At 43.1% G+C, this 72,089-nt stretch overlaps 3 protein-coding genes across 5 annotated transcripts; all 3 read right to left on the bottom strand.

Moving 5' to 3' along the window:
- Positions 1-16,047: 16,047 nt before the first annotated feature.
- On the bottom strand, positions 16,048-25,883 carry LOC310789298 (uncharacterized protein). Of its 3 annotated transcripts, none has more exons than XM_083650908.1 (8): positions 25,536-25,883; positions 23,299-23,438; positions 22,350-23,007; positions 20,175-20,799; positions 19,091-19,155; positions 18,896-18,995; positions 18,537-18,655; positions 16,048-17,067 (listed from the first exon to the last, which is right to left on the bottom strand). In XM_083650908.1, exons 1-8 carry the CDS (start codon positions 25,755-25,757, stop codon positions 16,456-16,458), a joined length of 2,541 nt encoding a protein of 846 aa, XP_083507034.1. In that variant the 5' UTR covers positions 25,758-25,883; the 3' UTR covers positions 16,048-16,455. The 3 variants fall into 3 exon arrangements, with proteins under 3 accessions (XP_083507034.1, XP_083507035.1, XP_083507036.1); XM_083650909.1 differs by having other exon boundaries at positions 16,048-17,064; XM_083650910.1 differs by having other exon boundaries at positions 20,298-20,799.
- A 616-nt stretch (positions 25,884-26,499) lies between these two features.
- fam98a (family with sequence similarity 98 member A) lies at positions 26,500-35,791 on the bottom strand. The gene is made up of 8 exons (XM_083650838.1): positions 35,659-35,791; positions 34,649-34,797; positions 34,176-34,310; positions 32,638-32,822; positions 32,278-32,358; positions 31,086-31,202; positions 30,750-30,917; positions 26,500-27,905 (listed from the first exon to the last, which is right to left on the bottom strand). Exons 1-8 carry the CDS (start codon positions 35,694-35,696, stop codon positions 27,123-27,125), a joined length of 1,656 nt encoding a protein of 551 aa, XP_083506964.1. The 5' UTR covers positions 35,697-35,791; the 3' UTR covers positions 26,500-27,122.
- Positions 35,792-42,413: 6,622 nt separating this feature from the next.
- On the bottom strand, positions 42,414-66,668 carry rasgrp3 (RAS guanyl releasing protein 3 (calcium and DAG-regulated); the record flags this gene model as incomplete). The annotated part of the gene is made up of 16 exons (XM_083650711.1): positions 42,414-42,522; positions 43,563-43,881; positions 46,886-47,035; positions 48,186-48,222; positions 49,443-49,590; positions 51,250-51,365; positions 51,581-51,694; positions 52,410-52,490; positions 53,053-53,331; positions 54,413-54,529; positions 58,260-58,433; positions 62,616-62,763; positions 63,275-63,406; positions 64,301-64,363; positions 64,625-64,727; positions 66,599-66,668. The coding sequence occupies 16 exons, from the start codon at positions 66,666-66,668 to the stop codon at positions 42,414-42,416; spliced, it is 2,160 nt and encodes a 719-aa protein (XP_083506837.1).
- Positions 66,669-72,089: the final 5,421 nt, after the last annotated feature.

Below are 72,089 nucleotides of genomic sequence, written 5' to 3'. Positions count from 1 at the left end.
TACATACATAAGTGCCTGGGTAGCGAGCAGACGGCAGTATTTGACAATTTAGCAGCTAAATCATAGATTATTGAAAGATATTCCATATTCCAGACTGAAATGCTATAACAGAAGTGGAGTATTGGCCAGAATGACATGAACATTTGGACACTTATTCAGTGGGTATCTTGCATGTTGCACTGTAAAAAAATAAAAAATAAAATTGCAATTCCATCGCGGGCCACACAGGGGGCGCCCGCCGGCCGCATGTAGCCTGCGGGCCGCAAGTTGAGTATCACTGCTCTATATCGTATATATCACTGACGTCCTCCTCAGGGCTCAGGAGGAGCGTCATCATATCATGGAGTCATACGCCAAATCTAATTTGTTTATTGTATCATTAAAGTTTATTTGTACCTTCTTACGAGTCTCTCATTGAACTCTTTTCTTTATGGGCTTTCAGCTCATCTGTTCAGCTAGCGTGTTATAGAGAGAAGAGACACGTTTATGCTGTCATCAACACTGTTGGCTCCAATGATGTAAAAAGTGGATGAAAACTTGAACATGTAATGAAAGTCTTTGTTGGAAAATACAAATAATAGGCCTTGATTGTTCATTCATTTCTCAGGCGCTGACTAAATCTGGCCTTCAAGTCTTTTAAAAGGCATATGTAAGAATCATTGTGTCCAATACTGTAGCATAGCTTTACCATGAGGCCCATCATCCTGTACTCTCTTTTGTCAGCTCGTTGCAGGGAGAAAAGGAGCGAGCTAGAGATGAAGAGAAGAGCGAGTGGACCATTTCCAATAGGTAAGCCTCGTTCAAACGGTGTGCCGGTCTCTCAACGGTTACTATTCCACAACTCTACGCTACATAATCGGTAGATAATCCGCTGTAATTCTGTACTACGCAACACAGTTAAGACGAGGTTAAACAGAGAGCAGCGCTGCCTCACAGAGTTTAGGCTTCCCATGTTTCCAAACACTCCCAAAAGATTTGCCCTGCTAGAAAAAAAAATCCAGCTGTGGTCTGACAAAATGGTATGTTGAGTGGTGAGAGAGGGGGCAAGGAAAATGGTGATTTATTTCCAAAGCTTTTATGGTGCTTTCCATTGTTCCCCTCACGCTTTAGTCTGCATGCACACACTATGACTGACAATGGAGACATAACTGTTTCAGAGATACAAAGGAACTGCTCAAATTACACCTGTGGCAATTACTACAGCAAGGCGCATGGGACAAAAAGAGTGTTATCTAAAACTACTCGTGGAGAATGCACAGAAAAAAATCAATTACTGGAAAGGCTTTGTCGCAGCTTTTGGGCTGTCTGGTATGTCACACGTAAAATATTGTATTGCCAACAGCAGATCACTACAAAATAGCATTGAGATGTTTTCTGTATGTTTAACATGGCAGTACTGTATATCTAATAAGCAGAAATCACCAGCAAGCTATTAGTCTGATTTTGGGGGAAGCAGTCCATTAAGAACAGGACTTTCTTCATCTAAATTCCTTTAATTTAATTTAATTTCATTCCATTGTGTAATAAGCACAGTTACACAGACGCAGCTACTCACAGCCTGGCTAAATTCCAGTGTTGTGAAGTGATGTACACTGTCACACTTTGAATGGAAACGGCACAATAGTTTCCTTCAAGAGATATCATTGGCAGCCAGAGCACACAATAAGCCATCATGTCGATCCATTGATTGGAGAATTGACTGTGCGCAAACAATGAAATATATGACAACGCTGCTAGAAAAAGAGAAACATCTGAAAAAGATTGATCAAAGTAGGTCAATTGAGTAATGCTAAGTTGCAGTCAAAGTAGGCCTACTCTACCTGTATATAATACAGTATGTGATCATTTGCTTCATCTCTCATTCATTTCCACTAAAAACATAATTTCCAGTTGTGCCTTGCGTGCGAGCAGAGTTAATTGATTTCCTGAGAAATTGCACTGCCGGTGTTGTGCCAAAAAGTGATTCACCGCTGCTTGAACGGGTAGAAATAGGTGGAAAAGTAGACTGAGGTCCCGGCTGTCCTCCGCCTGCTACCCTGCACAGTTGGCCAGGTTAAAGACCACCTTCGTCCGCCCGGGACAGGGCGCCACCCGTCAGGCTCACAGAGTACCTGACCTGGTGACTCACCGAGTGAAGACTCACCTCTCCCGGGCAGACCAAGGTGGCCTTTAACCTGGCTGAGTGTGTAGGCTGCCGTGGGTAGTATTTGGGCGGAGGACAGTGAGGGACCTCGGTGCTTACTTTTCAGCCTATTTCTACCCGTTCAAGTGGCAGTGAATCACTCTTTGGCAGGCACAGGTGCACGCCCGGAAATTGCCAGTTGCACAGACACTACCGCAAATGCCTTCTGTCTGTGCCGGTGTAAACTAGGGCCCTTTGTTTGCTACTGCAGGTAGTTCAGGTGTAAGCTAGAGCCCTTTGTTTGCTAGGTAGTTCAGGTGTAAGCTAGGGCCCTTTGTTTGCTAGGTAGTTCAGGTGTAAGCTAGGGCCCTTTGTTTGCTAGGTAGTTCAGGTGTAAACTATAGGGCCCTTTGTTTGCTAGGTAGTTCAGGTGTAAACTATAGGGCCCTTTGTTTGCTAGGTAGTTCAGGTGTAAACTATAGGGCCCTTTGTTTGCTAGGTAGTTCAGGTGTAAGCTAGGGCCCTTTGTTTGCTAGGTAGATCAGGTGTTATCTATAGGGCCCTTTGTTTGCTAGGTAGATCAGGTGTAAGATAGGGCCCTTTGTTTGCTAGATAGTTCAGGTGTAAACTATAGGGCCCTTTGTTTGCTAGGTAGTTCAGGTGTAAACTATAGGGCCCTTTGTTTGCTAGGTAGATCAGGTGTAAGATAGGGCCCTTTGTTTGCTAGGTAGTTCAGGTGTAAACTATAGGGCCCTTTGTTTGCTAGGTAGTTCAGGTGTAAACTATAGGGCCCTTTGTTTGCTAGGTAGATCAGGTGTAAGATAGGGCCCTTTGTTTGCTAGGTAGTTCAGGTGTAAGATAGGGCCCTTTGTTTGCTAGGTAGTTCAGGTGTAAGCTAGGGCCCTTTGTTTGCTAGGTAGTTCAGGTGTAAGATAGGGCCCTTTGTTTGCTAGGTAGATCAGGTGTAAGCTATAGGGCCTTTTGTTTGCTAGGTAGTTCAGGTGTAAGCTAGGGCCCTTTGTTTGCTAGTTCAGGTTAAGGTTAGAGTAGTTACAATGTCTGCAGTTGTTGCTTGTTTTGTTTGGCCACTTTGGTGTCTACAAATGAACTGCCAAACGGACACCGAGGCAGTGGTGATCGCACCCAAGAGGAATGTGCTGGCTGGAGATAAGCGGTTGGACTGATGCCAGGGAAGCAGCGGAAGCTATCCTGATGTCAGGACGGTGGCTCAGTGGTTCGCACTGCTGCCTCACAGCAAGAAGGTATTTTCGAACCCCGGGCCGTCCCAGCTCATTTCAGTTTGCATGTTCTCCCCAAGTTCGTGTGGGTTTCCTCCCACCATCAAAGACATGTACAGTATGTTAGGTTAAATAAAACATCCTAATAACATCTTGAGCTTGTGGACCCCAGGAAGAATAGCTGCTGCAATGCTGTGCTGATCCAACTTAAATTTACTTACTACCAAAGTATGCTCACATACTCACATTTCCTACTTTCCTGAACCATGGTCCACCATGGACCATGGGCATCCCAGTGGCTCACCTGGTAGAGCGCGTACCATAAAAGCTTAGCCTGTCCTTTGCACGGCCGACCCGGGTTCGAATCCGACCCGTGGTCAATTTGCTGCATGTCATGCCCTCCCTCTCCCCACCCTTCCTGTCTGCCCATTAAAGGCAAAAGTAATCCCCCCCCCCAAAAAAAAATATTAATAATAAAAAAAAAAACGTTTCTGTAAAAGTAGTTCTGTATAAAATAAAAACAAATGGCAGCTAGACCCCAGGCGGAGCCCCGCGGACCACAGTTTAAGAATTACTGCCCTAGATGACGAGCAGGGTCTTGAATCTGCTGTGACACATCAAACAAAACAGTGCAGCCACATACAAGTACATGAGGTATGGTAGGCTACAAAGAAATATGGCCCTTTATCTCTTGCTTTTGTGTATTGCTGCAGCATCTTTGACAAGTGTTTTGAATGATAGTTTTCACCAGCCATTGGGATTTATAAGCACCGTCTTTATGGCAGGTTCCTTGGATCAACAGAAAATAAGTCTTATAGTGAGATGGAAGAAAATAATTGATTTTGGAAGAATTGGTGGAAACAGTCACACAATCATTGGTTGTAACTGTTAAGGGAAACAGTTCAGTTCAGTCAGCCATATCTGACCATATACTGTATGTATTACTAAAGTCATTAGTAATACTTTTAATAGTCCTTCTATCAGATTCATTTACCTGAAATTCAAAGATGGCACATCTAATACCCCATAAACAAGGAAAGGATTCAGTATGATATTGTCTCACCCAATCAAAACTTATTTTCTTTCATCTCACCTCTGTAATATAAAATATGTCCTTGGAGCTTTGTCAACTTCAATATTTAAAAAGATCTGGTGCGACAGATGTGATAGACCAAAGTGTGTTAGCTCTAAGTACCTCTTATTGCTGAACTTTTGACCCATGTTTTTAATTTGACTATGCACTTCGGTATGAATGATATGAAGAATTTAGAAGGCAGCTCATGTTCAATCTCTACAACAGGGTGGTAATTCTTATGATCTAAATAACTATTACCCTATCTAACAGCTCCTCTGCCCAATCATTTTTTAATCCCTAATTAACTGTCAAAGGTTGTGAATTCCTAAATGAAGGATGTATTTGGCCTGATAATTACAGTAGAAGCAGCACAACTTCAGCTACCTTGTTTCTAAATTCCATCATAAATGAATGTCCAGGAGACTGCTTACCACAAAATGAATAATATTTATTTGCAGCAAGCAATCATTTGAGCATGGGAGAAAAAACACACACGGGTTGCTTTAAGTCAGTGCTGCTCAGTGCACTGCCACCCCATGCAAAGTGTGTGACCAGATCGTCGAAGCTTCCCATCTTGTGGTGGTAAGGGTGAGGCCATGGCAACAGTCTTGTTATCAGGCTTGAAGGACCTTGTAATGGAGGTACATGTGTTTTTTCTTCCATGCTCAAATGATTGCTTGCTGTGGCAAATAATATTATTCATTCTATGGAAAGCAGTTTCCTGGACATTCATTTAACTTTTCTGCATCCTAAAACAATGCCCATGGTGACAGTCAGATCCAAGCAGTGAACGTTATCCCTCTATTACAACTAGAAAATAACCCATTACGCCACTCAAGTCAGTGAATATAATAAAAACTTGTTTTAACCTTTATTGATACAGGGGGAGTCTCTTAGTTTCAGGAGCGCCCTGTTCACATTCACACACACATTCATACCTGGAAGCTGACCAGTACAACCACAGTCTGATCTGCTGGCCACTGACCAGCTCCACTGGAGCGGTTGCAGTTATAAGCGCCTTGCTCAAGAGCACCTCAGTGGTGGTAATGAGGGAGGGGCAAGCGCTGCACTTTCACTTTCCCTACCCAGATTTATCCTGCCGGTCCCGGGGATTGAACCAACGACCTTCCAGTCACAAGATCGCTTCTCTAACCGTTGGGCCACCACTGCCCATTTGTAAGTAGTTCTATTTTGAAGTCCAAAGTAGTGCACAGTTAATTATAAGGTTCAGAGAATTTTTAATACTGGGCTATTGCACACAATTTTGACCGACTGTATTACTGATGCTAATGACATGAGCATGATGCTAGATTTTTGTGCTAGCAGTCAGTGGCATTTGATGATGTTTGAATTTCTGTGAAGAAACGCAAAGTTGGTATGGCATCAATAAGTAGCCTATCTATCGATAGAGTTGGCCATAGGCAGCATTGCTTAAAACAATGACATTTCATTCATTTTTCAACCATGGACAAACCAATCATCTTATGGCAATGTCCTTTGTATTGATCTAGACTGTGGTACGATGGCAAATAGACAGGTACAAGAAAATTATATTAATTATTAAATTTGTGGTGACTTGAATATAAGGCCTACCTAACAGCATCTTATTTAGCTCTGTAATCATATAGCACTCACTGGGTCTGAGTGTCTATATAGGGATATACATGCATATCCTACGTTTACAAGGTTCACATCAATAAGCTTTCCACTGAAGAACACAAAATATATTTTCAATAGATATATGAATATAGTTTACTACCAGTATGTCAATATGATGCCAGTGAAACTCTAGATTGCAGATGAACTAATGTCCCCCTCCCCCAGCCCTCCTCTGACCCTGCCCCTCCTAATGGTGTCTCAATTCAGCTTGCTATCAGCGTTTCATCCTCAAAGCCAAAGCTCTTCTTATAAGAATATCCTAAAGACTCCAATCTGTCAGCAAGGTATTTAAATTGGTTTAGCAGACTATGTACTTGGGTGCCATTGACTCCTTGAACATGTGTTGAGGAGAGTGTGTTTCCACTGACTAACCATCTAACTGCATTTTAGAAAATTCCCACACCTAAAACACAAACTTCTACTTGTAATTTGGGTACAGGACAAATGTTTTACCCCTCAGACCATCTAAATGGCAATATCTATAAGGGATGAACAAACATCGTGTGTGAATTTCATGTAATCATATCTTGATTTGCCTATCAACCTACAACAATCAAAGGACCATCGGTCTACTATGATTGCCAATGCTGCAATACATATCAAATACAGATTTTCATATGAAAGCTACAGTAAGTTCCCATGGCAAGGACCATCAGAAAGAAGGTTCAGGGACAGAGAAGCAGGTGCCGTGGGGGTCTCTTAATGCTCTCCACCCTTTCCAGCGTTATCACTTGAGCTTCTAGCACCCTCATGTGGTCTCTGAAGGTAACTCCCCAGGTTATAGGCTCATATGAAACAGCACTGATCTAAGAGCACTATAGCCAGCTAGTATTTAAATGGATAATAAACTGGGGCTCTCTCTAACACACATACAACTATAGGGGAGGAACTACTCCTATTAAAAAAAAAAAATCTAAATAGTCCCCATACAGTACATGATATCAACACACTCCAGGTATGGACTTTTGTCTATAAATGTATATACTCACCTGCCTCTCTCCCTGCACAGTCTAGTAGGTTATACTTCCAACTAAATTGTAACATACATACATACACATAATACAAGACAGATTACCTTGACCCCCCTATTGTCACAGTCTAATAACCAATTTCAATATGCTACAGGTGCCACTATGGAACACCTATATCAATACTGCCAAAAATAGCAACATCATCTCTTAACTTCTTCAAATCCAAATTTAGAATCTCCCTGAGTCACACTGCTATTCAAACTGTCTACTTGTCTATCTACTCTCATTTTGATTGCGTTTTTCATTTTTTCTGTTGCTTTTTTCCCCTTATTTGTTTGCATGTTTCTTTTCTCTTGTTTTTGTTGATATTGTGTATGGATTATTAATATTAATATAAATAAATATTAATATTTTATTTCTGAGGTGAGACCCATAAGCCAAGGGTTTCCAGTCTCTACCCGCACATTGTTTTCATTTTGTCTGTTTGTTTTTAAATATGTGCAAATAAACAATAATACTAATAATAATCAGTGAAGTGTTGCTGCATTAATCCCCCTGGGGGTTAATAAAAGTACCTACCTAGTGCATGCATACGGATGGCTCTCCATCCACGGCACATTGAACTGCATTCTTTAAGTCGGAGAGCTACAGATACGCATGTTCTGTGATGGGTATATTCGCACAAAGCCATTGTGGCTTTGTGTTGTTTTGTTTTTATCAACTGCTCAAGTCCTATTTAACGTCAAGCTTATTGAGCTGAATCACTGGATTTGAGGTTGCCGGATCACATCCAAGTCTGTATTCTGAAAGTCTAGAAACAAAGTAAAGACTGAGAAGCTCTGAGGAACACCATGTGCAGCACTTCGACCTACTGGCCCAGCGCTCTGGACAGCAACTCCAGTCTGGAGGTTGTGGGTTCGAGCCTTAGTGAGAACTTGGATTTTGAAGAACTTCCCAAGTGAAGACTGAAAAGCTCTGACAGAAATGACTTGACCTTGTGAGGCTCAGTGGCTCAAGCCTCAGTCAGTTTTGAACGGCGACAGCCAGGGGAAGGAATCCTGCTGAGCTGTGAGGATCTCTGATTTCTAGGGTTTACTCTGACAAGGGAAGTGTAAGTACAGTAGGCTACTTCAGTACCAATAATTTGTTACTTCCCATCTCTGCTTATGATTGGAAAAAAAACGTTCAATAGACTAGGTGATTATAATGTGCATCTATGGTGCAAGGCCGGGCGCTAGAGAAAACAAAAATGGAGGAGAGGTTGGAGGAGGAAATGAGGGTTAAGGTCACCTTGGAAAGGGAGAGCGCAAAAGCAGATATTGAAATTGGATCTGATAAGAGCTGATGACAGTCATTAATGTTCACAGGTAGAAGTAGATGTGACTGGGGACAACTGTCGCCAAACGGAATGGAAGGCCTCTTCACCTTCTTTTCAGGTGTGGCTGATGGACATGATCTCTATTATACAGATGGAGAGACTTAGGTCATTGAGAACCAACTTGCTTGGAAGGTTCTTAACTATCTGGGACCCGTTTTTGGCCTACTTTGACGAGGTTAAGAATGATAAGTGACTTGGTTGGGAGTGATGGAAGGCTCACCCGGCTGGGGGTTCCTCTGCCTTTCCGACATGCTGCCACTCCGAACGTTAACTTCCATTATTCGGACTGGCGGTCGTTCACCTTAGAAGCCGCAATGCCGACCTTAGGTTTAGGCGTGGGGGTGGGAGAGGTTAGGTTTTGGGTTAGGGTCTGGGGGAGGTTAGGTTTAGGCATGGGGGGAGGTTAGGTTTGGCGTGGGGGCTGGGAGAGGTTAGTGAAAAACGGGGAATATAGACCCCCTTTCTGAGTGCCGATATTTCGGAGTGGCAGAACGTCGGAGTGGCAGCATGTAACCACCCGGCTGGTGTCTCATGGACTCCTTGCACGGGATCCCATGCACATGACCTCTTACAAACACATAAGCACCTTGTACGGCTGGTAGCGCCATGTTGTAATGTTGAATGTTCATGATGTATGTTTCCCCCCCCTTTCTTTTCCTGTGTCTGAGCCTGTTTGTCTTGTTCGTATATTGTTCGATAAAAATTTTAAATAAAATAGTTAAAAAAGAAGTAGATCTAACGGTGTGCATACTGACTTCAATGTTGCTGAAAGTTTGCGTCTTGTGCACCGCACTAAGCAGGGTTATGTCTGAGTCTGATGTTCTTCCTTTGAAGACAACTCCATCTGAAGGTATTGATGAGATGCATGCACCTTTTGTCTCTGATGGTTGTGTCTTTGGATGGATAGGACAAGATACCGGTTAAGATTTTGCGAGACACCAGCTGCAAAAAATGGCTGTATGAAAAACACATAAAAAAAACTTTATTGATATAAGAATCTGTCCAAATACCCCATCCCTAGGGAAGAAAAAAAGCCTTTGACAGGTTAGTCAATATAGATTACCATACCATCAATCAAACATCAAAAAGTGTCTGTTTTTTTTTATCTATATCATTTATTTCTGTGATGATATTCAATGAAGTCTTTTGGATAAATATTGTCATTTCATACCTATAAATGAAGGGAAAAGGGTTCAATAATAAATTAAGCGCACTTCTAGAAACCTTCCGTGGATTCTGCTTTCGCGCTGCCGTCCTACTGTCAGCCCTGTCAGTTGTCTTAACTGGGTAGTTGCAGGGCTGCCTGACATGTAGTAGGTCTACACATGCTTCCTCGCCCATGCACTCTCAGCAGCATCTAGAAAGAAAAATCCAAAGAAAGGATCAGCAATAAGTCAACAAGTTCTCACCTGTGGTGGCATGGTGTTCTCAATTCAGCTGAGCTTTTCGAAGACCATGTTAGTTGAGTTTTCAACCAAGCTGTGCTGATAATTAAATTACATCACTCAGCAACCCCCCCCCCCAAAAAACAACAACAACAACAAGTCACATACTATATCACATATATTTGAAATAGATATGCAGTTGTGTGAATATTTGTTAAAGTCTACAGTTTTAGATGTTACCATTTGTTTAACTTACTGTCTGTTGCTATGTATGTACAGCAATTCATCTCGTGTTATCTGCATGGCTGCCTGGTGGTGAGACACGAAAGCAGCAAGTTTTAGTAGTGCTGTGAAAGCCACGGGACAGCTGCACACATCAAGGGCCATGCATGGAGGAGCGCTTGACTTTGAAGTGCATGTTGTTGGTCTGTAACAAGATTACCCAGAAGATATGAGAAAAAATATATGTAGGCCAGAAATAATAGAAGACATGTCTCACCATCTATTGCACTAGTGGTTGCATCGGTCACAAAATTAAAACATTTGAGTGCTATTTAATGTCTGACCTTGTGGATGGCTTCAGATGATTATGTTGCCCTTCAACGGGAACCTGGACTTCTTAAAGCCATCCAACTATCCAACAGCAGCATCGTCCATTGTGGCTTCATAGTTTAGCTATGTGGTGAGCAAGCCAGACTATTGTGGAACATTGTCGGGCCTTGGTTCTCTGATTCTCATATGCCTTTGCAGTTTCTAGTGTTGTGGTTCTTCATGGCATTTCTATAACAGGACCCAACATTCCTGGCAGCTGTGGAGTTGTCCATATAGGCCAGGAAGGTGTGGTATCTGAAAAGATGGAATAGAATATGAAGTGAGATTAATAGGATGTAAAGTGTTTGCTTCCAAGAATAAATTGTGACAGTGTAATTTAAATTCCCTTCTGAACATTCCAAGGGACAACAGGGTTTTGTGATGTCTGCTGGTAAATTGCCTGTACTGCACCGTCTTCCTGGGTAGCTACTAGCATTGTCATGTTAGCACCTGCAGCTTGTTTTGTTATTTGTTACCTTCAACCCGGAGATCTAAAAAACCTCTCGTAACGGACAAGCCCGTCTTTTATTGTCACACGAACACCACAATACATGCATGCGGCCACAACACACTCATGCTGACGGTGGCCGGTGAAAAGTGTCCTCTGCATTTAACCCATCCAGGCATGTCCTTTCCTCCGGGGGGCAGGCCAGGAGCAGTGGTCGCTTTCTCGTACAGCGCCCGGGGACCAACTTCGGATGTTGTCGTCACTGGTCGGATGACGATGACGATCTGATCTTCTGCATGTTTTTAGTGGGGGGGTTATACACGGAGGAACCCCCTGGGGGAGCACGGGGAGAACATGCGAACTCCACACAGAGAGAAAGGCCCTTATGCCCACCTGGGCAGTAGGCACTGAAGATATGGGGGGGAACACAACCACAGCACCCACAGTGTCCCAGGCGAGAATCGAACTCAGGACCTTCTGACTGTGAGGCGACAGCTCTACCACTGAGCCACCGTGCCCCCTATCTAGGGTTCCAACATTTAATGGGGTTAGATTCAAGCACTCTTCTGCACAATCCCAGATCAAATGTACATTGAAGGGCCTTGAATGTTGTCTTGTGTAATTGATTGTAATGTCATATTGAATGTATCTTTCTGCCCTGGCTGTCTTGATGTCTGTCTTTTTTGTGATGTTGTAAATGGAGCTGCTGTGAAGCAAGAAAAATGCCATACAAGTATTATGGTTTATGGGGAGAATACACATGATCTTCCCACACACGCTATGTCCTGCCGGTGAAAGCAATTTAGAGAGAGTGGCGTCAGCGGAGGACCAAAATGCATGACTCATTAGCCAATGAACAGCCAGGAAGGGGTCTCGCGCTACTTTTGAATGCTAAAATAAAGCTGATCATGTACAATTTGATGTAAAAAAAAAAAAAAAAAACGTTGAAAGTACAACACAAACTGTCAATTTTGCTGCAACTCGACAGTGCTGCTTAATCCAGGACCTTACTTCCTGGAACTCTTGAGAGTAAAAAAACTGGTCCATTGGAGTGAATGGAGATGTCTCGACTCTTCTATATACTGTAAATTCCGCACTATAAGCCGCACCGGAGTATAAGCCGCAGCAGCAAAATTGCCTGTTTGTTACATATATAAGCCGCACCGGACTATAAGCCGCAGGTGTTTTAATATATATATATATTATTATTATTTTTTTTTATTGTGTTTTAATGTTTAATTACCATATGTAAGGGTTCATGCACAGAGGGGATTGTCGGGAAAGAGATGGCTGTTTGAGGAAGCTCCCATTTATTAACATTTCAACAAAACAACATAACACAACACCACCTGTGTTTTTTTTTACAGTGCACACAGTGTCCGCGGTGTGGTGAAAAGAGGGCAAGAGAGGAAATTAAAACAGAAGTGGATTTATAGGTAGTTAGAAAGAGTGCTAAAAAAGAGATTTTATTTTATTTTTTATTTATTTTTTGAAAAAATCCATAGATAAGCCGCACCGTTATATAAGCCGCAGGGCCAAAAAACGGGGAAAAAGGCTTATAGTCCGAAATTTACGGTACATGGCTCTGGGCCAGGGGTGTCAAACATACGGCTCACAGGATGACTTTGCAAAGTGTAAAAACTGCACTGAAGTCCTTCAACCCAATGTGATGCACTTGTGAAGGCTAAGAGCTAGGCTACCAGGTTTCAGGAGCAAGTTCAATATTAAGTGTCCTATTGCTGTTTTCTGTATTCATCACTAAATGGTCAACTATTTTCAGTACCCTTGAATATAGAGAATGGCACAGTTGCCATCAACTGCAATACAGTTACAGACAGCAGATTTTGATAATTTATTTGATGGTAGCTGAGATACCCCTACGTGAAAACATGTTCTTATGTACCTGTAATTCTTTACACTAAAATAAAGTGGAACATTTTGTGGTTTTGTCATTTATATGTTGTTGATTTTGTTTGTATGCCCCACTTGAGACAAAATTGGGGCGCATGTGGCCCGTGAACAAAAATGAGTTTGACACCCGGGGAATATAGGACCCGGGGAATATAGGACCCGGGGAACATAGGTACGCTCCCGACGGGTCTACTTACCGCCTGTCTCTGGGTGCAGTAGTCACACTAATGTTGATTGATGCTGGCCACTAGGACGAGTGTAACCTTTGATCTACCTAAAAGTGCAGAAAATGTAATTCAATTTAAGTGGAAAGGTCTTTTTTTTTTTTTTACATTGCACTAGTGTGAACAAATTGCTTGTCAACCATGTCAACTACAACGTATTTACCTTAATCACTTTCTTTCCATTTTATTTCTCTCCAGGTGGCTGGTCACACCTGCTGGATATCCTCCTCAGCTGCCTGATCTGCTTAAATGGAACATATTGTACACAGCCATCCTGTCAGGAAAAATAGGTTAGGTTCAATTACCAGTCACCATAATCTGTATGATTTTCTCTTTATAGACCGACCTTCATCGCAGAGCAATCGTAAACATTTATCCGGGCTGTGGCACAGATGTAACTCTGCTTCAGCTCCTCTCCAGCAATCACCTTTGTGGGGAAATTGATGATGAACGTCAGCATTTTACAGCCTGTTTCACATACCATGTGGTGAAGATAAATTGAGCAGTCACTTAAGGGCTACAGTACAGTACCTTATTTATGTTGCATTCAGTAGTTGAAACCTTTCCTGGCTCCCAAGTGGCTAAAACCACAGGTACATGGAAGTGGCGGCAGGCGGCGATTCTTCTTATGCTAGAGGCCGGCTTAAAAAATACTCTGAACAGTCCCAAATCAATGGGACCACAACACCTTGATTTTTGTCAGGGCAGTTATTGATTGCCAGTTGACATTATATTTTGTACACACCGTGACCGTCCGTCTGATTACCAAAACTACTCACAAAACATAAGGCCATCGATAAAGTAATTTTGTTGCTCATTTACAACACTGCCATTTGTTGTTGAATATTAGGATTAACAATTCGCTAACTCATCATAACTTTAGTGAACACAGTAAGAGGGGACGTAACCTAATAACAATCTTAACATCTATGTAATGCGAAAATAAATGTTTTGAGTTTGTCACACCCCAGAAACGTATTAACCACCCAGCCAAATTTGAAGGATTTTTTTTTTATAGCTGCCTTCACATGGCGGTAAGAGTGGTTCTCTCCACTCACCATGAGGTAGAGCAATGAGCAGCAGCAGCTTTTGCTAGAAGCCATTGCTTGCGCTCATGAAACAGCAGTGGTGACTAGGTCAAAGTTGAAATAATTTTAACTTTGAGTGCAGTGCACGGTGGCAAATTCAAGCGTTGTGTGACGTCAAGGCTTTCCCCATAGGAAAACAATGGCACAGCGGGTGCAAAGCCTTTTTTTTTTTTTTTTACTGTGGATCATGTGTGGGGGGCTTTTAGGGGGGTGATGCATGCCAGTGATGTCATTCCACAACTTAACTCAATAACTCTCAAACTAAATTAACGCCTGCAAAATTGTTTAGTTTTCCGATAGACTACTGATTTAGTAATGATACAAAGCTGGTTGAAAATAGGCAGTGTTCCTTGAATGTTTATCTTTGGAACTTTTAGATTTTGGCTCAGTTTTTTGAAGAGCATGACAATCAATGAACTATTAATATTATAAAAGAATCCTATTTGTTAATCAAATGCTGCCATCATGTATAATTGAGTATCTTCAGAACAATCTTCAACTAATACATAAAAGTCTTTGGTCCTGAGTCGAGTTGCCCCTCTGACTGTCAGTATGGATTGCCGAGTGGAGTGAGCAACTAACACTTGACAGACTCAAACATTTCATGCTCAAAAAGGTTTGCTAGGTTTAAGGTTTGCTAGATTTGGCCTAGATTAGCTGGAGAGTATATTCAGTTATTAATTCGCAAGGTATTGCATTTGATTCAAAAATTTGTCACTAGTCAATTATCATTGTCATGCTCATGAATTGAAATTCACAGTGTAAATAATCAGATTAAGAACAGTGGTGGCAGGTTTTGCCACCTGTTTGCCACAAACATGTGACAGGTCTTTAGGTTTTTATGGAAAACTGGTGTTCCATTTACTTTGGCCAATGAGTGTACAATGTATCATAGACGTTTTGTGCATCTTTTGCTATTTATCAACCTACATGGTGAATCTACTGCATCGATTAGTTTGCTTGCAAACGCTTACAAAAGTAATTCTGCTAGACAAAATATTTTTCTACTTTTCTCACCCCTAACGAGTCACCACAGAAGACAATCTTGTGTCTCGTCATCTTGTATTTGAGAGGAAAATGCAGACAGGTAAGAAGGACATTAGAATTCAACTGCAACTAGAACAACCGCACCGTGGATATATGCCTCCACCAACAAGTGAGCAGTCGACATCCATGTCTGTCCAGACTTTGACATTTGAGGCAAATGTGAAGAAATTCCGTCGAGGCGTTACTGAGATATGGCGTTACCGAGCTTGAAAATGGTGTTTGTGAGGTCAGCGACCTTGACCTTTGACCACCAAAATGTAATCTGTTCATCCTTGATTCCAAGTGGACATTTGAGCCAAATGTGCCTAAATTCCATCAAGGTGTTCCTGAGATATTGCGTTAATGAGAAAGAAAACGGCGTTCCGTGAGGTCAGCGACCTTGGAACTTTGACCACTAAAATGTAATCAGTTCATCCTTGAGTCCAAGCGGATGCTTGAGGGAAATTTGATGAAATTCCGTCAAGGCATTCCTGAGATATTGTGTTAACGAGCTTGAAAATGACATTCGTGAGGTCACAGTGACCTTGACCTTTTACCACCAAAATTGAATCGGTTCATCCTTGAGTCCAAGTGGATGCTTGAGGGAAATTTGATGAAATTCCGTCAAGGGGTTCCTGAGATATCGCGTTAAAGAGCTTGAAAATGGCATCCGTGAGGTCACAGTGACCTTGACCTTTGACTACCAAAATCTAATTAGTTCATCCTTGAGTCGAAGTCGACGTTCGAGCCAAATTGGAAGAAATTCCGTCAAGGCGCTCCTCAGATATCGCGTTAACCATAACCGAAACCATAATGCCTCCAGCCTGGCTATCGCCGACGGAGGCATAAAAATACATCACATATTTACTTTGTTGTTGGTCCTTGGGAAAAACATACACATGATAATGATATGGCAAAATATGTGTGGGTTCTCAAAAAATAGTTTATTTACATACCAGTATTTTCTCTCTACACTTTCAATTAAGTCACTGTGCGAGAGCATACTTGATAACAGATTTTAAGTTCTGATAGAAAACAAATTGAGAGCATGAGACATAATGTGCATAAGCACACAGGTGTATCACCTTTTTTTTTTTGCGATTTTTGAGGACTGGATTTCACTTCTGAATCGAGCGTCTGTCATTCATATAAAGGCTAACAAAAAGAACTGGGAAAAGACAAGTGACAGAAAGTAAAACGTGGTTCTTCTGTAATGATCCTGGATTCTAATTGTAAAATTTGCAACTTTAAAAATATCAAAAACTTTTGGATTAAGAAGCTGCCATACATTAACATGTGGTTCAGTATAGCAATGAAAACGGACAACGTATATTACAAGTTAGGACTTATCCCCTTTCTCTTTCTTCTTCTTTTTCTCTTTCTTCTTCTTCTTCTCCTTCTTCTTTTTAGGTGACTTTGTTGTGTCCGTTTTTCCTTTATCGTCCTCGCTGCTCTCGCTGCTTTCATCTTTATCTCCGTGACCCTTGGAAGATTTTCCTTTTCGGTTTGTGTCCTCCGGTTTGATTCGACCATGCTTTCCTAAGGCCTGGTCCTTGTCTGCCTCCTCCTTGACCCTGACATTGGGAGGTGTCACTTTACCAGGCACAGTTATCAGAATCCTCTCCTTCATCATCTCCTCCTTCAAGGAGATGTTCTCCCGCTCGCTCCTGTGGCTTCTGGCGTCGTCGTCGTGTTTGTGATCTCTCTCGTCCCTCTGGTGATCTCGCTGGTTTTTGTCTCCTGCATCTCGACGCTGGTCTCTGTGGTTCTTGTCTCCTGTGTCTCTGTGGTGATCTCTGTGGTTCTTGTCTCCTGTGTCTCTGTGGTAACTGGAATCCCTGGAACCCCTCTGGTCTCTCCTGTCTGCAGGCTGAGTGTTTCTGCTGCTGCTGTGATAGCGGGAGTGTCCTTTGCCGTCTTCGGCGCTCTTGTCCACCGGCACGCGTTTCTGCTAAAGACACGTGAAAACCATCATTTTTGCAGCATGAAGACATTAAAGGGATAGTTAGTATTTTTCTATGTGGGGTTGATCTTGCCGACAGCCGGCGATGTCCCAGTTTGGAGAAATGGAGACCGGCTGCATCAGGAAAGCAGAGCAGTCTGCCGAGTGTGAACAGGGTCAGTGAAAAAGAAAAGAGACAAATGCTTCCATACTGCTCACCTGGAGTAATCCAAGTCTCCACAAGCCCCGAGGTGCCAAGTTGACTTGAAAAGACGTCATTTACACCCCGTTTGTAGCTGAAATATTCACCGTAGCCATGTGCTGCCAGAACTGTTGTGGAGCACCACTTCTTGTTGCACCTGGCTACAGTGACGATTTCAGCTAAAAAAAAAACGGGGCATAAATGACATCTTTTCAAATCAGCCTGGCATCTCAGGGCTTGTGGAGACTTGGATTACGCCAGGTGAGCAGTGTGGAAGCATTTTCTGTGTGTGTGTGTGTGTGTGTGTGTTTTTGCTTGTGACTCTGTTCACACTCAGCAGCAGACAACTCTACTTGCCTGACACGGCCGTCTCCATTTCTCCAAACCCCACATCAAAAAATCCAAACTATCCCTTTAACAGAGAAAACACACAAACGAATGAATACCTGCAAAACTGTTTACAGCTTTCGGATATAGGCTACTACTGATTTTGTGATGATACAAAGCTCCTTGAAAATCGGCAGTGTTCCTTTAATTATTCCTTTAAGCTCCTCCCGGCTCATTCATTTTAAAACTAGGTTGGCCCCTTGTTTTGTGGCACACATTACATTCAGCAAGAGAAAGGCCTGGCCAAGCCAGACCGATAACCAGTGACACTTCTCCGTATAGCCCATTGGGCAGGCTCTGCCGTTTTCCTAGGTAGATGCAGAAGTGATCTTGAAAGCTGTAGTTCCTCGAACGGCCACTTGAGGCAGGGCCCGGGAGTGACGTAGTTCCCCCGTTCACCCCATATTAAAATGCCCACTTTGTAAGCAGCTTTACTCGCCCGTTTGGAGTAAAATACATAGACGATAGAAAATGGGGTGATTGACAGGTCGCCTGTCCAGTGATCGCGCAGCTTGCCGATCATGTACCAATAGCAGGCGGAGTTGCGGCTCTGGGAAAGCCCCCCCATCTCACGTGAGCTGCGTGAGGACCCCCAAGATCTCGACAGACAACACTTTGCTTCGAAACGTGAGTCCAAAAAATAGTGGATGGCTTTGTCCATATTATTTAGGTCAGTGGTTTAGCCTAGCTAATAGCCAACGTGTGTCCTGTGTATGCCCCCATAGGGCATTGCAGTTTGCTGTGTGTTATAACTTATTTGCAAATAGTGTTGCTGTTTCACTCACCACCTAGTGATCAGATTTGGTTTGGTGCATCTTTTATGACTGGAGGCTATAATTAAACTGTGAACGCAGTGTTGTGTTCCACAAGGAGGTAAATGGGTACTTACACTGCTAGCGTCATTGCGGCGATGGGTGGCTGCATGGGTTTCAGCAGAAGTCAAATCTCCAATGAATTCCTCACATTTCTGGCAGTAAAACCCAATCACTGGCGTCATGAAATCGGATCCTGCAAATGTACAAGAAATACACTGAATGCCTACAATGTGTCACATTTAACCCATTGATACCTGATGGAGCATTTGCGTGTATATCCCTCATTTGTGTGTGTATCCCTTTAAGACCGCGAACCGCGTCACGCGGTTCTGCATCAGGTATCAATGGGTTAAGCCTCTAGGCAGGGGGTATTTGATGATGAAGAAAATGAGTAAGACAGGAAGCAGCAGTGTTATGGACACAAATATTGTACCTTCGTCTTTCAGCAAATTCTCCAATTCTTTCATCAAGGTCTCCATCTTACTTAATCTGGTTTGTTTATCTCCTTTTCTACTTCGCTCATCATCACCTGCCTGGGGAATACAAGAGTTTTCACCATTTTTAAAATTTAAACGACTTAAGTCAATCAGCTAAGGAGTAATAGATGATGCAGTTTGGAAAATATTACCTTCTGTTTGTCAGAGGAAATCTGAGTGCCATGTGGATCACTTTTCCCCCGCTTCTCCTTTGTTGCTTTAAGGAAGAAAACATAATAGCATAATACAGCATTCTACATTAAAATGATCTAGCAATACAGACAGTGAAAACATCTACATCAAGTCAGGTGGCATCAGTCTTCAAACCGAATGGCAGCACATCTAGGGTCAGCTGTCTTATAATCTTATCCTTGACAATTGGGAGAGAAGTGCAGAACAGATCCAAAAATCAGCTCGCAACAGCAATCCCTTCCAATTCTGAATAAAATTAGACCACTGAATGCATACCAATACAAAACACAACAGTATGCGAAATAAATATAATTTTAAGTTAAAACATTAACCATGTGTGCACACTGCGAGCAACAGTTATAAGTAGTCCATTCATTTCCCATGGAGCTAAGCAACAGCTGATGGCTGGATAGTCACATGCTTGACGGCCGAGAAAAGCTAGCAGGTTTTTTTGTTTTTTATGTGGCAAATAAATTGTCCAGGTTGCCGTTTTATCAGCTAACATTACAAAGCAACCAACACCTCCAAGCAGCTGCTGGGCACGTGGGAGTACAGTGCACGCGCGCCAGCTCGAGAACATGCTGCCTGCAGTGTCAGTAAGAGTTAAAAGTTACGTAATGTGCCTTTAACTTTTCACACTGATTGGCCATGGGGGGGGGGGGGGGGGGCATGGCTTCTCATAAAAAGGCAAACTTTGTGGAAATGTTTGTCGTCAACTGCTGCCTAGGTCCTTATGCATGCACCATTTAAAACTGTTGGGTCTAAAACTACCGCTCATTAGAAAAATGTGGCAGATTTAGAAGTTCAATTTTAATTAATTCATGTTTAATTTGGTCAACTATCCAATTATGGAAAAGGCTTATCTTGACCAATTCTGGCATAGATGGAGCTACGGGGGGTATAAACTGTATTCTCTGGCACCTTCCACAATCAGTCAGGATAGAGAGATCGATCAAACAAGTCGCTTGCAGTGTGAACACGGGGTTAAGAAATATGTTTTTTTTATACGTTCTTTTTTGAGTCAAGGGTAGACAAGACTCTCACCTTTGATCAATGACTGCAGAGACTCCAGTGCCTGCCGTACGTTTTTGTTGCCCAATGCCGGCAATGCCAAGACTGATGCTGCTGTCTCTGAACATGGAAGTTGTGCAGGAGGCATCTGCTTACCCTCCTGCTCCTGCATCTTTGCCATCATCTTGCCGACGTCTGCTGTGCCCAGATTCAAGCCCATGTTTTTCAGCATGTTCTTGATCCTCTCACACTCGTTGAAGTCAGGGGTCGGGACGTTAGTGGTCAAGCTCGGGGAAGTCATTTGAAGGGACTGCTTCAGAGCCAGGAGATCTCCAAGGCTACCAAACATGGGCTTGCTCTGGGATGTGGAGTGCTCTGGAGTCTGGTAGAATGGTGCGAACGGTGCAGCCGGTGTAGATTTATGCCTTCCTCCGATGGATTCGTTGCCGTAGAGGAATGACTCTTCGTCGTCAAGGTCATCGGCCTTCTGGACAACCACAGGTTCTTCTTGTTTACACGCCTGGAGCCAGGAGAAGTCACTGCCCACTCTGTCATGGGGAAGGAGCATGCTGTCGTTTTCCATCGATGTTGCATTTTCCAGCCGGTCGTGCTCCTGCTCTCCGGGGGCACAGTCCACTTTCTCGGCTTGATTTGAGGCCTACACAGCAGAAGAGATCATCAGAATTACTTAAAAGGTGGATGTAACGGCAGCTACTACCTCATGGATTCGCTCATCTTTTGTTGGCTACTTATTTAATGTTTTAGGGCTTAATATGGTAAAGCCAAGTGTCACTGTACAAGTGTAATGAAGGTCTAAATGACTGTCAGCAGTTACTTTGAAAAATTGGTGGGGGAGGTGGGTGGGTTGTGTGGTGATGACATGAACCACCGACATTACACAACCAATCATGTGAGCCAACAGAAAGAAGGGGGAAATTTGAATCTAATACTGGAGCTTTGAACAGTTTAGTTTAGTGACCGATACGTAAAACATGAAGAATTCCTCAGATTTACACTAAATGTCAGGATTTTGACCTGCATTCATCAACAACACGACTAAATTCCCATATACATTGGTTTTCAGCAGGAAAAAAGTGGGAAAAGTGTTTAGTATTACTTTAATAATTTGTTGCGTCTACCACTAGTCATTTAGCAGCAATGGCCCTACTCAGCTGAAATATGATCCCCACTGTGCAAGAAAAAACTAGAAATAACGCATTGCGGTTGTATGCCTCCAGACTCATACAAGCACAAAATCCTTTGAAGCCCACAGAGCAGTGGTGTGGCCATTCAGCCTTATGGCACTTTATGCAATACTTATGAGTACCTCAACGACATGGCTAATCATTTTCAAGATGGAAAATGGTCCTACCCCCACCCCAAAACCACCAACTTGCCCCCAACCACTCCCTAGCCCCATCCCCCTTCCCTCACCACGGTCCTTCCCACCACCTACACTCCCCTTGAACCCCGACTCTCCGACCTTCCTAGTCCTAGCTATGGCCCATTTTCCCTAGCTTGATGGAACAGGCGTCGTGAGGTCACAGTGACCTTGAACTTTGACCACCAAAATCTCATCAGTTCATCCTTGAGTGTTGAGTTTATGTTTGAGCTAAATTTGAAGAAATTCTGTCAAGGCGTTAACAAGCATGAAACGGGCGGACGTGAGGTTACAGTGATCTTGAACTTTGACCCCCAAAATCTAATCAATTCATCCTTTAGTCAAAGTGGACGTTTGAGGCAAATTTGGAGAAATTCCGCCAAGACGTTAATGAACATCGGACGGACCGGATGGACGTACGGACAACCCGAAACCATGTATACAAAATACAGAATAATTACACAGTCAGTCTACTGGTCAACCAGTCTACGAGTATCTAAACAATAACTAGACACTTAAAATCACACTTATTGTAAATAGCAGTTCATTTGTTTAAACGTACCTCTGTCCTTTTTTTTAGCTTGTATGCATACCTTTGTGTTTTAGAATACAATGAGAGCAACGTAAACCTGAGTCAAATTCCTTGTATGTCTACATACTTGGCCTCGTCAATAAAGCTGATTCTGATTCGGAAACATTTTCAAACAAGAACAAGTACTGACACTCGATGCAGGATCAAACCCAGATCTCAGAACTGAAATGACCCCTGCCACCCACCACCACTACTACAAGACATTCTGAAGGGATGAATAATTTGAAGGAATTACCTGAATAGTAAGGATAGCATCTTTGAGAGTGGGCAACCGGTCTTCCAGGTCTTTGCTGTCCATCACCAGCTTCAGTCCCTGTAACAGACCGCTTCCCGTGGATTTGTTAGCGCTGCCAACAATGTTGCCACTGCAGCTCTGGCCCGGGCTCCGGCTCCTCTTTCTCTTCTGGTCCTTGGTCCGACCCTTTTCACTACTGCTACTTCGACTCCGGGCCCGGCTCTTGGCACGCGCCCTCTTCTTGCTCGGGCTCTTACTGCGTGCCCTGCTTCTGCCCCGCTCCCTGCTTTTACTTCTCGCCCTGCTTTTGCTTCTCGCCCTGCTTTTCCCTCGCTCCCTGCTTCTCGCCCGACTCTTCCCACGACTGCGGCTTGAACCGCGGGTTTTGCTCCTCGCTCGGCTGCGTCCTCGGCTCGTGCTCCGCGCGCGGCTCTTGGCTCGACTCTTAGCGCGGCTCCTGGCGCGACTTCGGCTACGGCTACGGCTTTTGCTCCTGGGCACGTGCTTCTGGAACTCGGGGTCCGATTTCACCGCAGCCTTCAGGGCATTTGCCGAGTTAAACGCATCAGCCAGGTTGTAAGCCATGTTCCCTTTGAGGTAATCTGGGAGAGGCTTGTTGGCTGCAAGACATCTCAGGAATTCTTCGCCAGCCCTTTCACTGTTAAATTGACAAAAGGTTTCAAAATATTGAGAACTACCCTCAAAGCAAAAAAAAAAACGAACAAAAACACATTCATTCGTCTGAGTGCACCAGGCTAGTTCATCAATAACACAGAACATTTAATTAGTCTGTGTGAAATATATTTAGCAAGTTAGCTGAATATCAACAGGTTTTTGTTTCAAGAGCACCCATCCATAAATGCTGTGTACCAAGCAATCCATGTTAAAAAAAAATGCCAATGGTTTGCTGCAACAAGATTCAACACTCATTCACACATACACTACACACCTGCAGTCTGCTGGATGATGTTCCACAGGAATGGGACTCCAGTGCGGGATCTGCCTCTGTGTGTCTGCAGGAGGGATGATCTGTTGGCTGCCCACTGAAATCCCTGTACTACGGTCTATGGAGAAGCTGCTACAGTGGGGCTGAGAGTATTAAGAATTCATGTTACAGTGCTGTACACAAAACAGAACTGTAATAGCATATTTCTGGCAAATTCTACTGTCTTTGTGTGGAAAATTAACTGTGCAATATCTGTATATAAGCCTTTGTTTACATTGTTTACTTTTTCACGTTGATCGGCATCTATCCGTGCAATATCTGGAAACATATCTGTATAAGCCTTTGTTTACAATCCTGTGTGGCTTACTTACACATTTACTGTACATGTACATTCTTTCTATAGGTATTTAAAACCGACACTTTATACCACACTTATTGTATATAGTAGTTACTGTAAATGTTGCTAATGTCTAAATGTACCCTTTTGCCCTGCCTGTTTTTAACTTGTGCATACCTTTCTTTCTTTTTTTTGTCTGCGAGTACTATGAGACCAAAGCAAAAAGCAAACCTTGTATGTGTGCACTGCATACTTGGCCGATAAAGCTGATTCTGTTGTACATTAGAGAGGCACTTCTATGGAGCTTACTTATTTCAAATTTGGAAATGAAAGAGACGTACCGGACCGAATGTACAAAGGCGGGTTGTGGTGTTTAAATTAACATTCAAATTACATGTACACAAATTGTGCAGGGCTTGACATTAACTCCCCCTCCCCCACACTTGTCCAAGCAGAAAGGTCACTTCTCCAGGTTAAAATTACTTATTTTACAATGATTTACTTTTTTCATTTTGTTTGTGAAGACGGTTTTTCTGACAGTAGGAAACAGATGAACACTCCGTTCTTCTGATTTGGCGTCATGTTTCACAAAGCAGAATAAAATAAAAATAAACGCTGAAATTGGTCGCCAAATATACATGTGTGTCCGTTAATATACCTGGGCGGTCCACCCAAGTAAAGTCTGCGTGGGAAACACAGGTCTTTTAACTTGTCTGGTGGAGGAGTAGGTAAATTTATCTTCCACTTGTCCTACAAAAAAAAAATCCACTTGTCTCGAACTGGCCTTAATGTCGAGCCCTGTCGTGATTCGCACAATACCTTTTTTCCAAATGGTTAGATAGTAGCTGCAAACACTGAAAGCTTTACGTTTACACCACCACCACATCACACCTGTCCTCCACTCTCTCCACTGGCTCCCCTCCCCCAAACAACACATCACCTTCAAACTACTCCTAGTCACTTTCAAAGCCCTCCACAACCCCCCCTACCTGACTGACCAGAATCTGGCCCATTTATATGATGGACTTAGATGCTCATGTTAATGAATGTGCATTGTCTCTTTTTTTAAATACACATTACTATTATTACCCCAAAACTTTATAAATGCCCCAATTTGCCCCAATCTAGATTTCCTACACTGTCCACACCATACTTATAGTATAGGGTGTGACTGAGGTTTCAGTGCCGAATGATCCTGCACTCAAAGGAGTATCTAAGTAATCAAAGTAAATCTTATCAAAGTCAATCCAAAATGCTGGATAATCCATGTCCATATTTTTATTGTGCACACAATTTCATAAATTATGTTAACAAATTACCTCGCACCCACAAGTTCATAAAATGGGCACACGTATTAAAACAAGAGTTTGTGATGTAAGAGTTTCAATTTCAAGAACATCACAGATCAAGTTGAATTTAATTTCCCATCATGCACCTAACAAATCCATCTCTTCCTCTCCTTGACATCATTGTTCACATAATTGTCGCAATCACATATAAAACACGTTAAGTTATTCTATTCTCGTCATCAATAACATTAGTTATTCCTTGCCTATCTATCCACTCAATGCAACTCGGATGAATGTTTTCATGTCGCAGTGTACCACTCGTTCCCGGGCGGGTTGCACATGGCTAATGCTAGCCGCGAATCGGGAGCTACCTTCAGCTTCGTATATTACTGTGGACAATTTGTTCATGTTTTGTTTTGAATTCAATTGCTAGACTATTTGAAATTGCAGCAACCCGCTTCTTACTAACTGGATGGAGGTCTGATTTTGTCTATTAACTAGCTGTCTGTGGTTCACACACTGGTCTATGGATAGTGTTAGCTCTGTTATGCTAGCATTATGCTAGCTAGCTAACCCTGGTCGAAATATAAGTGTAGCTAGTGTTAGGTACGTACATTGGTGAAATGGCCCCTCGTTGGCGTATTGTGGAGGAAATGGTTGCGCTGCCCTAAAGCAGAATATTGCCCACAAGGTCCAGGAGGCAAATGTGCTGGAGGTGGGACACCGGACTGCGGACCAAAGGGCCCTCTGAGCGGGGGACCAGGTCCGTGGCGTGGAGGGCCGAATGGAGGCCGGCCTGGTTGAAGTTCACCTGGGTTTGGAAAACCGCGATACATTTTCGTGTTCAAGAGAGCATGCTAACTCAAACAACGTGGAGTAAGAGGGGAAATCTCTTCACAAAATAACCGTGTTGATCACGTCTGTGGTGCAAGACCGTTGTAGAGACACCGGAAATAATGTTACGCTTGACTCCGAAAGTCTATGCTACAATGGATCGGCCGAAGGGACAGGAGGAGTGACGATTTCTCGCCGAGAAGAGCCTGGTGACGCGAGGTTAGTGATGATTGGTTGGGTGTAGGCATGGGGAGTGTTGATTGGTTGGGGTTAGGGTCAGAGGCGGGCTTGGGTCTCTCCGGTCCATCCATTCCAGCATCAACCCCATCAGAAAACCTTCTTCTTCTTTGGGCTTAATGGTAGCTTGCATCCGTAGTGTTCCACTACTGCCATCTTGTGTCTACAGTGTCCCCGGCTTTTCAGATTTTTGGCTAGGCAAAGCCAGCGTTCAAGCGGGTATCGAACCGAAGATCTCACGCACACAGGCATCCATCCACCATATCCAGTCGGCGTTACAATTTACACACAAATTAATTAAAATAGTAAATATGAAACCAAGCTTCCTTAAACTGAAAATCCCTGGTCTGGAATTATTTGACTAGATACTCAAATGCTCAATACTCATTTTACTAAACATTAACTTGTATTTTTATTACGTTTTTAGATTACACCAATGAATAAGAAAATGTCAAGTGTTCTCATTTCAAAGTTTATTGCTCATCTCATTCATACATCCAAGCAGTCTTTCCAACATCCATATTTGCATGTAGCCTACACATTTTTCCATGAGCAGTAATAGGTGGCCTCTTTTAAATAAGTAACAAAGGAGATCCCAGTCAAACAAACTCAAACAAAATCCAGACTGGAAACTTGAACCTTTTCAAGTATTCATCAAATTCAATAAAACTATAAGATGGACTTCAAGAATCCCACATGAAATGATGTGTACTTCGAACGTCAGATACAGTAGGTGCATGTGCACTGAAGTCTCTGGACTCTTTCCTCTTTCAAATAATCTCCAAGATAAGGCTAATTTAGTGTCAAAAAATGGGGTCACCACAGCAGAGTCCAACTAATCATCAAACAGTCTGTGGCAGACCACCGTTGGCTTGAATGTTCATATGTTGAGGAAGCGGAGCAAAACATGCATAACAACACTCAAGTATGTAAGAGCAAATACACCACATGATTAGAACCGTCTTCTGCAGTATAGCCATAAAAGGCTATAGTGAGTGTAACAGTTCCACTTTCAAACCTTTGGGGGGATATTAATTATGCTCTATATTCATGTTTATGTAAGGCATTTCCAAATCGTTCACATCTGAAATGTAGTGTGAACTCTGCTGTGATGCCCCACACCTGTGTCTTCAACTAGTGTAATGTCTGCCTTGACTGAAGCCTGCTTGGTTGTAAGGCTGCCCGCCATGTTGGAAGTACTGTTCAAACTGTCCTCCTTGGTTAAAACTCTGGCCCCCTCTCCCTCCCCAGCCTCCCCCTTGTCCTCCTCCTCCTCCCCCTTGTCCTCCTGCTCCTCCTCCTCCTCCTCGACCTCCTCTTCCCCTGCCCCCCCGACCCCCACGCCCACCACCCCTCTCTTGATCCCCACGCCCACCGCCCCTCTCTTGATGCCGACCGCCGTCTTGGTGGTAGTTGTCATGGTAACCACCCCCTCCTCCTCCTCCTGGTTGCCCTTCTCCAGAGTAGCCGGGGTCTGGCTGGAAACCTCCTTGGTAGTTCCCTCCTCCGTAACCTCCTCTCCCTGCTCCTCCATCTTGATAGTGACCCTGGTTGTTGTAGCCACCTCTCCCTCCTCCACCCCCATCTGACCAGCCTCCCTGCACCTTTGCCCCCCTGCCACCTCCTCCTCCTCCTCCTCTACCTCCCCTATCTCCATAACCACTTCCTCCTCCTCCTCCTCCTCCTCCTCCTCCTCCTCCTCCTCCTCCACCTCCTCCTCTCTCGTAGCTTCCTCGGCCACCTTGGGAGTACTGATCGTAGCCCCCTCTGCTGCCGCCCCCGCCACGCCCGCCATAGTTTCCTCCTCCTCCTTGGGGAGCATCCTGACGCTTCTGCCAGGAGGGCATCTCTGGAGGAGGAGGCTCAATCTCGCAGGGCCGGCCTCCTCTGTCTGGCACCCGACCCATCAGGACCTGAGAAGAAGAGAAATATTGAACTTGGCCAGCCCAAAGTGGAGCCCACAGGCCAAACAAATTTGGCCCTCGTTTTTGTCAATTTCATCCATTTGAGATAAAGTTTCTCTGTCTCAGTTTCACTAAGCACATTAATAAGGAGGGGTCATAAGAGTTGGGAATGGGATCAATGTAGTGTTTTGTAATTTGGCTGTTTGTTCACATAGAACATGACCAAACGTATGCAGACGACACCCCTTCTAATACTGGATTACGACTACGAAAACTTTATTGTCCACAAGTGGAAATTCGTCTTTGGTTCCACCACTGCATTTGGCTATTTCAGGCATTACTGACAGATAGCACACAGCCATGCAATGTCCACAACATTGGCAGTAGAATGCTCCATACTCTTACTGAAGAGCTCAGTGACATTCAGCGTGGCACAGTCATCGGATGCCACCTTTCTAACAAGTCACTTCATCAAATTTCTGCCCTGCTAGTGTAGCGCCGGTCAACTGTACAGTAAGAAACGCCTCGGGTGTCAAGCGGTCAGTCACACAGGCTAACAGCACGGGACCGCCGAGTGCTTAAGTGTAGTGCGTACTGCGTACAAATCATATGTCCTCAGTCGCAACACAGTACACACTACTGAATTCCAAACTGCCTCTGGAGGAACATCAGCAGTAGAACAGTTTGTTGGAAGCTTCATTAACTGGGTTTCCATGGCCAAGCAGCCGCTGGAGTGTTCAAGCTTGGTGCTATTGGACTAGTCTGGAGCAGTGGAAACTCTGGAGTGATGAATCACGCTTCAACATCTGGCAGTCAGATGGACAAATGTGGGTTTGGTGGATGTGAGGAGAATGCTACCTGCCTGAACGCATAATATCAACTGTAAATGTTGGTGGGAGAGGAATATTGGCCTGTTTTTCAAAATGCTTACGTTTCCTCTGTGGGGTTTCCAGGACTTGGGGGTGCCTGTGAACAGTCTGCTGGCTTTGAAGGTAGCAGTGATTCTACATTTAATTATGCGTTTTGCCATAATTCTACTTTAGCCCTTGTAAATGACAGCACACACCAAAATGGCCAAACACACTAGACCGACGACCGTGCACTGAAGAGTCTACCACGAGAAGATGGACTTGTTCACATTCCTAACACATTTGCAAACAGGGATAGAAGAAGAACTAGAACGACCGCAACGCGGACTTATGCCTCCGCCATTAGTTCATTCTACAGTCCAAATCGCCATTTGACGCAAATTGGAAGAAATTCCGTCAAGGCGCTCCTGAGATGTTGCGTTACAGAGCTTGAAAATTGGGTGTGTGAGGTCACAGTGACCTTGAACTTTGACCACCAAAATGTCCTCGAGTCCAAGTGGACGTTTGAGGCAAATTCGAAGAAATTCCATCAAGACATTCCTGAGATATCGCGTTAACAAGCTTGAAGATGGCATTCGAGAGGTCACAGTGACCTTGACCTTTGACCTTTGATAACCAAAATGTAATCAGTTCATCCTTGCGTCCAAGTCGATGTTTGAGCCTAATCAGAAGAAATTCTATCAAGCCGTTCTTGAGATATTGCGTTAACGAACTTGGGAATGGCGTTCATGAGGTCATAGTGACCTTGAAGTTTGACCACCAAAATGTAATCAGTTCATCCTTGAGTCCAAGTCGATGTTTGAGACAAATTTGATGAAATTCCGTCAAGGCATTCCTGAGATATCGCGTTAACAAGCTTGAAAATGGCGTTTGAGAGGTCACAGTGACCTTGACCTTTGACCACCAAAATCTAATCAGTTCATCCTTGAGTGCAAGTCGATGTTTGAGGCAAATTTGATGAAATTCCATCAAGGCATTCCTCAGATATCGCGTTAACAAGCTTGAAAATGGCGTTCGAGAGGTCACAGTGACCTTGACCTTTGACCACCAAAATCTTAGCGTTTAGCTCATGGCTGGTGCTTGTGTACTAGATCCCATCTGACCCAGGACGGGAGTTAACGTTATAAAACACATTTCCTGGCAGTTGGACAACCTGGTAAGTTCTGAAAATATGTGTATATTATTGTGTTATTACAGCTATCGTTATCGGTTGTTAAGTTAGTAATATTAAGCCGATAAATAACGAAAAACAGCCGACTAGCGAAAGCCGCTAACGCTATTGCTATGTTAAAAACGCTGGAGTAATTTATAAAACACGCATATTTTCGGAACTTACTTCAGTCCCCAACCAACGTTAATTCCTTGTGCACCTTTCTCAAAACAATGTTATTTTTATTGCGCTCCATTGATATGTCTGGTAGCCAGCACAGCCACCTCGTACCCATGCTAAGAGCCTGTCCCGGCCCACACACCCAGCAGAGCCACCCAGACCTCCAGGCAGCGTTACATAAAAGCACAAAGCAGCACTGTGTCCTGTCTATGTCAAACTAACGCTAGTTCTATAATGTGAAGAGCCTGTCCAGCCAATGACAGCTTGCGACTGGCTGCCACAGCTGTCAATCATCCATTTTTATCCCTTTTTATATGTCAAATAACTACTTAAAAACAAACTGATCAGAAAAATGACCACTTGCACAGGCATTAGCATGATAATAACCATCTAAAATGATACAAACCACCTTTGGAAAAAAATTATCTGACGTATACTGTGATTATTTCGGTTGTGATTTTCCCCTCCACTAACACGGGGAGGCGGGCCTTGTGACCTAATACTGGATTCAACCGCCAGAGCGGCGATCTAACATGCAGCGGCTTCACTGAACGGGACCAGGGCTGCAGGCTTGGGTACGGACGGACAACCCGGATCCGTAATGCCTCCGGCCTGGCTATCGCCGGCGGAGGCATAACAAGTCATGGAACTGACCTTGTTGATAGCACAAGCAGTTTTCTCTCGTATCCTGCCGCTGCTTGTGCGCAGGATTTTGGAGAGGTCTTCTCGGGCAGCGAAAAGGTGAGCAACAGTGACTTTGCTGGTCGTGCTGAGGGTGGCACGCAGAGGGGGGTAAACTTTGTTCATCTTCCCAGCATGTGTCTGTGAAACAGACAATCAAATAGCATTTATCAGCCTTTGGAAGTCAATATGGGTATACGGTACACTAAGTATTTTATTCCATGTTTTACAAAAATGTATGCTAGCAGTCAATTGACTGTACTGTTAACGGTAAGAATTAGGCAACCAGAATTTAATCTTTCCACGTACCTTCGCTCTCTCAGACCAACCAAAGGACTGAACTGTCACATCTAGACGTTTCAACAGCATTTTTCTTCTCACTTCATACTCATTTACAAGTGCTTGGTTGATAGCTTCAATTTTTTCCTGGGGAAATAAGAAAACAAGGGCAAAACATTTATGCAATATTCCTTTCTTTTAAAATATACTCAATATGGGGGGGGGGGGGGGGGGGGGGGGATCCCATACGCATTACTCTATATCCTTAAAGCATGGTCTCTTAAACAGGTTGCTGTCCAGTGATATGTTCTTGATGTTGGATTACAAAGCAAGACACAAAAGATTTCAATGACCTAAGCTGAACATTGAGAACGTCTGCCTTTAAAGTCGAACTGAACCCGTTCGTTTGAGTCCGTTTCAGACTGAAAACATAATTTGTCTGAGATGACAGGTTGAGAGGCGGGTCATAGTATCATGTCGATGATTTTATTTGACAATTCTGGGGACTGGATTGGGTTTTGGCCAATCCTGGCGTGTTCCGCCTCCAAATCGAGTGGGGTTCAGCGTGTTGTGGCACTCTCCTCGGGAAGAGCCTGCTGATGCGAGGTTAGTGGCTGAGTGGAGCTCAGCCAGCTGCCTTCGTGTTGCCGAGCGGAGAGTGCAGCCCGTCGGCCTGGACTCTCCGAGGTGCAACCCCTGACAACCACGCTCTCGGACGCGCGCACCATTATCGCTATAAATGTAAATAATATTCCTGGAATGCGAGTTTTAACGAGCCAGTTACCTTTCTTTGCATTCTTAGACATTACCGTTTGATTTAGTTTGCATAATTGGTCAAGTTAGTAGTTAGTTTATGGGCTAGAAATTCTGCCAGATGACAGGCACAAGGCGCCATTTTCCCCTTCATTTGGAAGAGAAAATTATCCTGAAATGAAGATTTGATTGACAGCTGCCATGTCGTGATATGAGTGGTTGAAATGGGGTAGAAATTTGATAGTACTAGGTGACGTCAGCAAACTGTACATTACTGTTATGAATGAAATCTTGAAAAATGAACTTTTAATGTGAAAAAGTGTGAAAAACTAAAGAAATTAGATTTGTGTGATGTTTCACGTTTGCACCTATTTTATACATTATTAAATAGGTGCAGTGCATACCCAGGTATTTGAACTAAAAGAAAATAAGTCATTTTTGGGTTCAGCTCGACTTTAAGAGTATTTACCCAGTGCACAGGTCCAAGGGTCTTCTTCATAAGAGGTTGTCCTACATGGGTTGCTGGAACTCTGGTCATGGCTTCTTTCAGCTAAGAACAAAGAACAATGTGCAGCGTTGTGTAGCATAGACAGGAGGACGACACATGGGCGGAGGTTTGGTTGGAACATTGGAAGGGACAGATTAAAGAAGAATTCATTTTTCCCCCCAACTTATTTCCAGCTTTATGATTTTTAACTCGCCTGTAAATGTATTTTTTATATAGACATGGCAGAGGTGGACGACACCAACTGGTTGCTATCTGGCATTTAATACAATGATCTAACCCTACTAGATAGTGTTTTGTGTCTGTGTGACAGGACTAACTCACCTTCTTCTCAATGCCACTGAAGAACTGGAACATGGTGATGTTGGCAGGGGGCTTGGACATGCCCAAGGCCACGCAGATGCCCTTCAGCTCCAGGAAGACCGGGCTGCCCCCTGACTCCTGGGCCTTCTTCTGAGGCTTGTTCACCAGGAGCATCCTGGACGCCTCCAGCTCAGACACCAGGAAGGCTGAGGTATAAAAAAAATAAGAAGTTAAATGACGATGCCCCTTTAAGCTGACAAAAATACCTTTCTGATGATTACAGCTAATCAAAGTTGTGAAAGTCTAAATAGACAGTGAAGAAAAAGGACACCAAGAAAGAACAGAAAAGAGACAACTGTGTTTAGTAAAGACAGAACACATTGTACTACCAACACTGCTCCCTAATAATCTAAGAGGGGACATGCAACACAAAGAAACTGGTGATTACATGGTGTTAACAATAATATTTATAAAGACTTGTTTAGACTTTTTAAGCACCTGCAGTTACCTTAGCACACTTTAAGCATTGTTACATATTAGGGCTGGGCAATCTACAGTATGATATTATATGAGACTAGATATCATCTTTGATTTTGGATATCGTAAATATGGCACAAGTGTTCTTTTCCTGGTTTTAAAGGCTGCATTACAGTAAAGTAATGTTTTACTGAACTTACCTCACTCTAGCTGTTCTATTATTTGCCTTTACCCACTTAGTCATTATATCCACATTACTGATCGTTATTTATCAATAATATCATTGTGTAAATATTTTGTGAAAGCACCAATCATCCCTACATTATTTTCGCAATATCGATAGAGGTATTTGGTCAAAGATATTGTGATATTTGATTTGTCCATATTGCCCAGCCCTATCTTGTTGTTAAAGTGCTTGCGACATCTCACATGTGGCTTTGACTTAGAACTGAACATTTAGCCCACTACTTGGTAGAAAATACATAGATACTGAATGTATGGTGTATCGCCATAAAAATACTGAGATATGATTTTTGGCCCATATCGCCCAGCCCTGTTACACATCAATATGCAGTTACATATAGTTAGTCAGAACAGCACTAAAGTTAAATAAATGCCATGTCATTTAAAATGGAATGTGTAGTCAAGTCTCACTTGTGTACAGGAGGAGACTGGTCAAGTTCACATGAAATATGATACAAAATAATGTCACTGTTTTTAAACTAGTCGGGACTACTTACTTTCCCTGTTTCCATAGGAAGGGAAGTAGTGGGTGATGGGAGGACTGTACAGCTAAAGATTCCTGCGCAGTGGATGGATACGTGGTTGTTCAGGTGAAATGGTTTCAAAAATAACCCTGGCTACATCAGCTATACTTAATGATACCAGTAGCATAGAATCTACCATCACTCAACATGGTGCATGCTAAAGTGTTAGCATAGATAGAGCATTGGAGTCGTCGGGACCACGTGGATGATTTTGGTGTCTATGCCCTCATCACTTTATGCAGACCAATGGGACAATCTACCAAACATTTGGTGTGTTCCTGTCAAGAGAGACTGTGCAAAGTGCTGTTGTCGTACTGATCAGCAGCAGGCAGTTGGTCTTGTTGAGGAGCCTCTGGGTGACATCTCCGCTGGTGAGGACAGAGTAAGGACAGGCCAGCTCCGTCAGCAGACCACTGATCTCTAGCTGGAAGCCCTCCGCCTCACTTGGACCTGGGATGGGTGGATGGACACACACACACACACACACACACACACACACACACACACACACACACACACACACACACACACACACACACACACACAATAGAAACCTTATTAGCCTTAGCTGCTAACTTAAACTCTTTTATAACCTCTGTCTCTCTTATCTCTATTATACGTCAGCTGAAAGTACGCAGCATCTATAGTCTTCAATCTTCAGATAACAAGATTAGAAAACAGCACGCACAGGACAGGACTATGGCCAATACACAAGACTTCACGTGTATGGGAGCACACAATTTGCAACGACTAAATTGGGAGAAGATAGAGAAATGCATGCTTCTTACAGTTGGTGGCATGGACATTCTCCTCCAGCTTGCAGTAGAGTCTAAGCTCTGAAACAACCCAGGCACAAAGCTTGGTGTATTCAGGTGAAGCTGCTCCTCCACTTGCAGCAGACTCCAAAGCCCCATCCTCCAAAAGAGGGCCTTGGTACCTACAGTAGAATGAAACGTACATTTAAAAAAAAAAATCCTATAGACCAGTATTGTCTGGCTTATCCGGCCTGACCCAATTCCTTTGCTTCCTTTATCAGTACAGCATGACAGTGATGAATAAGCAATGATTTCATTCTAAGTGTTAACGTTATATTACTCCACCTGCCAGGCTTGACATTTAAGGTCTTTGACGTCACTAAAGCTTGTCATATTCACTCATACGAATGATTCGTACAACAACCAACATTCAAGAATAGCCCTGATAAGTTTCGTTTTAGTTAACGCTGGTCGCACTCCACTGTGTATTTTGGGGGAGGAGGGCTGTGAGAAGAACAGGCGTAACGATTCTAAAAATCTAGATTGTATTTAAATTGGAGATGCTTCGTGTATCGGGTGGATGCCGAAGTGAACACTCCAAGATCCTAGGTCTGAAGATATATTCTACAAGGAATGCACGTTTGCAGATAAACAAGAAAACTTTAAATTGTCACATTGTTCAATGGAGTTTAATAACATGACATCCTCTCCATGCAAGAGAGAACGGGTCTGGGCTGCCCTCACATCAATCATGACGTTTATGCTGACTGTTAATTTTGGACATGTCCACCGTGACACATGCAAAGCTATTCATATATCTATGTCCCCACTATAGTAAGCAAATAATTGACCACATAAACTCATCTCTCTAATATTGGGCTGCAACAGCTAACTAGTTAGCTTACCAACTGGTTTAGCTAAAGCAAGCTAATTCATAGCGTTAGCTAGCTAACGTTACAGTAGAGATAAGCAAGGTTTGCTAGCTGAATTCCAGTTTTTCACACGGTCGATTGACAGACAGGCAAATGTGCGCGTCGACTTACCCTAGATCTTCAAGGGAGACAAGAATGTCATTCTCCATTCCAATAGCGGCTATTTAACTTGTCAAACCCTGTGATATGAAACTGTTTTCAGTCCAGGTTTTCACTTCAGCCAGCTCAGCTCCTGCACGGCCAGTGCAGTGTGAGTGCACGGCTGGCACACTGGGGTCCTCATATTTTGTGGGGCTGGCCGCAATAATGCCTACCCAAATTCACCAAACGTCACCGAGCCAGGTCCTCAGGTGAGAGATCGATTATTATATTATTATTGTTGTGCTTGCTGCTAGGTAAGCACAATCTTGTAATCGCTCATACTTCTTTATTTAGGCTATTATTTCTTTATTATTATTTTTCTTCTGGGCAAAAGTTGTGTTCCCCATTTCTTCTACAGTTTTCACACTACAGACTTGAGACATCAAAACGTGCGGCTCATTGATGACACGTGCTCAGACTTTGCTAAGAGTTTCATTGCTCGGTTTTCGCGATATTCGTGATAACCGTGATAACATGCGATTTTTTTAATTGTTGAATATATATATTTTTTTTTAACCGCAGATTAGTCAGTGAGGCAATCAACTATAATTCACTGAGAAACTTTTATCACATCACAAAGAGGGGTTGATGGCAACTGAATTGAGAAAACTTCACCTATCCCATAACCCGGTCGACAAGCTCTCTCCATCTCTCTCTGTCCTCTGGGTGCACGCACCTCTCACTACTGTTTCACTGAGTCCACTCTAAATCCTCCCATCTTTTATTTTGTCTCCGCCATTTCCCCGCTGCAAACAGGTTTCTATGGTCCCACCCCCAGTCAACAAAATAACCCGAATGGCATCAAATCACAGATGTTTTTAACAGGTATATGATGTGATGGTGTCCTTATGAGATAGTGATAATATATACAGTCAATATGAATGAATGAATGAATGAATGAATGAATGAATGAATGAATGAAAAAATTTATTGGTCACCACCACCACCACCAACCATACACTTAGGTCATAACCAAAGGTTAGGGGCAGAAGCAAACGCTTATGTAAAGCCCCCCCTTTTCTTACAATTAAAATAAGAAAATCATCATGTTAGCCTATTCAAATTACACATGGGGAGAATTACAGTATAATTACAGCAAACTATTACAGGGACTGCAAGACGGGAATCTGATTGGTTTGATTGATGTAAGGCCCAGGCATTGCCAGGCCACACCTGTGAATAATTCTGGTGATTAACACCGCCCAAATCACGTTTGCCCCGTGCATAAATGACTTGGCACACTTCCAATCTGCGCTTGCACCCGTTGTGATGAGTTACGCCTCCCCCGCGAGTATTGCATCCCCACCATCTTTTGGGGCTGTTTTAACTTAAAAACAGGGAGGTCACGTCGACCCAAACAATTATATCATTTTTAAACAGTTACATTTATGTATAAATCATTACAATATGCTCCCGTGGGGTGGGGATGCGTTTGGCGGCGGGGGTGCAAAACTTGGCATAACAACACCATGGACACTTGCGCATGGTGGACTGCTATCGTCCTGCAGAGACGATAGTATAAGGCAGGCGCAAACAGGTGCGCAAAGCGCAAAAAGCGGATAGCGCTTGTACCAAGATAGAGCCCCCCGGCTTCTCTAGCTTAGAAAATAACATGGCTGGCAGAGAGGAGTTGGCAATAGAGCTGGCCTCCCTTTTCAGCAACAGGGGGGCCCGAGTGTTAAATTGTCAGAAGTCCCTTGCCACCAAAACATCAGAGCCCTAACATTGGCAGCCCAGTAATAGTGCCTAAACACGGGTAAGGCCAGCCCTACTTTGATCAGACTTGGGGTTTTAAGTGAATTTTCGAAATTCTATGGTTGTTATCATTCCAGATGTAGGACAGAATTATGGAGTCCAGTTCTTAAAAAAAAGCTGGCATAAGAAAGATGGGAAGGTTTTGACACAGATAGAGTAACCTGGGAAGTGAAATCATTTTTACCGAGTTTATACGGCCAATCATGGACAAAAGGAGGATTTTCCAGTTTTCGAAACAAAATCATCAAAAATTCAACTTAAATACTAGTTTAGGATCTCTGGGTATGGTCAAGCCAAGAATATTTATGCTCGTTAATGCGATATCTCATTAACGCCTTGAGGGAATTTCTTCAAATTCAGCTCAAACATCCACTTGGACTCAAGGATGAAGTGAGAGAGTCTCTCTCCTCCCACTCCTCCCTTCGCCTGCTCTCTCCCTCCCCAAATTCTCTTCCCCTTGTCTTTCTCTAATATAAGATTGTTCAATCATGTTATTATTAATGTTAAATGGACTGCCTTTATATAACGCTTTTATCCAAAGCGCTTTACAATGTGCCTACATTCACCCATTCACGCCGAAGGCGGCAAGCTGCCACGCAGGGTGCCGGCACAGCCATTGGGAGCAATTTGGGGTTCAGTGTCTTGCCCAAGGACACTTCAACATGTGGACTGGAGGAGCCGGGTATCGAACCACCGACCTTCTGATTAGTGGACGACCCACTCTACCTCCTGAGCCAAGATTCAAGCCGCCCTATTGTTGTTATTGTTGTGCTCAGCTAGATTTAGCTAGACATATGTAAAGCCCTAGCTCTGAGACATGCTTGTGAATTAGGGCTATACAAATAAACTTGACTTGACTTGACAGAAGAGTCCAGTAGTCAGGAATATCTTTTATTTAATTATTTTCCACAATAATGAATAATGAAAGTAATTCTTAGCACTATAAGTGTATTTATAGACAGGTGGGCCCATTATGGATGTGAAGATCATATAAATTAAGCTGAGGGAGGATTCAATTAGATCAAATCAATTTACAAAATAAATTTACACCAAGTTGATACAGAAGAGACAATGTGCACAACATGTTTCAGTAGTGAAAAATGCCACCAAGAAGACACTATATGTGGTTGATACGCATCTAACACTGGGAAAACATAATTCTAGTGTATGAGAAATGATTAACAACTTTATAAATATGTTATTTAATATATTCTCTAAATACATATTTCTTTAGAAAAATACATTTGATTTCAAATAGCATAACTCAAACAAGGCATAACACAATATCTGTCAGATAATTACATAAATAGATCGGATCATGTCTGTTAAGATCTAATTATATGAAGAATTTAATTTCAAATGCATATATCGTGTAGTGAAAAAGATCTGATTTTTGTTTTTCCTTCCCGCAATCATCCAAATTATTTTATTTTGAAATGAAACTCTTCATGTTGTACTAGTCTTACAAGAAATGTCTGTCCCTTTGTGGAGTAGTCTTGTGCTATACAATGACAATGTCATTTTAACCCCCCCCCCCCCCCCCCCCCCCCCCCCCGCAGTTGGATTTCATGTCTACAGATGACAGCGAAGGTGGCTGATCTTATTGTTTCACAGACAAAATGTTGTTTTACTTTGACCCAACAGCAAAATTCGATACATTGGAAAAATTAAAACATGATTCACATGCAAATGACAAAATAAAAAAACACCAAACCAGGGACTGCTACAAAAAGCTCTCCATAAATTAACAAATATGTATAATCAATTAAAGATAAATGCTAACAGCATGTTTTGCTCAAGTATAGATCAGCTTGTATTGTTGTTGTTATTATTATTATTATTATTAATAACAACAACAATAATAATTGTATTATTATTATTAATAATAATAATAACAATAATAATAAACATAGGGCTGTACAGTGAATTGGAAATCTCATTCACATTTATTGCTTTGAACCAGATAAGCACATAAATCATCACCTAAGGCCCCGTGTCCACCAAAGACCTGTGAAAAAGCACTGGCGCTGTTCTTTCATGATTTCCTGTAGGAAAGCTACGCTTTCAGCACTTACGACCAAAAACAGGTACCTGACCTCTTTTTCGCGCTGACCTCTGTGAGCGCTGAACCTGTTCTGAAGTTGAAACAATTTCAACTTTTCCGAAGCGCACCGCTCATCAATGTCACTTCAGAGTGCTACCAACCAATGAGGATGAAGCTGGGGTGCATCCTGCCGTTTCTAGCTCACGCTGGGTGCGTTTCTAAATCCAGTCTGATGCTCTAGACTAAAATGAGCATTCACCTGACACTGCCAAAGTGCTCAACTTAAACCCCTCAAGTGCTCAAGGGGTTGCTTGGTGGTGCCCTTTAATGCCTCATTCACTGGATGCTGGAATGTCATGTTCTATGTATATAATCTCCAACGTTGCCCCAGTTGGTTGGAATACAGGACGAGTTACACTAACCTGAGTTACACACGTAATATGGAGGAAAGTTAAAGGCCGGCTTTACCGTGGGGAATATGAATATATATTAATTCTTAAAAAATCTTAAATTTCGAATCCGTTGAAATTTTTGAAATTGCTTGTTCACAGCCAGAGAAAAAAATAAATTAAAAAAAAAAAAAAAAAAAAAAAAAAAGGGCCAGGTGACGCGTTTCGACGCGAAACGCGTCACCTGGCCCTTTTTTTTTTTTTTTTTCTCTGGCTGTGAACAAGCAATTTCAAAAATTTCAACGGATTCGAAATTTAAGATTTTTTAAGAATTAATATATATTCATATTCCCCACGGTAAAGCCGGCCTTTAAACGCTGGCTGTGTCAGATTTCCCCTGCCCTCTAGACTCAAACTCCTCTTTGAGCAGGATGCCAATTTATTTTGTTGATTTGCAAATCATTCAAATACTTTTGGAAACGCGTAGCTAGAAATGAGTGTGCGACGTGTGCCATATTTCTAGTTATTATTAATCATAGACAGGTGACCACCTAGCCTACATAACATTGTCACCAAATCATCAGACATTCTTTCTGAATCTATGGTCAATCTGGAGTTGACTATTGTTTTCTACTACTAAGATATTTTACTGTATTAAAAGAAAAATCAAAAATAGCCATTGAATCCAATCAAGTATAGCCCTACAATACAATAAGTTAATAGAGTTGATGCAAAAGCTGGATTTTCCCCACAGGACTGAATAGATTCCGGCGTACCGTAACGGAATATTGAATTGTGAATGAGGCGCAAGGCCTGTTACATAGCAATGTGCTCGTATGCTAACGCACATACCGAACTCTGCTGCTGGGAGATGTACAGATTTACCATTGTTCTACCTTTACCTTAACATAGGCTACATATTTGGGCTGGAATTCCCTAAAATAGTCAGTGCACATTCAAAATTGTAACACCTTTGTTATTTTGTACTTTTTCATAGCAAAGATGTGTTTCTTCAAGTCCTTTTAAAAGAAGATCTCTGATTAAATGTATCTATCACTTGTCTCACAGCTCTTCTCTGATCAATTTCTTTTTGTATCTGTGTGTATGTAGGTGTGTGTATGTAGGTGTGTGTGTGTGTGTGTGTGTGTGTGAGAGAGAGAGAGAGAGAGAGAGTGTGGGGGTTTGAAAGGGGGGGGGGGGACAAGAGAAATGAGGAAGTGAAGCTACATGCTAGTATGAGTGTAACATGACTGTACATAGAAAGAAGCTGTTGTTGTATTCCAGAGACAACAGCTTGTAACTGGCACAATACCCTAACCCAATTATCAGTAGTTAGTGGCTGTTCTCTTGAGTCCACAGAGGCCATTTTGAATGTATTTGCCCATAAATCATCAAATGCATTATCCTTTGATTGCTCTCGTATTCACTTTCATATTGACTGCAACTCATCATGCAAACATCTACACATTCTGCAGCATCTGTCTTCTCTTCTCCATTCATTCCCACTTTGAACATGCGTGCAGCTTTTCTCAGACCGAGCGACCTCGATTTGCACCCCGGCAAGTACATCAACACACCTAAAGCCCTATTATAAAGCCGGCACACATACAATAATTGGCCAGTGAGTGCTAAATCGAACTTACCCTACGTTCTTGTATCATGGTGTACATTTCTGTCGACGGCATTCAACGCATGGATGGTGAGAGTGGCGATAGAAGTGTTGAAAACCTGACTTGGATACATTTCCTGATCAAGAATTATTTTCAGGGCCAATCTCCGAACGTACTCGCATTCTCCATTTCAGAATGGAGTCCTCATCCCCTTCTTCAACAGCAAGCAGAGCAATCATCGCTCATTTTCTCTTCCTTCTCCATTCTTCCATTCTCCATGTTATCCCCTTTTGCTACTTCAGGTTATTTGGCTAACATGACATGGATAGCTTGCAAATTGTTGTCATGTCGCACTCCTTGCGCTTGCTCTTACTATCAAAGATTACAGCTCGTCATTTTTAAAAAAAATCCTCAAAATGTATCACATCATCTAACGTTAAACCACATTCTAACCCAGACAATAAATACCCGTTAACCCTAAGCAGGCCTATCAACAGCAGAGCAGGCATCGACCCAATGTTCAACGTCATAGTTCACACACACTGCTCACAGTCATGCTCGCAGCTTCACTCAGCGACCATCTTCTAATCACCTGCATCATCTTACAAAATGCTGATGCGTATATCCTGGAACAAAAAACAAACTCAAGTCACCTCTTGGTCATCGACACACTGACGCCGCGCCAAAGTGACTGCAGAGGTGGCGCGCGGGGCCGAGGGCGCCGCTCCATGTTTTCCCAGTGGGTCTTATTTTCATCTTCCACCGATGTTCCTCCCCTTGATCCGTGGAGCCTCCCCCCTGAGATCACATTATGTCTTTCTGTGCAGCTACACAGCGTCCACGTGTAGCTAACCTGAGCTCTGTCCTTGCCTACTGTTAAGTCTAGAGAGGGCAGGCTGTGCTACTCCAGGTCACCAAAAGGGGGCCTCAGGCAGCCGAGCACCTCCCCCAGCGAGGAGAGCTTCCTGGTCCGAGCCGCCGGGGGCTTTGCGGATCCCCGGGTCTGGCCCTCGTCACCATCGCCAAGTCAGCTGTCCTGTGGGGGAAAGAGCACCACGAGCCAATTAACAGTTGACATGCTGGAGAGGTCATTGAAATCAGGTGTCCCGCACTTTTTGGCCCTGGTCCATAATTCCATGACTTTTCCATGAGTTTCCATAACTAATCCAGAGTGCTTCCAAAACCGACTCATCTTCCTTCCTGGTTTGTTAATGCTGTTTTTCAGTCTGGATTTCTCTCCAGTTGGTCTGAACATCATCTAATGCAATGAATGGACAGCACATTCTGCTATATTCCTGTAATGTGACCCGCTTGGAAAATTCCACAATATTCCCTGACTTGTCCAGAATTTGTCAAATCTCCAGACTTTCCCAGTGTACGATACACCTCCCATACATAGGGCAAAAGATCTGTTGCAGCTTATCCAAGGTGCATGAATCCAAAAGAACCGAAAGAATGATTCAAACCCAGCATTTTACTCTTTGAAGAAAATTAAAACCACCTTGTTTCAGTCTTTTGTCAGGGATAGAGGATTGCATGCATACTGTGGAGCAGTGCTAGTGAGCTGTTCTGTAAGGCGGGGGTGGCCATTTTCCAGGCGCTCCTGAGAAATCTGAGGTACAGGTTCATCTGTAGATTGAACGTGTCTCAGAATGTTACTATTAAGTTGCTCACTGATCCTGGGCTAAGCACTGTGAGATACCAGTCACATATGTGGAAATTCTGGTATGACTCTCTTTTATAATGTACTTTTGTTCTTTTATTGTGCCCTTATGTGCTTTTTGTAATTGTGTATGTGTCATCTATGGACCAAGCGTCTGCCAATAAAGGTTTGATTGATTGATTGATTGTAGCTACTGAAACTAAAAAATATATTCAGTGACACCAAATAATTGACTAAATCAAGGAGAACTGTTTATGGTATAGCAATGTCTCAAAATGAATGCAGTAATGATTCATTGATATTAAAGCATGACATTGCACCTTTTGAATACAACAACTTCACACAGCCGTTACATTACCTTCCCTCTGTGTGCTGTAATTCCGTTCCGTACAATGGCACCTGGGACCTCCGACCTCTCCTGGGAGTCCGTCCTGCCTCGGGATGAGACCCCCTGCCCAGAGTCATGGTTCTCCCAGTGGGCAAAACCTTTATTCTTCGAGGTCTTCCGGTGGGTCCGGTACCTCATTTTGGGGAAGGTGTGGGAGCCGCCGTCTGTGGCCCCCCAGCTGTGTTCCGGCCACAGGGGGTCGGTCTGGGTGGCCTGGCTGGCGGTGGCCCTCTGCACGCGCACAGAGATCCGCTGAGCCGAGCCGGTCATCAGGGTGATGGACTGGCTGTCCAGAGCTGGACCCGGTGGTGCCACCGCTGGGAATTCAAACACCTCGTCCTCGTCTGGGAAGACAGGCGCAGGTGTCATTATTAATATGTCAATAAGTAGATGGTACACACACCTGAGTGTGATAATGATGAACATAGCAAATTCAACTTCTAATCCAAATCTGACATGTATCAATAAGCAATCGATCGATCATTTTGCACTCACAATTCTTCATCTCAAGTCACATCGATAAACAATTACAGGGACTGGACAAAATAACGGAACCTCTAACAATATACAGATGTTGCTCATTTAGTTTGGCAGTGCTGCTGCAGTGCTGCTGCAGTATTGCTGCGGTGGTAAAAGTGGGAGGCTTTTGTTTGTTTTTTGTTCTTTTTTTATTATTATTATTTTCTGATTCCCCCCCCCTCCCATTTTCTCCCCAATTGTACTTGGCCAATTTCCCCCTGCTGTCCCGGTCCCTGCTCCACCCCCTCTGCCGATCTGGGGAGAGCCGAGACTAGCACCATGCTTCCTCCGACACGTACGCAGTTGCCAGCCGCTTATTTTCACCTGACAGCGGGGAGCTTCACTGGCAGGACGTAGCACGTGGGAGGATCACGCTATCGAAGAGGAAAGTAGCTAGACACTGCAGTGGGCGGACCTTATTTCTTTTTTCTACGATCGATCACGCTATTCCCACCAGTTCCCTTCCGGCCTTCACAGACGCCCCCGACCGAGCGGAGGAGGCGCTGGTGCAGTGACCAGGACACATACCCTCACCCTCAAGTCCGGCTTCCCACCCGCAGACACAGCCAAACGTGCCTGTATGGACGCCCGACCAAGCCGGAGGTAACACGGGGGGCGTGAACCTGCGACCCTCGTTTGATGATGCTGCGAGACTAAACGAGAAACATCTACCCTGAATCCTACAGAAAAAAAGTGCACTGATGAGGTGGATCAAAGTAAAAGCCATCATCCCTTATTAAATCTACACTAAGGAGAAGACGCAGATAACGAGAAGCAGACGAGTTTGAGAAGGATGCTTACGCGTTCACACAATAATGTGGATTGTGCAAAAGGGCTGCAACACCGTGGGCCTCATGTATCAATACGTTTGGGAAACCTATACAAACATTCAGAAGCACCTGTTTTCAACCGCCTTCATGTGCCTATTTTGATCAATCTCAGTCACTCATAAATGGGAAGCAAAATTCACAAGACCTTAATTATCCTGTGTTATGACATTACGTATGTACTGTATCAGAAATGTCAAAGGCAAGGCAAAGGAGAGAACTCACTCCCTCTTTTGTGAGAGAGAGAAAAAGAGAAGAAAGTGAAAAGGAAGAACCCCAGCGATGCAGAAACGGAAGTAATGCTGAATTGAAACAAACAAAGGCATTCCCTTCTACAGTATTGTCATCTTAGAATCTGGGGACATCATGAGGGAACGTTGTTGACACCTCCCAATGGTGCTCCTGTCCTGGACCAAATGACTGCCAGTAGAGGGCGCCATAGCATTACAGATCCACCACCATGTTTACAGCAACAAACATTGGGGGTTGAAGGCTTCCTTTGTCTTCCCAACAGAAACCCGTCTGGATGGAGGAGAAAAGCTGAAAGACTCATCAGACCAGATGACTTCTGTCATTGCTCAGGGCTTTGGGTTTTGAGCTCCAAGTATCTGTGCATGGCCTTCAATGAAAGTGTTTGTGTTGGAGCCCAATATGGGTGCTTTTGGATTTGTTTTTATTTGGGTGTTAATATTCTGCCACGCCACTAGGGGGCAGTAACATATTGGTGATGGGTTACGTCACACAAAATCAAGTATCACAGCACAGGTGTGTAGCCTTCAGTAGTGTGTTTGGAACGAGGAGATGAAACGGTTTACCCCAATCACTGGGTGATATGATACAACTAACAACTAAATGGCACAAAACATCAAATACGGCAGCAAGATGGAAGAAGCAAGCGACTAATAACTTACTAAAGGTATGCGCGTCAAGGACACATTTGAGCGTTTCATTCACCACCATGGCTATCGGCAAAGAGGGCTAATTAGTCACCACAGTGTTTTTCAATGAACGCGGTGAAGCTTGGCAAAAGCTCAATGTACAGTTTTTGTTGAGACCTTCACAGTTGTTGGTTCAATTCTGTGGTAGTTTGAGTGAGTCTGTAGGTGTGGTGCAGGCGCGGACTGCATAATCGGGCATGTCGGGCAAATGCCCGGTGGCCTGGCCTGGCCTGAAAAAAAAAAAAAAAAAAAAATTGGTGCTTGCAATCAGGCCACTCACTGAACAGCAGGCCAGCCGCCGCCTACTGGTTTACTAGTGGTTTTATTACTTTATTCAGGGTTAAAGTGGGTGCATCTCATTGTAAAATTGGACTCGGCCCAAATTGGGCTTCAAACGGCCCAAATTGTGCTTCAAACGGCCCAAATCTGGCTACAAACGACCCAAATCGGGCTTCAAACGGCCCAAATCTGGCTTCAAATGGCCCAAATTGGGCTTCAAACGGCCCAAATTGTGCTTCAAACGGCCCAAATCTGGCTACAAACGACCCAAATTGGGCTTCAAATGGCCCAAATCTGGCTTCAAATGGCCCAAATTGGGCTTCAAACGGCCCAAATTGGGCTTCAAACGGCCCAAATTTTTCGCCGCCGCCCTTCGGACGCCGGCACGTGTGTCGGCCCGTGTCGGCCTGGCCTGCTTGGTATCTAATGGCCGGCCTGAATTAGGATCCCAGTCCGCCCCTGGTGTGGTGCTAAAGTGACGATCTTCTTACTGTAGGTGTTTGTGCCAATCCCTGTCGCTGAGCTTCGATGACCACTGTTCCTCTTCGCACATGCAGCTTGTTTGTGTCATGATGATTTTCCAGACTGTTTCCCTGGTTAAGTTATTTTTGCAAGTTTTAGTAGGCTACTAGGCCTTTTTGGAACTCTTGATAGCGGCACATTGCTTTGAAAGCTCACACATTGACCCGAGAGACCACTTTCAATCCAAGTTAAAAGCTTGTTCACGTGGAGTTTCCGCTATTTTGCTATATTTCCACTATAATTGGTAGGCTAATGCTAATGACCTTTACACGTGGGCAGTGCTGGGCTGCTGGGCAGCGAGCTGTGGGTCAGTTGGGCAGGGGAAACGCTGCCTAGAGAGGTGGAGCGCAGCAGCTTCCTACATGCCAGCACCAGCAGCTCCCGGCACTGTTTATGGCAGTTCACTCCACAGTCTGCAACACAAAGAAAGAGAGGAACATCAGCTTACATTCTAAATCAATTAAAAGCGAGTCTGGGCACCTTTCGCCCCGCTTTTTGTCATGGGGCGTAAACCACGGAACCAGAATGAACACCGGAAGGCAGTGCGCCAAAAAACGTCTTTGTTGCCGTTAGCTTGACGTCTCTTGCCTCGATTAATTGTCTGATTCAAAGCTTCTGTATTGGCTTAAAAGATGTGAGATTGTGAATCCGCAATGTTTCTAAAAGAACTTCTTCAAAAACTTCGTTCGGTACGTCCATCTTTTGTTTTGTTGTTTGCCGTTCTGATACTTGTGTCAAATTGTCAAGTTAACGTAAAAGTTGACGAGCTAGAAACGCTGCCCTTCCTGTCTAGGGCGGGCTCTAGGCCGGAACCAGGTAGGGTGACAAAATCAATTGTGAACGGGAGCCAGGCTCTTTCTCGCCGAGAAGAGCCTGGTGACGTGAGGTTAATTAAAAGCAAAAGTGTATGCATCAATACAGGGAGCTAAAGCTGCTGCTGTTGTTGTTGTTGTTGTTGTTGTTGTTGTTGTTGTTGTTGTTGTTGTTGCTGCTGCTGTTGTGCCAGTGGAGCATCTCCATGTGCTGATGTACCTACTGCTCTTGCCAGGTTTCACTGCTATTTCAAATTTGGATAGCTAGTAAATAATTAATTTCAAGTGATCTGGTTTCAGGTTAACCCTCGTGCATAAAACATATGTAAGAACTGTCATGTGGAAATGGAAATAACCTAAACATTTGGAAATGACAATAACACTTGAGATGACTATTATGTTGTATGAATCAACTGGGTAAAAAACTCCTTAGCTCCCCATCCCAATACTTGTATATGTACTATAGCTCTAAATGGTTTGTGTGGTAAGTAAGCCACCTAGCCTACTTGATGAGCATAGCACATTTTGTAGCCAACACACATACAGCTTGATGCGTAGGTAGGTATTGTGGAGAGAGATAACCTACTAGATATCCTAGCTGAACTAACCTACCAACAAACATATTGGATACACAATACATAACACAGTGCTGTTGTTGTTATACTGTATGTATCCAGCTGTTTGCCTGTTGTATGCAGTGGTTTTTCAGATCGCAAGGTGTTTTTGACCAAATGAGCCACAGAAAGTGTACCTTTGCACTTGTAGCCCTGTTTGATGATTCCCCAGAGCTGCCGGAGCAGGGCCAGAAATATAGGGAAGGGGGAGATGGGTACAGAAAAAGAAAAGAAAATGTTAGAAAATGAAATATGGAAACATGTTCAGTTGTTCACACGAGAAATGTGGGCTAGGGTCATAACACAGGGTAGAATCCCTTACAACACAGAGCATTGCATTTTGGCATTTTCAAAACTACCCTGATTAGCCCAAAGGGTACTTGTTGCTACATCATTTGATTGTTTGTTTAGTCCAAAAAGGTTCATTTAGTCTAACTTAATTTAATAGTAATTCAATGTTCCTATAGATATACAAGGCTTAGTGGGTTTGTTTGTCGTACCTGACATGTTTCGACTGCTGTGTAAACCGGGATGAGGGGTTACTTACTTTACATCCCTGGGATACAGTCCATAAACTATTGGCCAACAGGGGGGGGGGGGCATGGTCACCCTACCAATCCAGGTGGGATGGCCAAACCTACCGGTATATAAACCAGCTACAGGAGTCCATGACATGTCACAGTAACATCACGTGACGCCTGCAGGAAGTCAGCAGTCGAAACATGTCGGGTATGACTTGAAAAGACGTCATTTACACCCTGTTATTAGCTGAAATGGCTATGCAGCTGGACATCCCATTTTTATTCTTCCTCCAGCACCTGGCTACAATGCAGATTTAAGCTAAAAACAGGGTGTTAATGACATATTTTCAAGTCAACTTGACATCTCAGGGCTTGTGGAGACTTGGATTACGCCAGGTGAGCAGTATGGAAGCTATCCCTTTGGAATAATCTGATCTTGTCAGTGGTAATCACAAGCTTGTTTAGTGCAGTAGGGGTATGTGGGAAAAACGGCTGCCAACTGAAGCGATCTGAATACTGCATCAATTTCAAAGATTTCTGTTCACATCACTTAGTAGTTATACATATAAAAAAATAAAATAGGATCCAGGTTGAAAAATACAGAAATTCTCCTTTTAAGTCTATAAGAAAACTTAATTACTGTTTGTTCTTTTTATGTGTCACATGCTATATCTCAGCATGCTACTATCACAGGTCAAAATAAGGAGCAGTAGTAGTTACTGAATGGCTGTGATGATGACTGAATCATTTGTGTGGGACAAGACGTTTACCTTGTTGTTGTTTTTTTACATTGTTCTCTGGCATCACAAAACAAATCATTGGATGTCAACTTTTAATTCAGGCAAGAAAATAAGCGAGATCAGAGATACTCACAAATCCAGCGCAGTGTTCGCAGAAGGTCGGCTTCAGGTATGTAAACTCCTGGAAGTTGTGGATGAAACCCGGGCCCATCTTACACTGGAGGAGTGGGTTTGCCCGCAGGAAATACGCTATCATCTCATCCTTACTGATCAGTCCATCTCTGAGAGAGAGAGAGAGAGAGAGAGAGAGAGAGAGAGAGAGAGAGAGAGAGAGAGAGAGAGAGAGAGAGAGAGAGAGAGAGAGAGAGAGAGAGAGAGAGAGAGAGAGAGAGAGAGAGAGAGAGAGAGAGAGAGAGAGAGAGAGAGAGAGAGAGAGAGCATGAGACAGACAGAAAAGAAAGATGGATGAGAAGTCAAGAGGGAAAGAAGCAAGAGAGAATGGGGGGAGAAAGTAGATTGAGTGGAGGTTTTAGATAGTGGTGTTTGTGTGGCAGTACTACAGAGCCCGACCGATATGGGATTTTTGAAACCGATACCGATACCGATTTTAGGGAATAAAAAAATACCGATAACCGATATATCGGCCGATATATATATATATTTTTTTTAATCAAATGTTTATCCCCCATTAGTGCTAATCCCCCATTAGTGCTAATTTTTTATTTATTTATCCTGGTTGCTGCTCCACCCTCTGCCGATCTGGGGAGAGCCGAAAACTGGCTCCATGCTTCCACATGGGCAGTTAGCCAGCCGCTACTTTTCACCTGACAGGGGAAGCTTCACCGGTAGGACATAGCACGTGGGAGGATCACGCTATTCCAACCAGTTCCCCTCCCTCCGAACAGGCGCCCTTAACGACCAGAGGAGGCACCACATCAGCAACCCTCAAATATCAAACACTTGACAAAGATATGATTGAGTTGACATGAATTGAAATATGTGATGTAGGCAGGATATTTTACAGCTTATTAATAAACTCAATGCAATGAAACAGTAAACTTAACTGGGAATTTAATAATTATAAATAACTAGAAATACAAAAACACAATAGAACAAATAGTTAAGAAAAAATATCAAATATACACAACATGCTGTCCATGCTGTCTATAACTTATATACATATATATATATATAAAAAAAAAAAAAATCGGCGCCAAATATGACCGATACCGATATATCTGTAATCGCCAATATCGCCAATATCGGCCGATAATATCGGCAGGCCGATAATATCGGTCGGGCTCTACTACAGGGATCCCCAATTACTTTTCACCAAGGGCCACATTTTGCCGAGGGCTGGACGGGCGCCGAACTTTCTCGGCTTCAGTACCCCCCTTTCCCTGATTTATGAATCCAAGTAAGTAGGCTAACCCCTTGCCCTTTCCCCCGACTACAACATTTTGCTTAGAAAACTATAGCATATGATGCAATGAGTGAATGATAACCCACCCTTTGGAGAATATAACATTGCAAAATAAGAATTGGAGTGGAAGAGTTGCCTCCTGAGCAGATTATTGTTATTTTAAATGTTTCAATTATTTTCATGATTTATGCTTTTTACATTTTCCTCTTTCTCTCAACCACCCCCTGTTGTACCTCCCCAGACCCCTAGGGGTACGCATACCCCGGTTTGGGAACCGCTAGTCTCGCTGGCCAGACTCTCTCTCCCGGCAGGGAGGGAAGTCTGGCAAGCGAGACTACGGAACCACTGACCTACAGTGATACCTAGTTTGGCATACATAAAGGTTTTGGGGGTCAGGCCTGGGTGGGTCATGTACGTCTTTTCACCTAAATGCTGGTTTAGGTATGGGTTGAAAAATATGGTATTTGCAATTAATTATTAGGACTTGCATGAAGTACTTGCAATGTTGCACACTCACTGGTCTTTGTCCAAGACGCAGAAGGAGTCCAGGAAGGGAAAGTTGGCGGCAATGCTCTCAAAGTCCTCTTGAGAGATATAGCCGTCGTGGTCATGGTCATAATTCCTGAACACAGACTAGAAAAGAAAAAGAAAAAGATTACTCTAATAATATTTCACACAAACCTCTACATCTAATAATGGACGACCAGTAATAGTTTTGATGGCAACTTTGTATTCAGTGGGACAAATGCAGGGAGATAACAAACGTGACATGAAAGGAAGCCTTTATATATATTATATATATATATATTATTTATACACCTTCCTGATGTGTTTATTAACCTACTCACATCCACCACCTTCCTGATGTGTTTATTGACCACGGAAGGGTCCGGTTTGGTGGCGACACCCGACGCCCAGTCGAGCGGGGCCAGGGGCTTGTTGGGAGTTGTTGGAGAGGTAGGCTGTGGAGAATTAAACACATATCGACGATTTAGAAATAGTAAATGGTCCATTGACCACTGTTCCAGATTTCCAACAGTACAATTGGTTTCAAGTGTTAAGGGGCAATAAGCCCCTAATTGTTACTGTCCCAAAGCACAAAATGACCATCATCTTTGCGGGGGATTGATAAAAGGTTGTTGGTTAATACCTATGATTTAGTGATTGGTTTGCCAGGTGCTGAGATTTCTAATTTTCAACTGCTCGACACATGACACTACGACACATGACACTACGACACATGACACTACGACACATGACATATGCTAAACCGAAATATTCATACCGAAGAAGAGTAGGTAGTTGACTTCAGTTTGGAGCATGTTGATAATGCCAAGCATGTTGCACTGGAGTTTCAGGACACTCAAACCCCCCCCCCCCCCCACCCCCCACCCCGCACTCACATTCTCAACTGCTCAACAACGGTGCTATGAGCCAGTGACCAGGATCGCAACACATTACAAAGACTTGTGTAGGACAAGTTCTATTAATGTTGTTGCAATTCCTACTGGTCACTGATAGATTACGTTTAATGCCCGTTTAAATTACAATCGCTTGAAAGTGGATTTTACAGGACAGTCACAAAACATTTTAGAAAATAGCGTCAATAAGAAGGACAGAAATGAGTGGGAGAGGAATACTACCAACCATTTCAAGATCTCTTCAACTGAAACTTACCAGTGATTTGGGGTTACGTGGTTCCCTTAGCAAAGACAGCTCATAAATCTCATCTTCTGTGTAATAAAGGTCTAAAGAAAGCTAAAAAAAAATGGGAGAAGACTGAGGTTATAATTAGATAAAAAATATATATATATATATATCAATGAGCAAGTGAGAGTGGCACAGGGGAAGCATGTATTTACTTCACTGCATATTTGGTGATAAACCTAAAATTCACAACACATCCGCCAATGATTTTGTCCCTATCTGACATAGATCGGATATTTTGAATCGGCATGAACAGGGGGGAAAAGTATGTAATCTGATCTTTTCGTTTCTGATTTCGACGACATTCCATTTCTATTCAGACCTAAATCTGACATTTGTCTGATCCGTGTCCATGCAACCACACTCTGAACTGCCAGGTCAAAATTCATGAATCTAGAGGGGACATATTTTAATTGACCACTGAAACAAGTTCAAGAGAAATGACTGAATTGGGGCCACAACAGAACCAGGCTACAGTATCAATGAAAAATCCAGAGCCTCCGCAGCTAATTTAAACAGATACTAAACACTAAACAAAAATGCACATTTTGATTCGCCTGGATTCAAACTTTAGCTGCCTGTGGAGTGGACTGTGGTGTGGGTAATCCCTCACCGTTAGCAAATAGATGAGGTCCATGTTGGGCTCCACCTGGGTCACGGCACTCTGCAGTGATACCAACTCATTGAAGGTCATGTAGAGCTGCTGCATCTTCACCAGGTTCACCTTACTGCCGTCGTCGACCCAGTCAGGGAAGACCACATGCACCGCTATCAGGTCCTTGAGGTGCACGCCCAGGATGGGGATTTTGAAGCCCTGGCACTCATTGAAGGCCTTGCGGTAGCCACAGTAGTTGCTGTTGGAGGAAACCAGCTCCATCATCTCGCTCCAGATCTGCGGCGTGGTGTGCATATAGGGGGGGCATATTAAGGCAATGCTTTGAGGATCAACACGATTAGAAGATTAAGAGAACCATGTTATACTGTATAGGCGACACAGAACTTGAATTGATAGAACAGTCATTCACGTTCAAATCAATGTTCCTGGATGGTCAGTTAGTGGCAAGCAATTCTTTTGATGAATTTTTTATTGATTTAGATTTTTCAACATAACGAAGCAAGAAAAACGCCCAAAAAAATTATGTGTACCCTCAGGCTAGCTTCCATATGAACTGACTTGCAGCAAGAGAAGTCGCTGAAGCGAGAGGTTTTGCAGTGAGGACCAAAGCAGTGGAAAACTGGCATTGAATTAATTAAGTTGTCACTCATGCCATCAGTATGTGGTTCTCTTTTGTGTGCCAAAGTAAAATTAGTCAATTGACTGATCTTTGTTTAATGTTCTAATGTTGCATAAAAGCAATGAGAGGGAATGCTATTATAGCATTCCTATAGAGAGCCAAAGTCACGCCCACTTCCCGGTTATGCATACGCACCAAGAGATTTCAACATTTATTTTCCCATAGACATTTTGTAAAATGCTTATAAATAGCCTTACTTAGTCAAGCCAAACAGGAGAGACCATAGAACATTTCACTCAGCCAAAACGTATATATATATATATATATATATATATATATATATATATATATATATATATATATACTTTTTTTCTTTTCTTTTTCAAATCAATGTTTTTTTTTGGTCCAAGTGAAATGTTCTATGGTCTCTCCTGATTCTAAATATAGCTGAATCGCTTGGTTTCACCAAGTAAAAGTATTTTTATGAGCATTTTACGAAATGTCTATGGGAAAATAAATGGTGGATGAAATCTCTTGGTGCGTATCCTGAGGCAGGAAGTGATGTTGACTTTGGCTCTCTATACATGTAGTAGCATTCCCTCTCATTGCTATATTGTTGCTCCCGATGACAACAACTATGATATACAGTATATAGCACTCTCTATTGCTTAATCATACTGTTATACTCTAGTCATGTATGTGTACTGTACAACAAACTCTGTCTAAATGTAGACTTACCTTGGTAACCTCTGGGGCCAGATGGGAGTGAGTCTCCTTCAATCGAGAAATAGAGCTGTGGCCCAGCCCACCTACCACCGCCATCAGAGTGTTGAAGTTCTGCAGCTGGAGAAGTTTCTGATGAGAGAGAACAAAAGTAGCCTACAGTATCACTAAAGTAATAATAAATAATGTCGAATGTAATAATCCTCATTTTCATATAAATAAATATACGTCAAGATAAACTACATATAAATACATAGTCCACTTTTCTACTCTCTATCACTGACTGACTGATATCACAATACAGTAGTGATTCAACCTATACCCAGTTCATGAAAGCGTTGACGCTGTTCTAAACACCCAGTGTCCAGTAGCTCTTTAAAATCCTGCCACACAGAAAGCTTTTCTCTTCTTTTTTAATGCATTTCTGCTTTATTTGACAGACGTGTGTAGAGAGAGACGGGAAGGATGGGAGTGATGGACATGCAGCAAATGACCGCAGGCCGGAATCGAACCTGGGTCGCTGCGAGAAGGACGAGCAGCACATGGTTTTGCGCATAACAACACGGTGAGCCACTGGGCCGCCCCACAGAAAGCATTTCTGTTTTACATTGCCGGTTTGTTTGAAATAATAATTAGCATGAGCAGCGATAGCCACCATGGCTGAACAGACAAAAGAAAAGTGTCACCAACAGAAACTCAAACTTCATCATGAGAAAATCCAGGGAAAAATAAATGGCAGCAATTAAGCCCTCACACTTTGATTCTTAGGGACGGTTGAAAACTGGTCTGCTTCTATTCACCTTATGTAGCCCCGCCCACTTGACCCGTTTGTGTTATGACTTCCTGTTCAAAACGCCGGCTGTTTCACCTGCTCAAACCAGAGATCGTCTCTCTGGTCAAAGCTAGTGACTCACTGGAAGCAGGCTAAGGAGATAAGCTCTGACACACTTCCTGTTAGTCTCTCAAGCCAGACTGTCTCTTCTACATAAGGTGAATAACTCCTTAACAAACGCCAATTATCCATGGGAATACGAAAAATGCACCACCAAACAGCAAAATAGACCCGGTATATCGCCAAGAGCCGTTTGTGTTTTAACATGGACATTTCCTAGTATTATAATGGAACAGTCGTAGAGATGTGTAACACATTCATGCAATGACAAGAGAATTTGGGGAGAGAAAAAAGCGAGAAGACAGTGATAGTAGAGGGAGGCCAGTGTTAATGCAGTAAAAAAAAATATTTTTACAGTTTTCCAAACCCATTCAATATCATTCCGTGATGCAACACACCCCGTCCTCCCCAACCCTCCAGCCCACACATGGGCAAAATACGGTGTGGCCCGCGATGGAATTGCAAAATAAATAAATAAGTTGGAATAAGTTTCCAAATGTTCATGTCATTCTGGCCAATACTCCACTTCTGTTATAACATTTCAGTCTGGAATATGGAATATCTTTCAATAATCTTTATGACTAAAAGGCTAAAAGCAGAGCCGTATAATAGAAGAGTTCCGACATCTCCATTCACTCCAATGGACCAGTTTTTTTCCAGGAAGTAGAAAGTGGAACTCTTCAGTAAAAAAAGCAGCACTGTCGAGTTGCATCAAAATAGACAGTGTTGTACTTTGAAAGGGTTTTTCATCCCTTGAAATGAATCAAATTGTACATTATCTGCTTTATTTTAGCATGCAAAAGTAGCGCGAGACCCATTCCTGGCTGTTCATTGGCTAATGATTCTTGCATTTTGGTCCTCCGCTGACGCCACTCTCTTACTAGAGGACACTAGCTAAAAGTAATCTCATGTGTAAGAAATGACTGTTCTACATTGAAGTAAACATTTAAATAATTAACTCATTGGTTTTTGATTTAGTTAGCTTCAAGAGTGCATTTTTGTTCTTGTGTGACCCTCAACACAGGCTTTGAGAATCCCGGGCCACTTACTGATGCTTATGCTTAAATTAACCCACTCGTATTCCGGTTTATTTTAAGAAAAACATTTCGGCTAGTGGAAATTCTAATTGGCTGGTAACTTTAAAATCTAGCAGCCATATTGGCAGGTGGTCAAAAAAGTTAATTTCAAGCCCTGCAGGGAGAGCAGGTTGGTGACATAGGAGTGAGTGCGAAAAGGATCAAATATTGGTGGTTAAGACTGAATAATGACATCACAACTGTTAATTAAAAATTAGTTATTCCTCTAAACCTGGCTTCAAATGCCCCAAATTGTTCGCACTGGCGCCATTCGGCCCTCAGCAAAATCTGGTAACCAGGGATTTTTTTTGGGGCCCTCTCTATCATCAAAGTTGCCCATCCATGGGTTACGGCATGACAATATTTGTTCGGCCCCCCGGCAACAATCTGGGTTTCTCATGTGGCCCCCCCATGAAAAATAGTTGCCCACCCCTGCTCCAGCCTCACTAAAAAGCTCCCTTGAATTGAGTGTCTGTGTTCAAAGGAGGCTGTTTCACACGAGTGAGGAGAGCGTCTGCAGGAACAAAGGAGGCAGACCCACCACGAGAGCTCGTCATTAGGCCACCGATTCATCCCTTTCAATACTGATGGACGAGTAATGGACAAGCTCTTTGGCCCTGTATAAGAAATGCCTAATTGTGCTACACTGTAGCACACTGCTAGGTAAGATACAATGTATTCCCCCTCCCCCCCCCATGCATACACATGCACATATAAACACAGGGACACACACACACATCATTCTAAACCCAGTAGGCCACAATGTGAATAGCGATGAGACATGAGGGATACCTCAAGCACATCTGTTCATGTACATCTTCAAGATACGAGGCGAGGCACCACAGGTGAAAGTGGCCATGTTAAAGGCATGATCATGGATCATGGATTTTGCTGCTTGTGGCTTGTAAACATCAAAGTTGACGAGCCATTTTCTCAAAATGACATCCCCACTGCTTCTTGTTTCTGAGATGTTTGGCTACATGCTATTTCGTAAAGTCATGAATCAAAGCACAAAAGTGATTTCCCTAACTGATCCCTACATTTGCATATTTGTATGACATATTAGCTCATTTGCATCATGTTAATAACAAAACTAACAGATCTCATATTTTTGTCATGGCGGACAGGACTCACTACAGTTCAGGAGACACTTCTGTATTTCATCCCTTTTTGTGAGATGATATCATATTTGCCTTCATTGACACAGTAGAGCGATAAAGGAAAGCTTAGTAAGGACATGTGATGAAGGTCCCAAGCCAGATTTGGACTTTGTTACTTCCTGTGGGGAGAAAATACCCTGCCAGAAACCATGATGCCTGACACCAGAACCTGAATCAGAATGTGAATCGAATGTTTTTACATGAAGATCTTGCCTAGTGCAGTGGCAATTAGGTTGAAAGATGGGTATACTTGAATGACCCTAGACGAAGAGGTGGTACTACACTCTGTGTGAGGAGAGACCACACTGCTGTGTCTCTCCTGTCTTACCTAGACGAAGAGGTGGTACTACACTCTGTGTGAGGAGAGACCACACTGCTGCGTCTCTCCTGTCTTACCTAGACGAAGAGGTGGTACTACACTCTGTGTGAGGAGAGACCACACTGCTGCGTCTCTCCTGTCTTACCTAGACGAAGAGGTGGTACTACACTCTGTGTGAGGAGAGACCACACTGCTGCGTCTCTCCTGTCTTACCTAGACGAAGAGGTGGGTACACTCTGTGTGAGGAGAGACCACACTGCTGCGTCTCTCCTGTCTTACCTAGACGAAGAGGTGGTACTACACTCTGTGTGAGGAGAGACCACACTGCTGCGTCTCTCCTGTCTTACCTAGACGAAGAGGTGGTACTACACTCTGTGTGAGGAGAGACCACACTGCTGCGTCTCTCCTGTCTTACCTGGGCCACGTTGATGTACTTGGTGATGACCCCTGCACGGTGCTGAGGCGTCAGCTTGCTGAGCACCATGAGTTGGACCCACTGGGAAACTCCGTTGAACAGGGCGATGGAGCGCTCCAGAGTAGGGTTGTCCACCAGGCAGCCGTGGATCACATAGCTCTGGTAGTCGGAGAACTGGGAACAAAATGCAATGTCGACTAGTCATTTAGCTGACTCTTCGATCCACAGAAAGATGCATTAAAAGATAAGTATGGATACAAGTTATTTTCGATAAATGTGAGCTCCATTGCTAGGCCTCTTGCTGTTAAAGGGATACGCTAACATTTTGGGAGATTCGCCTGTTTGCCATATTCCCGATAGTATAACTAGTATGTGGATGTCTTTCTCTCCTCTGTGCGTGCATTAGAAAGTTTGTTTCACCCCTCACTGCTACTTAGCTTAGCATTGAACTGGCAGTCTATGGGACAGCTGCCTACCCCCGTTCAGTCGCCCAAAATACACATTCCAGCAGCGCCAGTCGCCAGAAATACTCGCGTGTACATGTTGTGATTCATGTACTCACCCCGCGATGAAATAATAATCCAAAGTTATGGGAAACGATCATTTTTGAAGTACTGTAAATCCATAGCGAGAACTAACAAAGAGGGTTCCCTCTGAAACCAAAGTTACTTCCTCGTTTGTCTGATGCGCATGTGTGCGCATGCCCGAAAACATAATGCCTCCAGCAACGGCCATCGCCGGACAGAGGCATAAAATAAGCCATTTGACGTAACTCACAGAAATATTTTTCTCTGCTGTGTGGTGAAAGTGCATTACTGGCATGATCTAGTTTTGCAGACGGTTAGGTCAGATTGTAAACAGTTGCACATGGAGCTGGGTGGAGTTTAGGTCAGATTGTAAACAGTTGCACGTGGAGCTGGGTGGAGTTTAGGTCAGATTGTAAACTGTTGCACGTGGAGCTGGGTGGAGTTTAGGTCAGATTGTAAACTGTTGCACGTGGAGCAGGGTGGAGTTTAGGTCAGATTGTAAACAGTTGCAGGTGGAGCTGGGTGGAGTTTAGGTCAGATTGTAAACAGTTGCAGGTGGAGCTGGGTGGGAGTTTAGGTCAGATTGTAAACAGTTGCAGGTGGAGCTGGGTGGAGTTTAGGTCAGATTGTAAACAGTTGCACATGGAGCAGGGTGGAGTTTAGGTCAGATTGTAAACAGTTGCACATGGAGCTGGGTGGAGTTTAGGTCAGATTGTAAACAGTTGCACATGGAGCTGGGTGGAGTTTAGGTCAGATTGTAAACAGTTGCACGTGGAGCAGGGTGGAGTTTAGGTCAGATTGTAAACAGTTGCACGTGGAGCTGGGTGGAGTTTAGGTCAGATTGTAAACAGTTGCACATGGAGCTGGGTGGAGTTTAGGTCAGATTGTAAACAGTTGCACATGGAGCTGGGTGGAGGTTAGGTCAGATTGTAAACAGTTGCACATGGAGCAGGGTGGAGTTTAGGTCAGATTGTAAACAGTTGCACATGGAGCAGGGTGGAGTTTAGGTCAGATTGTAAACAGTTGCACATGGAGCTGGGTGGAGTTTAGGTCAGATTGTAAACAGTTGCACATGGAGCTGGGTGGAGTTTAGGTCAGATTGTAAACAGTTGCACGTGGAGCTGGGTGGAGTTTAGGTCAGATTGTAAACAGTTGCACATGGAGCAGGGTGGAGTTTAGGTCAGATTGTAAACAGTTGCACATGGAGCAGGGTGGAGTTTAGGTCAGATTGTAAACAGTTGCACATGGAGCAGGGTGGAGTTTAGGTCAGATTGTAAACAGTTGCACATGGAGCAGGGTGGAGTTTAGGTCAGATTGTAAACAGTTGCACGTGGAGCTGGGTGGAGTTTAGGTCAGATTGTAAACAGTTGCACGTGGAGCTGGGTGGAGTTTAGGTCAGATTGTAAACAGTTGCACATGGAGCAGGGTGGAGTTTAGGTCAGATTGTAAACAGTTGCACATGGAGCTGGGTGGAGTTTAGGTCAGATTGTAAACAGTTGCACATGGAGCTGGGTGGAGTTTGGTAGCTTTGGTCAGACTATCCACTGAGTGGAAATGGGTGGTGCTGCTGCTTTCTGAACCATATGATTTAAATACAGTGTCAGTTGGTCATAATATTGCTTTGGCATACTGACCTTTTTTTAGATATTTTGACAAAACCCATTTGAGTCATTGTTCGCATCAAGAGGCTAGCATCGGAAGCTCGTCGTTTCAACCGACAGCTGACCTGACTATGAGTAAATATTCTCTGCGGGTGCAAGTACTGTACTACAGGAATGTAAGAGACAGTACATTATATACCGGTAGGTCCAAAATTGTCTAACTTACGAATAACTTGTGAATTGCAACAACATCAACAGAAACCATGCCCCTTGACTTACAGTCTATGTAATTGACACAAAACTAACCACATTTTCCCATAAGAGACGAGTGAGTTTCTTCCAACAGAGTAAAGGCAAGAAAGTGAGTTTTGAAAACCAAAAACCTTAATCTTGTTGCGTAATTGTATTGATCGACAACACGTTGTTTTCACGTTTTTTTTTTTTTTTACCAAGTGTGGAAAAATGTTTCTGTTCCAGTTAACATCATTGCTTGTACAAAGACAAGTGATGTTGTTTCTCAACACATCTGTTCACATTCTTATCACACAGTCCAAGAAATACCCCGAAAATAGACTTTGATCTAGGAAACAAGGCAGTTCACCCAGGGGCCAGCCAGCTTCACATCAAAGCTCTCTAGCAGGTGTGCGGCTTCCCAAGGCCATCTACAGTATATGAGGCCATTTACACCTGGCGTTAACATGCATTTTCTGCAATCTGATTGCAATCTGATGGCAGAAACGGTTGTCCTCTCAATCCGCATAAAGTTGCTGTATCCAGATTGAGAGGACACATTGCATTTACACTTGTGTTTCAATGTGTACACAATGCATCCCTGACCACCTCCGGAGGTGGTTTGGCCGATCAGATTGCAATCCTTCTTCAATGCGTTTTGGGGGGTTGTTTACAACTGGCATTTCAAGTGATAAAACACAATCTGATTGCAATCTGATGGCAGAAAACGCACGTTAACGCCAGGTGTAAATGGCCTCTGTGACTGTTTTCACCAGCGCCGTATTCACTTCCATCGACTCAGGAAGTGCACGCTCATGCACTTTAATCTACTGAAAAGAATGGCCATGAAAACCTATTAAGAAATAATCGAAGGTGCATTATCTAGCATTAGCTAATTCATATGTAGGCTATAGACATTTTAAACGTGTGTCAATTGAATCAATCCTAGACTTACTTTCCACAATACTCTTCTCCTCCAACCTAACCTCTAATGCTCCAAGTATTTTACAACTGGCATACAGAGTAGACGAGAAGAACAGATGATCCACAATACATTTGACCTTATGCAAACAGAAACACTGAACTGGTCACCAGATTGATCCACACGAATATATGCAAAGAGATGGCCTCGGTCATCCCTTTGTCCAGGGGCATCTAGTCATTAAAACCTACAGTATTAACATCATTGACTAGTTCCCCTGTGGGAGGTAGAGGTGGCTCATCACTATGGGTAGCAGCAACGGAGACCTTTGACTGAGAAGTTACCGAGAGAGGCTGCGACAGTGATGGAGGAATAACAGATGTGAGGACGGTTTGGAAATGGGGTATGAAATTCAGAAGCTGAAAACAAGAACTTCATGATCAGATACACTTACATTCTTAAAAAAAAAAAAAAAAAAAAATCACAATTACACAATTACAGATTGTACCAGATCTGCAAATTCAACAAGATTAATCAAATTATGATGAAGATTAAAGAAGTCAACTAAAATGGCAATTCTGCCATAAATGGGCATGATAATGGATATAAGTTCAGCAAATTCAACAATGAAATCCTTGTTAGGTTTTGGGGGTCTAGTGATTATTAGACGTTAGCTGGATTTCCAGTCTAGTATGCTTTGGCAAATTATGACGTCAAACTTTCATGCTTGCCCAAAGCTGATTTTTCTTTGTAGACAGTCTCCATTGTGGTTCGTATGACCATAGTTGGAACGTTAAATATCATACGTGTTGTTTGCATTGCAACATAATTGTAAGTCTCTGGCGTGGTTGTGTGACAATTTTGTTTTCATCTTTGGATGACAGCATGAAATATGGCCAATATAGCTGACACTAAAGAACACAGACAACGTGCTCAATACTAATCAATTCTTGAAAGACTTGTTCCAAGCCTATTAGACAGTTGGATAGAAACAGAGCTTCGGGGTCATTTCTTGTTAAATGAAAGACACACAACTGCAAAGAAACCGTGAGAAAATGGGCGTTTCTGTACGTACCGATATCCTCCTGATGGACTTGAACTCCAGGAAGGTGAGATGCTCAGCCAACTCCATGGGCTCCAGGTGGTCAAAGAGCAGTGAAGCCTTGCCTTTCTTAGCCTGCTTCCTCCTCTGGGTCAACTTACGCATCCAGTCGTACGACGGACTACAGGGCAGAGCAGTTCATCATGTCACTGTTCAGTGGTGAAATGTGTGTGTGTGTGTGTTTTTGTACGTCTTGCAACTGCAATGGGTTAGTTTATGATTAGGACATGGGTTTAGGGGTAATTTTATAGTTTGGATTAGGGTACAGTAGTTTAAGGTAAAGATTAAGGGTTAGTTAAGGAGTAGGATTCCCCCCCACCCCAAGAGTTAAGCAAGAGTTAGGGCAATATCCAAAATTTGATATGGCAATACTGTCCGACCAAATATCGCAATATACAGAATACATACAGTAGGTATTATACAGACAAGTGTGTGTTTGTGTATATATGTAAGGGGATGTATCTGCGTATCTGCGATATATATACGTAACATACCCTGTGCATGAACAATACATGGTGCCTCTTGCACACTAACCAGGTAGTTTCATACCTGCAAATACGGTATATGTGCATGCACTCTCTGGTCTAATAGCAGCATTATCCTGTGTTTGTGTGCACGTTCTTCTCTCTCACATGGTGGAGATGTCGATGAGCTTGAAGTGCTCCTCGCAGCCGAGCTGAGCAGCCACATCTCTGAACTCCTCAGTCATCCGGATCAGACCTAAGTCCAGGTTGAACTCCGCAGGGAATGTTACTATCCAGTACCTAGATACACACAGACATCGCAGGGAATGTTACTATCCAGTACCTAGATACACACAGACATCGACATGTGTGGCATTCTAGCGCCACCCAGCAGACATTTTGACAGTGGATAGACATATGACCTGCATCGTTGAAGACCCGTGTAGACATAGTGCCGAAATAAAAATGGAGACGATCCTCCACATAGCTGCTACCTGCATCATTTTGTGAAATCAAGACGTAAATATCTTTCTGACCTCAGGGGGAAGAACCCTGATGAAGGCTCCCGTGAGCATAGCTCCCTGTTTTTAAATGTTCTTAGCCATGCCACAATAAAGGCTTTTTAATCATTTTTCCTGAAACAGTGTTGCCTTGGATTTTTCAAGTTCTCCTGCACTCCACTCCTTTTTTCCCTTTTTCTTTACCTCTGCAAGGATCCCACTTGGACTCTTATCTCACGCTTCTCTGCACCCTCACCAAACGAGCACCTGTTTCAGTGATTTGACTAAGGACCCACGCAACGCTTCCTCATCACTTCTCTCGATTAGTTTCCAAAGCTGCTTTAAATATCAATTTTTACTGTTTCATAATATCATATTGTGAAAGATGTTCTGTAGTTCGGGTTGCTGTTGAACCTAGCCTGGCATCCAGTCCTATAATTGTAGTTGCAAAAAAGTTAAAAAAAAAAAAAAAAAAAAAAGGGAATGTGGGAAGTCGGAAAGTAATGGAAGTAGAGCAAACACATGATTGATTTTGTTATTTTTATTTGATTTCTAGATAGTAAGAAATAAAAAAAACACCAGCTGTACCCTTTAAGGGAGGGTTGAGCTGGAGCTGCCTGCTACCTTCATGTGTTGGGATGAAAATATGTACAGTCTATGGTTGGGATGGATGGATGTGAATGTAGCACCTTACCTCATTAAATAACAAATCTTCAGCCTGCTTCTCTGGCAGTCGTCACCTTGGCAGTCACGGTACGTAGGGTTTGGGTTAAGGACATTTGAATAGATTTTGAGTATGACAAACTTATAATGTGCTCTCATTTCTGTAGACAACCTGATTTGAAAAGGTAGACGGCAAATTAAGGTAATTCTGCTCTCATACCTCAATGCCAATCAAAAGTCACATACTGTCAAACCATTTACGTATGAGAGTAAGTAGCAATATTCAGTATATGAATAAGGCAGTCTTGCTGTGTATTAGCTGTAGGCTCAGCAGGGTTTCTGCCAGGTAGGATATATCATCAGGAGCTTTCCAGCCAGCTCAGTGGACGTCATGTACCAGCGGTGCATCAGCAGCAGGCTGCGAGGAAGCAGGGTGACATGTAGCTCCCCATTGTCATCTATGGAGAGAAGCAACATATCACCAACATGCAATTGTACATTCTGAACAATCTTACTACTATTGGAGAGCCGTCTGTTGCTCCGATCGCCACTTGGCCAGTGATTGGCCAGTGGTGGATACAGTCCTCCCCAGTCAGTAACGACTTTGTGATCAGACGACACGGGAGGCGCAGCCCATTTTTCGAACGGCTCTCTCATCGGTGCTACGACCTGTCACTCATTCAATTTCAACCCACCTTCAAAAACCAGCAGCGGCCGTGAAGTGGCACAGACTCACTTATGTAGTATGCGGACTCGCGGACTGCAGCGATTCAACGTAATATTTGAGTCTGGGGAGAGAATAGCTCTCTCATGACTCTAAATATAAGTATTATAAGCAACATCTGTGTGAAAAATAAATGTTGTATGCCTAACTCTGAAGTGGGCTCTATTGGTTGCCTATTATCTGATACATGTACTGCTTCCTGTCACCTGACAGGGAGGAGTTTCACCGGCAGGACATAGCGTGTGGGAGGAGCAGCCGGACAAGAGGCAGCGCTAGCACAGCGTCCAGGACTCATCACACCCCACCGGCCTCCCACCCGCAGACACGGCCAATTGTGTCTTGACCAAGCCAGAGGTACCGCTGCCAGGAGTTGAACCCGGGTCTCCACGGTGGCAGGCGAGTGCTTTTAACTCTACTGTATAGTGGTGCACTAACGGAACTGAGACCTTACACGACCACTTACACCCAAACCCGACCAGCGTTAGTTTGGGGACCGAGTGACGTACTTCCTCCTGCTTTGCGGGCTATTCAAGAGGTTAATTGTCCACTGTCGCAAGTCGCTTTTATTCGCAGATATCTGACGGTCTGTGTGTAAAGTTTCATATTAAAATGTACATGATAAAAGGTCCAAATACCTTATGAAAGTGCCTTTGATAAGAGAAAGTAGCAGTGAGCCGCTTGGGCGACGGTACCACAGAAGAAGAATATACCATGAAGAAGAAAGGCCCTGTAAAACTAGCCCAGGCTACGCTAAACTACGCTAGCAGCATAGACGTTCAGAGAGGACTGGTCAGCTTTTTCACCAGCAATAGCGTCACTTCCCAGACTCTGGTAAGGAAACGGCTATAGTGAATGATTCAAACAAGATGTCTCCAAAAAGAAGAAGTTTGACTTGTGGTTTCAGCCATTAAACCGGGTGGAAACAGCACGTGACCATTTGTTTGTAGCAGAAGTTGAAACAGAATTTTGATAGAATATTGGCAAAAAAGTGGTTGGGTTTGCCACCGGTGACGCTACATCACATACTAATAATAATGTAGTACATACATTTATTTGCTAATTGCTACAACTTGCTAACTCTAACTTGCTAAAGACTTTTCCCCTCCACCCCAATCCATTCACCTTCACACACATTGCTCTCTCTCTCTCTCTATTTGGGGTGAACAGCGCTCTGTGCAGCAGTGGGGCAAACAGGCACTGCACTAGTTTGACATAATCCAGGGCCATTGAACTGTCTGTTTCTGACTGACCACTCACGAACTGTCTGTTTCTGACTGACCACTCACGAACTGTCTGTTTCTGACTGACCACTCACAAACTGTCTGTTTCTGACTGACCACTCACGAACTGTCTGTTTCTGACTGACCACTCACAAACTGTCTGTTTCTGACTGACCACTCACGAACTGTCTGTTTCTGACTGACCACTCACAAACTGTCTGTTTCTGACTGACCACTCACGAACTGTCTGTTTCTGACTGACCACTCATGAACTGCCTGTTTCTGACTGACCACTCGCGAACTGTCTGTTTCTGACTGACCACTCATGAACTGCCTGTTTCTGACTGACCACTCGCGAACTGTCTGTTTCTGACTGACCACTCACCAAAGGCATGGACGCATTCATCTAAGAGAACATCAAGAGGCGCCGCCTTTCCCAGTGTGGACGATCCCATGGTGCCGGCCTGGAGGAGAAACACATGGCACACCTCCACAGCTGGAGGTCAGAGGTCAACACTTCCTGTACACCACTCTGGACCAATCAGGGCTTCCCTGGGAGGTGGAGAGAGTCAATCGTCAGTAAGAGCATTTGTAAGTACATTTTTAAGATTGTAATTAAACCAGTTTTGGATTTTATTTTTGTGATCACCCACAAAGTCAAATTTGTCCATGTACAGCAGGGATGGGCAACTTTGATGATAGAGAGGGCCACACAAAAAATGTCCTCGCTACCAGAGGGCCAGATTGTGACCGTGCACTTCCTTCCACCAGTAGCCTACTGTAACACCATCACTCCCAATGATAGCTACTAATTTGATGAAAAGGACTGGTAATCAAAGTTTATTATACGGAACGGTTCACTCATTCACTCACTAACTATTCCCCATGTGGTGTTTATCATATAGTGAACTATATAAGCCACGATTAAACGAGTTTCCGACACTAGCTCACTCTTCTCCTCCTTCGGTAAACAGCATTGCATTGTGGTATATGGGAGAAATTGTAGGGTACCTTGACTGTTCACTAGAAAATAAATTGCTCTGCATTGTGGGTATTTTACAGTAGTAGTAGATTAGTACAACACGGCCAACACACTATATAGTCCACTATTTCTGTCATTTTTGAACAGGGCTAATGAATTCTAGCGAGCGTGATGTTTCTATCCACAGCTTCAATGCTTCTACCCTGCTGGCGTCGCGTGTGCTTTATACAAACACACTGTATCGACTGTGTGCGCTTTATACAAACACACTGTATCGACTGTGTGTGCTTTATACAAACACACTGTATCGACTGTGTGCGCTTTATACAAACACACTGTATCGACTGTGTTTCCACTTGGCTGACTCATCACATCACATTCATCACAGTCCCATCACACTACTGTGTACATTCACACCTTGCATCAACATGACACTGCTCACCCGGAGATGGCATCCAGATATTGATCACATTATAATAACAGGTGTGGGCTCTCTCTCTCTCTCTCTCTCTCTCTCTCTCTCTCTCTCTCTCTCTCTCTCTCTCTCTCTCTCTCTCTCCAGCAGGGGTCCCCAATTACTTTTCACCAAGGGCCACATTTTGCTGAGGGCCGAGGGCTGGGGGTCGAACGTCGACGAATTTGGGGCATTTGAAGCCAGGTTTAGAGGAATAACTAATTTTAAATTAACAGTTGTGATGTCATCATTCAGTCTTAACCAGACTCCCTGCAGGGCTTGAAATTAACTTTTTTGACCACTTGCCAATATGGCTGTAAGATTTTAAAGTTACCAGCCAATTAGAATTTCCACTAGCCAAAATGTTTTTCTTGAAATGAACCAGAATATATGAGTGGGTTGATGTAAGCATAATTATCAGTAAGTGGCCCGGGATTCTCAAAGCCTGTGTTGAGGGTCACACAAGAACAAAAATGCACTCTTGAAACTAAATAAATCCAAAATGAACAAGTTAATTATTAAAATTTTTACTTCAAACTTCCTCAATGTAGAACAGTCATTTCTTACACCTGAGATTACTTTTAGCCTCTTAGTCATAAAGATTATTGAAAGATATGCCATACTCCAGACTGAAATGTTATAACAGAAGTGGAGTATTGGCCAGAATGACATCACCATTTGGACACTTATTCAGCGGGTATCTTGCATGTTGCAATCTTGCGTTCAAGTGCACTGTAATCTTCTTTCTTATTTTTGCAATTCCAGCGCCGGCCACACAGGGGCCGCTATTTGACTCGGGGTGTATCGACTGTGTTTCCACTTGGCTGACTCATCACATCACATTCATCACAGTCCCATCACACTACTGTGTACATTTACACCTTGCATCAACATGACACTGCTCACCCGGAGATGGCATCCAGATATTGATCACATTATAATAACAGGTGTGGGCTCTCTTTCAATCTCTCTCTCTTTCTCTCTCTCTCTCCTTCTCTCATGTATTCCTGCAGAGCATCTACAGGAAATGGACTGTCTTTCTAAGAACTCTCATAGTGGTCATCAATTTTTAATGATTTCTGTGATGCTGTTGATGGATGATTTCACCAAAACAGCTCATAATTCCAGAAATAATCTTCGAGTCCAGTGAACCTGCCGGCTAATCTAAAAAGAGTGTTCACCCAGACCATGGTATTGTCACGGCCGGATACGCCCTCGTGGCTTCTGATTGGATTTTCGGACTAATGGGGGTGGAGCTTACAGGGTTATGGGGACCCCAGTCTCTGTAGTGCAGCGGATAAGCACAACAATTGTGCACTTTTTGAAAGAAACATGACGTTTCTCACATAGTGAGTGAATACCATATGGTTTATTTTCAGATGTGGAGGGAAGTCAGATTTGACCTCAATTCCAAAATGGCCGCAATTTCCATAGGGAAAAGTGCACAATTGTTATAAGCACATTTGAATATTAGACCCAGGGGGATGGCGGACATCTTGGAATTGAGGTCAAATCTGACTTCCCTCCACATCTGAAAATAATCCTTATGGTATTCACTCACTATGTGAGAAATTTCATGTTTCTTTCAAAAAGTGCACAATTCTTGTATTAATGCAAGCTTATCTGCTGTACTACTGGTGGCTTGGAACGTTGTAATGGCTTTGTGCGTAATCAGTTGCGGTCACCTTGGTGCGGCACAAAAGACTACAACCATGTAATTTATTTTGTGACACTTAATAACAGTTGATGTGTGCGTTCAAGATTCAACATGTTTCTTGTCACTCCGTTGTAGGAGTACACACGTGTGACATTCTTATGCTGTGGGCTCCGTTACAGACAAGCTGCAGGAGGTAAATAGTGCAAAATCACAGCAAGCAACAAATAGACTATAAGGCAACAGTTAAATAGGGCAAACAATGTAAACAGTGTATGTGAAGGGCAGTTTAGTTAAACAGTTAAATAGGAGAGGTAATAAAGTAGAAGGGATAAGGTATTAAAAAGAATAAGATAAAAGTGTTCACAGTGTCCAAGAGTGTGCAAATGACAATAACACAGGTTTATTGCACTTATTGTGTGTGTGTGTGTGTGTGTGTGTGTGTGTGTGTGTGTGTGTGTGTGTGTGTGTGTGTGTGCGCGCGTGTGTGTGTGCGTGTGTGTGCGTGCGTGCGTGCGTGCGTGCAATCTCTGACTGAATCCATTGTTCCTTGACTGTAAGTGATAGAGAATGGAATTTTAACAACAGTAAGCAACTGATATATCTAAATGGATAAGATCTTAAAAATGACATACAACAGTGGAGTGACAGCAGTGTGTCAGTTATGTGTGATGAAGCTACATTTGCATAATGGACTCCTCCTATAGACCTGATTGATGGGATGCATTTCAATTCAGATTTGTCCAGGACAACATTTATCAAATGATATTCTTCGACTGAATTCATTGCTAAAAATAAATCATGTGTACTATGCCAAGATGCAAAATGTCAAGCTATATAATGAGTTCACTGATAAATGTGTGTACTGTAAACACATGAAACATAATACTGCATACGATTTATACATAATGTAGTATGTAATAGTGATGTACTGTAAGGACATTAAACTATGACCTCCATGGGCAAACAATATAAACAGAAATCAGAAAAGCATGCACTGAAGAACATTCTTACATCAGTTATATATAGATATTTTGTACTATAATGTGTACTTTGAATTAACATATATATATATATATATATATATATATATAAGGTTTATGTCAGCCTAAAAAAAGTGATAAAACGGCAGTGTAAATCATGTGTCTATCTGCTATGGTATTCCCCCAGCTATTCTGAAAGCAGTGAGGAGAAGCCTGGGGCAGAGATGGACAAAACTCATTGTACCAGTAGAAAACTTCAAAGCACTATGCAGCAGCTGAGCTCCCAACTACGGATCAACTTTTACTCACGCGTTACTGACGCACATATGAAAATTAATTGATTACATTGAAATAGTATGTTTTTCACAAATATCTGAAATGTGCTGAATAAATCACAAACATCACTTTTCTCCCCAATTGTACTTATATTATGGATGCTACAAAAGGATGGGAGGACCGACAGTTGGAACTGGATTAGTGAAATGAAAAACAACGAACAGCCAGCCAAATTACTTTTCTTTCATTCTTTCGTTCGTTCGTTCATCGCTAAAGGCCATTGTCTGATTGGCCAGTGTCTTATGGGGAGCTTTCCTCATTTTGCACTCTGTAATGGATGCGATTTAAAATGTAGCGACGTAGGCTATAAAAACAAACTTAATAAAAAGTCAAATTATGAAGTGCCACTACAACAAACGGGCTATTGTAAAAGTTGAACACGTGCTCTGCTAGTGTGTTTTGACTGTGTGGATGTCAGGCTGTTTTCGTGGTAATAGTACGTCACACATTAATGAGTTACACCTCAGAAAAGACTCGCTGATGCACTCTTATAGAGAGGCAAAGTGAACGTCACTTCCTGCTTCAGCACTGTACCAGAGATTTTCTTCCACAATTTATTTTCCCATAGACATTTCGTAAAAATGCTTATAAAAAATAGTTTTACTTGGTCAAACCAAACGGTTCAGCTATATATAGAATCGGGAGAGACCATAGAACATTTCACTCAGATCAAAACTTTAAAAAACCATTGAAAATAATTTCTTTAAACCCGTTTTGGTCTGAGTGAAATGTTATGCAATATCTCCTGTTTCTAAATATATCTGAACCGTTTGCTTTGAACAAGTAAAACTATTTTTTATAAGCATTTTATGAAATGTCTATGGGAAAATAAATGGCGGATGAAAATCTTTTGGTACAGTGCTGAAGCAGGAAGTGACGTTCCACTTTGGCTCTCCTTGCTTTTGGCTCACTTTGCAATTCAGACGTGCCTGATGTGTTGTTGTGCCAGCTGTGCCCTTTAGCATGACTTGTGCTTTCTGCTTCCACAATGGGTCACTGTGTCTCCACATACACACACACACGCACGCGCGCACACACACACACACGCACACGCACACGCACACCAGATCATGGTCACATTTTGGGACCCAAAAAATCAAATTTTTCAAAATTGGTGCCACAACTTTTGTCCCCAATTAGACAAGCCATTAACTGGTCATAAGTCTGAAATTTGTCCCTGACAGTAGCCTATGCCCTCCCCGCCACACACACACACACACACACACACACACACACACACACACACACACACACACACACACACACAGAGAGAGAGAGAGAGAAATCAGTACTTGCGTAAACCCTAACCTCACCCAAAAATTAGCTTTTTTACCAATTGGGGACACTGCTTTTGTCCCCAATTGCACAGGCCGTCCCCAATCATCTGCTGGTCTGAAGTCTGGTGTGTGTCTCAAGTTTGGGCTTAAGTAAACTCACACACACATGTACTGCAAAATACACACACAG

The sequence above is a fragment of the Poromitra crassiceps genome (genome assembly GCF_964638095.1).
Source record: "Poromitra crassiceps genome assembly, chromosome: 14".
NCBI classification, from domain to species: Eukaryota; Metazoa; Chordata; class Actinopteri; order Beryciformes; family Melamphaidae; genus Poromitra; species Poromitra crassiceps.
Note: the sequence above shows the minus strand (reverse complement) of the source record. Positions and strands in the feature narration are given on the sequence as shown.

Excerpts from the sequence above, each read along its gene's own strand:
- LOC310789298 (XM_083650908.1), bottom strand. The coding sequence starts at position 25,757 with ATGTATCGCGGTTTTCCAAACCCAGGTGAACTTCAACCAGGCCGGCCT. Across the intron at positions 23,439-25,535 it reads CGAGGGGCCATTTCACCAAT|CCCCACTGTAGCAGCTTCTC; the intron begins GTACGTACCTAA and ends TAATACTCTCAG. Across the intron at positions 19,156-20,174 it reads TCTGCAGTCATTGATCAAAG|CAACAAAGGAGAAGCGGGGG; the intron begins GTGAGAGTCTTG and ends TCTTCCTTAAAG.
- fam98a (XM_083650838.1), bottom strand. The coding sequence starts at position 35,696 with ATGGAGAATGACATTCTTGTCTCCCTTGAAGATCTAGG. Across the intron at positions 32,823-34,175 it reads CAACTGCCTGCTGCTGATCA|CCTTCCTGGTGTCTGAGCTG; the intron begins GTACGACAACAG and ends TTTATACCTCAG. Across the intron at positions 30,918-31,085 it reads GTTGGTCTGAGAGAGCGAAG|ACACATGCTGGGAAGATGAA; the intron begins GTACGTGGAAAG and ends TCTGTTTCACAG.